The following is a 72,089-nucleotide window of genomic DNA, read 5'->3' as shown; positions in this document are numbered from 1 at the left end:
GAAGGATGCTGCCTGGTTAGTTGGCTATCATTTGATTTGTTGATGTTGAAGGAAACAAAAAAAGTGTAAGAAGAGAGGAAGGATAATTTTAGATGCTACCTTGATCTCCTGGAGGACGGGGATGTTCGATCTCATATCATCATCATTGATATTTGTTAGGCTCTTAGCAGGTGCAGAAAAATAGTGAGAAATTTAGATCATGATTTTTAAAAAAACTGAAAATTTAAAATCTTTTGTGTAAGGAATCACTTAAACTGCTGCCCTAAAATATGAACAAAACAAAAATGTCAAGAAGTGGTTCCCAAAAAAGCACAAGACATGCAAACACAGCACTACTGTTCCCAGTCTCTGGGAACAGTCTTCAGATCCCAAAGAATTGCAAGACAGTGCTGCAATCACAGGTATATGCATAAGCCCAAACTTATCAAGATGAATACGTTACATGTGTGCAATTTTCTTTTTGTATAATTTTTTCAATTATACCTCAATAAACCTCAAAACAAAAACAAAAACAAAAACAAACCAAAACCCTGAGCCAGCTTTAATGCTTTCCTGGGATTTTCTGACATGTGTGGATTTCTGCATCTTCCTAACATACTCTCTTTCTTTTGTAACTAATACTAAATTAGGAAGCATATTAAAAAGAGGGATGTCCTTTTTGTTGAAGTAGAGAAAAAAGATAACTCTTCCAAAATTAAACTTACAAAAACCTCAAGTCTTCGAGCTTCTGAATCCTTTATCAGCAGGTGAAATAATTATATATGATATACATGTCTTTTAGACAAATATGAAGAAAAATGCATATGATATACATTTATAAATAATAAAGAATGTAATTAATAGACAAAGTTATCAAATTTTGTCCATGATGCTGAGCTTATTCATTTTCCTAAAGTAAACTGCATCAGCTCCACCAGAATTACTCACTGTTTTCTCTCTTTATTCACAGGTAGTGCCATCCCAATGATTTAATTATCAATTACAAGATGTGGACTTTTATAAGATAGATAAGAATTACGGATAAGACAGGAACCTTTCTATCAGCTAAAGAAAGGGTGGACATGTTACTGATTTTTGATACTCAGGCCCTTGAAATTGTCATGGGAAATTTAACAGTCCATTCTGATAAATGAGTCACCTTCCAGCTGTGAGATTTTAGTGCTTCTAGTGCATAGACTATTGGTTTGTTTGTTTGTTTGTTTAAAGAGAATTACAGGATAGTCAGAAATTTAGTTTCAGAGATGAATCTTCAAGGTTAGGACATCAGAGAAAATCTCAAAAAAAAAAAAAAAAGCAACCACAGAACCTATTTTGTTTAAATAATTTTGACTTGTTTTGAAAACTAAACTGCAAGTTTAAAAATTCATCAGCCCTGAATCCTAACGGCCCCACATCACCCAGATGCTTTGCTGGTGAATCAACAGTTGTACATTTTTGTTGCTCACTGTGATGGCTAATGAAGTTCAGTGTCTCTCACATAAAGACAGCAGCCAATGTAATGGAAAGATAATTATAAAGAAGTGAATTATTGGAGTTGAATGGAAAACCAATTTTAGGACACAGTTTTTGTTCTGTACAAAATTTCTGTTTGTTTGTTTGTTTGGAGTCATCTAACACTGTGAACAGATTCAAAACGACCCAGTCCAATGTCAGGGTATTTGACATTGAAGGAAAAAAAAAACATTCTTTGAGCAGGCACCTGGAAACCAATGATTAAACAGGACAAAGGGGGTGATTTTCCAAATACAACGGTAAGATTTAAAGTATGGACATTCCAGAGGTTGCAATGTTTGTTTGATTTTTAATCTGAAGTCCATTTGCCTCAATTTTTAGATTTGATGAAAATGCAGCATTTAATAAGGGCAGATCTTAGGTATTTTCAGAGCATAAGAAACTCCCTACAGGTTAGAGTCCTAAAAATAGCCTGGAAACAGCAATAGAGCATGTGAAGAAGTGATCCTGAGTCACTCACTGGTTTACCAGAGGAAATGTACTTATGTATCAATAAATTGCTAATGTTACATAAATTGTCGAATTTTAGGCAAATCAGCCATACAGCACCATTACGGTGGGCATTTCTTGCTTTTGTTAAAACAAAACAAAACACCCCTTCCATTAGGAAAAGATGCTGCATGTAAAAATATATACAGTGTTTTCTGTTCTCTTAAACTTATTGTTAATTATTAACTCCACATGTTTCCTACTTCCCAGGTATGATTCCTCTGACCTGTTTATGTTGTCTCCATATTTCTCTTTATGTAAATTTACTAGTATTTCCAATGTTCTTACCAATCGTTTCTTGAGTGAAGCCAAGGCAAGCTCAGTGTCTGAACTTGTTCTCTTTGGTCTGTCTTCCTCTTTGTCATACCGAAAGGTGTAAACATCTGCCCGGACACGGTTGTTAAATGTGACAGATTTCAAAGAAAAGCCTTTAAACTGTGTCAGAATAATCTCCATTTTTCTAAATGTAATTTCACCTCAGGATAGAGTTTTGTTAAGGTAGGTTTAGCTTTTGCTGAGTTATTTAGATAGCCTGCAATGTGAAACTTGGAGAAGTTGCAAGGATTTGAATAGCAAACATTAATGCAATATACCTGAAATTCTGTTAACCAGTAAGAGACGACTCCTTTTAAAATGTTAAGGTCTCTCCCTGAGTCACTCTTTACGTTTTTTCAGGGGCATTTTCAAGAAGTTTAGGGGACTATCACCCAGTGACATGTGTTGAGATCGCTCCTTAGGAAATTTCTGAGAGAAGCAATCATAAATTTTTTTTCCTTCCCAAGCCAACTAACAAAAAAATCCAAATCTTCTTGGGATTTTGGTGATAAAGATTTTGTGGCTATAACTGGCCCCTTGATTCAAATGCTTCCTAAGAGAAAGTTGAAGTATATAGATTTTCCCAGATACCAAATCAGTTGGACTCCCTAGAGCTGCTCATTAAGAATAATACTGAGCTGCATTTATAAATGCTTACTGTGTGCTTAGTACTATGTTGAGAGCTCTAGGGGAGGGTAACAGCTCAGTGGTAGACCGCATGCTTAGTCTGTATTAGCTTCTGGGTTCAATTAAAAAAAAAGGAAGAAAGAAAGAAGGAAAAAGAAAGAAAGAAGGAAAAAGAAAGAAAGAAAGAAAAGAAAGAAAGGAAGGAAGGAAGAAAGAAAAAGGAAGGAAGGAAAGAAGAAAGAAAGAAAGAATGAACTGTATGCGCAGTTTGGTCATTTAATCCTTTCAACACTTTACAAGGCAGATATTTTCATGAGGCCCATTTTACAGGTGAGAAAACTGATGCTTAGAAAGAAAGATGCTGTTTTATTCCCAAGCTTATATGCCTCTATACTACACAACAGAGCTTCCTAGGATTTTGACAAATGCACTTAGAAATTCAGAGAAACGCCATTCTGAGGTCCTGAAATCCTCTGTTCGGGGCCCCCAGAAGTCAGTCTCACATTCCTGCACGTGCTTGACACCAGTGCTCGGCCAGCGTGGGCCAGCGATACCGCAGAGGGCTCCCACTGTCAGGAGTGGGCTGCTCTCCCAGGGGACAGTCTCACACCGGTTAGGGCCACTCTGCTTCTGGCTGGCAATAAGACGCATGTTTACTTTCCAACTTCAACCCCTCACACTCACCTTCACATACCCTGTTATTGCTAGATACACTTAATTATTTAAAGATTGCAGCTGTGTCCTCCCAAGCCTTTGATCAGAGCATCCGAAGACTCAGCCTGTCTCTGATGACCACATTCCTATCCGTGCTTTGTGATCTAGCTGAAAATCTCTTTTCCCATCAAGCCTTTTCTCAGCTTCTTAGGCATGAGAAGCTCCTCCATCTACCGCACCCCCATTACACTCTGTCCCACCCTGTCCTTAGCACTTGTCACATTCTAACATGATTATTTGCTCACCATCTGTTTCCCTAGCTAGATCATGAGTTATCTGATAACAGGGATGGTGCTATTGAATCAGTGCATAATGCGAGGCATGCTGCCGGCAGTTAAGACACTTTTGCCAAATGGATAAAAGTTTTGATATAAAGAAATACTTTATGAAGACTGTGAAATTGTAGTTGTTTTTCTTTTCAACTTCTAACAGCCAGCTGGCTCATTTGACCTTACACTACTTCTCGCATTTACAAAACGTCTAACATATTTTGTGCATGTGTCTGTGACAGCATGGGACCGCTCCATCAGAGGTTTCCAAAGGTCTACAGCTCTTTAGAAAGCCTTGGCAGTCTCCTAGGAGTTTCTGGCAGTTTTGCATATGTAGAACATTCTTTAGGTGGGCTTCCTGCTTCAGCAAATGTCAGAGGAACCCCTGACATCCTGGGAGGTATTAGCAGAAGGGTGGGGGGTGGTCACATGAAAGGGAGGGAGCGAAGCCCTCTGGAGATGTATTAAAATTAAGGGTAACTTGGCTCAGCTGCTGTGAAAAACAGTTTGGTGGCTCCTTAAAAAGTTAAACATAGAATTACCATGTGACCCAACAACTCTACCCCTTGCTGTATATCCAAAAGCATTGAAAACAAGTACCAAATACACACACAAGTATTTTCTTAACAGCACTATCCACAATAGTTAAAAGGTGGAGACAGTCCAAATGTCCACCCATGGAAGAACCGGTAAACAAACTGTGGTATGACAATACGATGACATATTATTATTCAACAATAAAAGGAATTAAGTCCTTTACATGGTAATACATGGATGCACCTCAGAAATATTAGGTGAAAGAAGCCAGACACAAAAGGTCCAATATTGTATGATTCCATTTATGTGAAGTGCCAAGAACAGGTACAGCCACAGAGAGAGAAGCCAGGCTGACGGCTGCAGGGGGAGCAGAAAATGGGGAGCAACTGCTTAGTGAGCATGGGATTTGGGGGGAACGAAATGTTTTGGAACTAGACAGAGGTGATTGCACAACATTGTGAATTCACGAAATGCCACTGAACTGTTTGTTCACTTTAATGTGGTTGAATTTATATGATACGAATTTCACCTCAATTAAAATAAATAAAATGGGGGGGGCGGTTTAAAGAAAAAAAACAAGCAGTAGAAAAGGAGGTCAGAGTGTTAGGCTGTGAGGCAGGCCCGCCCCGCCGGCACCGGCTTTGCAGGTGTAGGGAGACGAGGAGCAAGGCCAGGGAGCAGCCTCTGTGCTGGGAAAGACTCGTCACAAACCCTCCCCCAGAGCCTCAGAGAGAGAACACAGGTCTATCAGCACCTCGGTGTTAGCTCAGTGAGACCTGTGGTGGGCTTCTCATCTACAGAGCTGTGAGATGATACATTTGTATTTTTCTAAGCTAAGAAAAACAACAAAATATCCTGCCTTGGCTTCACAGCTGCAAAGAACCTTCCAGTGCAATCCTGATGAAAACAGGGTGAGAGAGATTACGCGTCTTCTTCCCAAGGTCGCAGAGCTAGCTGCCCTATTTACTTCAAGAACAGTGTTTCCTTCCGGAGATAAAAGAGATAGGAAGGGAACAAATAATGAATGAGGTTATTGTCCTAATTTTCTGAGAAGGAATAATTTCACTAAGAGTAAGTAACGATAAATATCTCATATCTAGGACTGTGGGTTTTATTTTCTCTTTAAATACTGTGGGTATTTAAAAAATACTAAAGTGATGAAGGGACGTGAATAATAATAAAAAAAAAGCACACCACAGAAGACAGAAAGACTTGTGACGAAAACCACCTACTCCAAGTACATCTCACATTCAGTTCTGGCCCTCTGTGCTTACTGCTTTGAACTGTTTCTAGTATAACTTAAATATTACTATATAATGTGACTATGCATTGATATTTAACAAATACTTATATGGTACTTATTAAGCGCTTTACAAAAATAACTTATTGACTCTTTATAGCAACCTTTTCAGGGAGGTACTAGTATTTGCCCTACTGCACAGATGGGGAAACTGAGGCATGGCACAGTTAAGACTTGCCCAACATAACACTCCTAGAAGGTGCTGAGCTGGGAGTGGGGACAGTCTGGCTTCAGACGCTCTGCTGACTATGACACCACACTGCTCACAAACACTAGCTGTCTTCTGAGGGAGGAACTGAGGCTCAGCCTGGCTATGCAGCACGTCACGTCCATGGGCTCCCTGACGCTTTCTGCTGACTCTTTGCCTCATAAGAGGGCTGTCCATGGAAGGAATAGAGCCCAAGGCTGTCTTAACCCTGCCTGGGGCTAGAGCGGGAGAGCTCTCTACACACCATTTTATAAATGTGCTTTTATTTAAATATCAGAAAAACAGGTTTTATAGGTCTAATTTTTTGATAGCATTTTCCTGGAGTCATAAAAAGTTAAAATCCTTCATATTGTCACTAAAATACATATACAGATTTTTAGAAAGCAACAATCTGTTCAGCTGCCCTGTGACAGTGTTGCGGTTGTCCCGGAAGGCTGGTGCACAGAACGTCTGTAGGCTTCTCTGTAGCTCAGACTAGGAAACCTGGATCCTAGAGCTACATTTTCTCCTGTTTTACCATAGTAACTCTGCCTTCTTTCTGACAATACTGACTCCAGTTTCCCTTACTGCTGGCTTTCCTTGTTCTAGACAGAGGTTTTCAAACTCTACTGTGCACCTTAGGCACCGCTGGTGATACTTCAGAATAATCTATAGGGTTGGGGTGAGGAGAGCAGAGAGTTGGGGGCAAATGGGCAGTGACAAGAAAAGACACGCAGGTGGGTCACATCCCCTCCCCCTCCCCCCTTAACCCAGAGAAGTCCAGGTTGACCTGTGAGTATTCCCACACGAGATGTTATTGGAAGAAAATATTCTACTGAGAAAAAATATACTATGGTGTGTAAGGAAGAATATACAGAACCAGAGGAACTGGGATTAAGAAGAGAATAAAATAAAAACACCACTGAGAATAATGAGAAAACAAGGCACATATGTCCAAGATGAGCGTCTAAAAGGTACTCCTTAGCTATGGCAAGGTTCTGGAAGCTGGCCACTCATTAAACAGGTAAGATGGAAACTTCACTGTGCGTTCTGTGGTCGGCGAGGCAAGATAGTGTTGTGAGAATTTAAAAGAGGGAGAAAATTAGGAAAGAAAAAGATCAGGTGAATTAAATATAGTGAAACCTGAGTCTTCTTTCTGGGGAAGTAGCCCCTTAATAATTCAATCCACTGTGGACTTCAGAGTTGCAGGTGAAACCAGAGAACATTCGGAGGAAATCCAAACTAAATTTTTGCTGCAGAAATGAGCAAACGGAAGAGCTAGACTGCCATCCTGAGGCAGAACGCTGGGAAATGGTGACTGGAGTGCTGCTAGAGGATCTGTAGCACAATTTCGCAACTACTGTGGTGTCTAAACACCCTTAGGCTGTTCTACTGTCCTAAACAGTAATTTTATAAAATTCATCTTGAAAACTGATGTGGACACATGGTAAAAACTATACAAGTGATACAGAAAAGTATACATAATAACTTAAGGCTCTCTTTTCACTCCAAGTGTCCCTTACACAAGGCAATTATTATTTCCAGTTTATTGTACATCTTTTAAAAGAAATTCTACATCCCTATCATCACTGATGTATTGTACACATTCCTTTGAAATGATCATTGATGCCTACTCTTCTGTACTGTGATTTATTTCATACTTAAGTGTGTCTTGGAGCTTGTTCCCTTCCTTTTCTTGGTTGCATCACCTTTTACTAGATGAAGATACTACTCATTGACTCAATGCCTGTACTGTTGCACATTTAGTTTCCTTTCAGTATTTTAGCTACCACAAGCAGTGCTGCAATCTACATCTTTGTCCATTGCACACATGAGCACAACTAGAAAAAATCCGCAGATGTAGAAGTGTTCAAAGGTACGTGAATTTGAATTTGTAACACGTGTAGTAAAACTGCACTACAGAAAGATGAAGCTGTTCTCTGTCAATCATGTTTGAAAGTGAAAGATGGTCTACACGCTTGCCAACCTCAGGCTCCTTTGTCTCAGTTGACCAGAACTATCTTTCTGCATTTTCTGTATTTTTCAGCACAATTTCTCTGTACAGTGAATCAAGTGATCTTAAACGAAAAGACAGCAGGTTATTCAGGCACGGCAACCACTCCACCAGCACTTTGCTCTTGTGGTTCAGAGGGATCTCTGAGGCAGTGCTGGAAATCATTCTCAGCTTTCAGGACCTTCAAGAGTGGGTGCAGAGCACGTGAAACCATCACTGATGAAGAAAAAGCAGTCCCAGCCAAAATAGCAGGTAGACAAGCTAGAAGCACAAAGGTGGGGGGATCCTGGGGGGGGGGAGTGATTCCAGAAATACTCACGAGGCATCTCACCTCTGACTTGGAACTCAATGAATAAACGAAGATTTATACCTTAATTATTCAGACTGTCTTGTGCCTCTATCATGTACCAGACCTTGTGCTGGATACGGGGACTGGAAGAGTGAACCAGATCCATTCCTGCCTTCATTTCACTTACTCAGCCTTCCAGCTTCTCTTAGGAGAGCGCACACTTGTTTGCTTGTCAACAGCACGGCACTTAAGTTATATCTATACATACTGTGTGCTTGTGTGTGCGTGTATAACTGACTTATTTATGCCTATGTATTTTGTAGTGTGCATTTTCATGTTTGTCTTTCTGAACAGATAGAACTATCCCAATGGGCAAATATTTCTTATCAGCTTTACTACTTCTTTGCTTCTGCCTGACACATTTTATGGCGCTCAAGTCCTACTTCACTTATGGATCTCTTTTGACACATGCAGCCACAGTAAAGTGTGCCCCATACCTTTTACAGGCACGTTACACAGCTCTTGAACTCACGCGTCTCCCAAGCTTTAATCTCTGAGGACAAGAGAAGACACTGTTGTGGCCTGAAACAATACTCTCTACCCAAGAGGTCCCTTGATGGCAATGGTTGTATCCCATTCCTGGTAGAAGGAAGGCATCCGCGCACATCAGCTGAATAAATACATCGACTCTACTCTGCTTTTGGCTCTTCTACCCTTGAACAATCAGTATGCATATGATAGATGTTTAGTAAATATTTACATGTTGTAAGTGTTACCTGGGATACAGGGCAAAATAATCTCCATTTTTAATGGATTAAATTTCTTCTGACCTTCTATGGACCTTATTAGGTCTTCTGGTACACTACTTTTTTATCCCTCTCAGGGAAGATGCTTCCATAAGGTTATGAAACTCTGAAATTCAGAGTTTATTGTTTTTTCCTTCATCACATGTGGCCTGGTATGTGCATTCGCCCATGGACAGTAGACATAAACACACAAATCCATTCTGATCACTGCTGCATGCCAAGCTCATGCCTTTGGAGGTCATTTTCCTGAGAGCTTGTAACGAATTCAGAACACAGAGGGGCTCTTAGCTATCTCTCCATACAAGAGAAGGAAGCAATTTGTGACCTAACAAGAGGGTTAATATCAGCTGGTCAGAGCCTAGTGAGTTTAATTACTGGAATTTCTATATAACAGCACCCCAAATGACATCTGGGTTGGAACTGGACATGAGATTCCTTTCGGGTGAGCAAAGTAAAACAGGCCATGCCAAGCTCTGCTCTCATCTTTGTACCTGATGCACAGGGGCAGCAGTGATGCTTCTGGGACTGATTTGTACTCAGCTAAGATGAGCTTTTCAATAAAACTGCAAGATGAAATTGGCATTAGCTACTTTTAACAAGGAAGCAAAATATACAGTTACAAATTGAGAATGAAAAATGCTTAAGTAAAAGAACAGAGAACTCTTCCTTATACATCTACCTCATTCCCTGGGTTAACTGATAACCTGTTTTATTTCCTGGTAAATACTGTCCCCAAATGGAAACGAAACGAATCTTATGTTTACAAACATTGTGAAATGGACTAACTTCAATTTTGTGTCAATTAAGTCAAGTGCAAGCATTGACTTAATTTCTGGAAGCCCAGTCTGGGACAGGGTGAGTTAACCCAGTGCCGAGCTAACACCCTCTTTTTCATTCCAAAGTGTGGTCCATGTACCTGCATCATCAGCATCATCTGGGAGCTTGTCTGGGATGCAAAGTCTTAAGCCCTACACACAGCCCTAATGAATCAGAACATGCATTTAGCGAGACCCCAAGCTATATCCAGGCATGTGAAAACTGAGAATCACCGGTCCATGTTGTTGCCTTTCCTTTTGAGGGCTTTCTCCTGTAGAGTAACTGGAAGACCATTTGCCTGAGTAACATAAACTGAGGACCAGACTTGAGAAGTTTCCAGCCGCACGGAGAGGAACACACAGATGCACACGCCATTCCACGGTGCCAAGCTGAAAGGTTTGCCATTTGTTCTGACTGTTTTATTGCTCTCAAACTCCGCACTCAGCTTCTTGCGAGGCTTCCAAAACACAATGAATCCATGGAAAAATTAATAATGTAAAGGTTTTCTAAGGCTCTTGGCAGCAGAAGGAATTTCCAGTGGGGCTCATGTTGCCGTGGGGGTGGAAGGAACTTTGACGTATAACGTAATAGGAAGGAATTCCTAAACACTTGCCTAGGCTTCATCATCTCAGCCTTGAAAAAGGAATTCATATATGAGGGACTCTCAGATTTGTCCTTACGAATTTCTGACAGCTCGGCAGATGAGAGCCTAAATATTTTGATTGAAGGATTTTTACATATTGGTTGCTTTACATCTTCAGTCATGCATGCTTTAGGGAGAAGTGAGTTGCTTCTGCCATCTCCGATAAGATGTATTTCAGTTAGTATCTTCATCTCCTCCCCCTCTCAGTATTTTCATTTGGAAAGTAGACAGCTGAAATATTGGCCAATGAAGGAAAACAGATTTCCCAATGAACAGTGCTACACCGTGAAAAAATGAGATTAGAAGAATGCCTAAACTAATTTCAGGTTATTACAGTCTTCACCTCAAGACTAATTTGCTGTAGTTTCACTCCTGGTTTACGAACAGAAATTTAAAGCTAGTATATTTGATCATCTGTATCATTTAGTCCCCTTTGACTGAAGCTGTGCAATGTTGTCTTCAATTTCCATGAGTGAATTTCACCTTGTATGACATTCAAAGACAATTATGGTGTCTTCATGAAAAATGATGTCACTCTGATCCCAGCAATAAAATAACCATGTCCTAATGCCGATAAGTGTATTAATCATACCAGTCAACTTTCAGCTTTTCTGGTTTTGCTTAGGAAACTGCAGAAGACCTTAAGGCTTTTCATTTGTGAGCTGTCTAGAAGCGTGGTCAGAACATGTTACATCTTCCTTTGATTGAGTGCTCAGGAAAGGGAGCAGGATCAAGTGACTATCCCCCTAACAGCCAGGGTTTTTTGGCCAATGCCTAGATTAGAAAGGATGTTGCAGACTTTCACGCATACGTATAAATGAGGCAGGGGCAGTAATGGGGCAAGGTATTCTCAGGTGCCATCTGGTCTGTTTCCATGGAATCCAGTGCTGTTTCATCCCTTGTTTTTAAAGTCCTCTGAGTGTTGCTCTTGGGGAGACACTGAATCTCTGTTAAAGTGCAAGCCCAAAGTCCTCCTGGCATCAAGACGCCTGGGACCTCTCAGATTCTTAGGTGTCTCTTCTTGTGATAAGGCTGCTGAGACTTGGAGTAGCTAAATAATAATAATTTTTTCCATACTAATCAATTTACAGAGCGGCCTACTCTATACAATTCAACATGTTTATTTTATGCCAGTGATTGTGTAAGGAACCCCCAGGACATCAGGAACATGCAGCACAAAGCTTTCTTTGAGTAGCTTATTTTCTTTGGCTGGGGAAACATGCTTACGGACAGGATATACTGGAGAATCAGCAGGATGAGCAGAATGTATAGTTTATACTTCCAGTTGGCATACAGCCTTTTCTGGGATCCTAGCATAATCCATCTTAATCTGGGTAAAGACTTGGAATTCAGAAGTCATGGTCTCTGGATACAGGACCTAAGGGGTAGGCTTCCAGAGAAGGGCAATTGCTGTGGGCTTCTTGGCTGAGGGGGACTTGAGCGTATTTGTGAGTCTGAGTGGGAAGTGCATGAATAGAGAGATACCAGGGAAGTCATCCTAAATCAGGGGGCCAGGATAAGTCACAAAAGGGAGGGGGGGTTGGCATATATCTGGCAAAGTGAGCGACATACCTGAGAGGGAAGAAGAGTACCAACTGGGCAATAAAAGTGGAGGTAAAGATGGGGCCAGATTTTAGAATGAACTGATTTTGCTGAGCAGGGCTACGTACCTGTTCCTATGAGCTATGATACTCAGACACTTTTTACCCTATAGAGAAACATAATACAGATGATATTGTGAGACATTCCCTTGAGTTATTTGGATATTTTTACAATTCTCTATATTTTCTAATTATAATTCCCCCCTCCACTCAGTTGAAACAATGTATTGAAATTCAAATGAGAGGTCTCAAAAATAACAGAATGGCTCCATAGGTATATGAAAAGGCAAGTTCTTCAATATCCACTTATGATAAAAACTCGCAACAAAGTGAGTACAGTGGGAACATACCACAACATAATAAAGGCTGTATATAGCGATCCCACAGCTAACATAATATTCAACAGTGAAAAGCTGCAAGCTTTTCCTCTCAGGAACAAGACACGAATGCTCACTCTTGCCGCTTTTATTCAACGTAATATTGGAAGTCCTAGCCAGAGCAATTAGTCAAGAAAAAGAAAGAAAAGGCATCAAAATTAGGAAGAAGTAAAAAGGTCACTATTAACAGATGACACAATGTTACAAATACAATACCCTAAAGACTCCATCAAAAAATCATTAAAACTAATACATGAATTCAGTAAAGGTGCAGAATACAAAATCAATATGCAAAAATTGGATGCATTTCTATACACTAATAATAAACCATCAGGAAGAGAAGAAAATCCAATCTACAGTTGCATCAAAAAGAATAAGATACCTAGGAATAAATTTAACGAAGGAGATAAAAGACCCATACATTGAAAACTACAAGCCATTAATGAAAGAAATTAAAGAATACATAAGTAAGTGGAAAGATATTCTGTGTTCCTAGATTGGGAGAATTAACATTGTTAAAATGTCCATACTACCCAAGGCAATCTACTGATTCAATGCAATCCTTATCAAAATCCCAATGGCATTTTTCACAGAAATAGAACAAACAATCCTAAAATTCGTATGGAACCACAAAAGACCCCAAATAGCCAAAGCAATCTTGAGAAAGAAGAACAAAGCTGAAGGTATTAAGCCCCCTGATTTCAAACTATATTACAAAGCTATAGTAATAAAAACAGTACAGCACCAACATAAAAACAGACACATAGGTCAATAGAACAGACAGCCCAGAAACAAACCCACACATATGTGGGTCAGTTAACTTATGACAAAGGAGCCAAGGATATAAATAGGGAAAGTACAGCCTTATCAATAAATGGTATTGGGAAAACTGGACAGTCACATGCAAAAGAATGAAACTGGACCACTATCTTACACCATACACAAAAATTCAATCAAAGTGGTTTAAAGACATGAACAGAAGACCTGAAATCATAAAATTCCTAGAAGAAAGCATAGGCAGTAATCTCCTTGAGATAGGTCTTAGTGGTGATTTTTCTTTTTTTGAAGCTGGCTTCAAAAGCAAAAGCAAAAATTAACAAGTAGGACTATATCAAATTAAAAAGCTTCTGCACAACAAAGAAAACTATCAATAAAATAAGAAGACAATCTACTGAATGGGAAAAAAATATCACAAAGCCTATGTCATTGATATATTGAAAACATACAAAGAACACATACAGCTCAATAGCAAAAATACCAATCTGATTAAAAAAGATCAAGCAGACTTTTTTTCCAAAGAAGACATACAGATTGGCCAACAGACACATGAAAAGATGCTGAACATCACTAATCATTAAGAAATTGCAAATCAAAACCACAATTAAGTATCACCTCACATCTATTAGAATAGCTATTATTAAAAAAAAAAAACCACAGCAAATAACTACAAATAACTAGTGTTGAGGAGGATGTAGTGAAAAGGGAACTCTCATACACTGTTGATGAGAATGTAAATTGGTGCCGTCACCGTGGAAAACAGTACATAAGTTCCTAAAAAATTAAAAATAAAACTATCATATGATCCATCAATTCCACTGTAGGGATTTATTCAAACAAAACAGTAATTTGATAACATATATACACCATCATGTTCATTGCAGCATTATTTACAATAGTGAAGATATGGAAACAACCTAAGTGTCCATTGATGGATGAATAGATAAAGAAAATGTGCAATCTATCTATCCACACAATGAAATATTATGCAGTCATAAACAAAGAATGAAATCTTGCCATTTCTGAAAACACGGATGGGCCTTGGGGCATTATGCTGAGTGAAATAAGTCAGACAGAGAAAGACAAATACTGTATTATCTCACTTACATGTGGAATCTAAATAAACAAACAAACAAAAAACCCCATAAAAAAACAAAGAAACAAGCTCACAGACACAAAGAACAACACAAAGGTTGTCAGAGGTGGGGGTGCAAAATGGGTAAAGGGGGTCAAAAGGTATAAACTTTCAGTTAGAAAATAAGTAAGTCATGGGGATGTAATGTAGAGCATGGTAACTATAGTTAATAATAGTAATATATTAATATAATTAAGATAATAATAAGTAATACTATATTGCATATTTAAAAGTTGCTAAGAGAATAGCTCTCAAATCATCACAAGAAAAAAAATTGTAACTCTGTAAGGTGATGGATGTTAACTAGACTTGTAGTGATCATTTTGTAATATATACAAATATTGAATCATTATGTTGTACACCTGAAACTAATATGTTATCTGTCAATTATCCCTCAATAGAATAATAAATATACAAAAACAGAGGAATTAAAGACATTTTTGAATACCTACTATGTGCCCCATATAAATACTTGACTTTCATTGTTTTTTCTAATGTTGCAGAGAGTTTTACTAAAATATAATTCACATTCACTTCTGTAAAGTGCCACTGAGTGATTTTTAGTGTATTCACAGGGCTGTGCAATTCTTATCACTATCTCATTTTAGAACATTTTCATTACCTTAAAAATAAACCTTATACTCACCAGCAGTCACTTTCCACTTCCCTCAACATCTCAGGCACTGACAGCCACTAATTTACTTTTTGTCCTCAAGATTTGCCAATTCTGGATATATCATCTCAAAGAAACCACGCAAAATGTGACCTATTACTGACTGACTTCATAAACATGGTGCTTTCAAGGTTTATTATCCATTTGTAACATGGACATACACATTATTTTTTAAACTCTCCTACCATCTTATAAACTAGGCATAGCCATCTGTTTTACTGCCAAGCAAATTGAAAGCATAAAAGCTTTGCCCAAGGACTCACAAAGTCAGGAGAGAAATATTCACACCTGGGCCTCAACTCGTGGTTCAGCCATTTCTACCAGGCCACCTCGATTCTCAAATGCCTGAGAGTTCACCATTATTGTTAAATTGAAAAATACAACATCCTGTAACATACCAGAACTAACACAACGATCTTTTTTCTTTCTGGCTCCACACTCACTCAAGATGCACGTGCATCCACGGGCAGGGAAACTGGTCTCCCTTTTCCTGCCGCTGCCATGACAACCCCGCTACTTTTGAAACTGTGAGCACAACTCAAACCCAAGAGAAGACTATGGTGTGTGCTCTTTCCGACGAGAGTATTCTGCACTCACACCAGCATGTTGATTAGAATGAAGCTCCAGTAAGCGAACAACAAACTACGAACAGAACCAGCCTTTCGTTCATCTGTCACTCAGCGGGCAGCTGAAGTGGGAAGTCCTCGGGCACTATGAGCCTAAGCCATAAACACAAGCAGGACCCCCCATCCCACTTCGGTTCTCTCCCCGCTAAACGTGAGTCACCGAATCCCGTAGCCAGCGGCCGCATCCTTCATTCTTGTAGCCCACTTACCTTCTTGCCTCCCGCGTATCCTCCAGAAGCACCGAAGCCCTGTGTGAGTTTCCAGCATAATATCCACGTCCTCAGGATCCAGGCCAACGTCATCCACAAGAGCTCGGCCTGCCGGGCCCAGAGCCCCAGCGCTGTGAGCGCCATCTGGATACAAGCGCGCCTCGCGCTGCTTCTTAAGGATAACTGCTTCACGAAGGGGAACAGCGGATCCCTCCATGCTGGCAAAACGGGGTGAAAAACACATCCACTAAGACTTCTTAACTCTCAAAATTAGGAACTGCTTACTTATTATTATTACGAATTTGAAAAGTTTATTGCTTTTTAAGTGGTTTGATGACTCTGCCTGTGGTTTTAAATGAGCTAAGGGAGCTGATGCCAGGGCTCGACAGACGTCAAGGGGAAAGGAGACTGGGTCTTTCAAAACAAGCACCAGAACACAAGTGATCCTAATTCACCACGGAAGGCTAAAGGCCACAGCAGATTCTCCCAAAGCTTGTAATCAGAGGCAACAGCGGACCCTGCGTTATGCTGCATACGTAATTAAAATTACACAAAAGAATAAAAAAATTAAGAGGTGAGAAAATAAGCGTATGGGCTGCAAATAGGTAACTAAAATAAAATATTTCTTAAAATTAAAAAAAGTTCACAAATTTTAGTATGCTTTTATTCCTCCAATGATTTAATTCAATAAACGTTGATGAAGTACATTGATGCTGTGGGCTGGAGGGTAAACTAAGCCAGGTGGAAACAATGACCTGGAGAAGCTTACGTTCTTTAGTGGGAGGTGGGGGGAACGATACCCACTAATCAACCTGTAGCTATTACAGAACATCAGAAGGACTGTAATGATGAAAGTCTCAGGTGTATGGGAGCCATGTGAGGGCCACCTCAGCTGGACTTGAGCAAAACTGACAAAGCTACCAAAGGAAGTGGCACTTAGGTTGTGAACGGGAGAAGGCAGCGACAGGCGCCAAGGGAAGAGGTGGGGCAGGAGTGCTTTAAGCAGAGTGGAACTGCGCACACGAAGTTCTAGAAGCGAGGGAGAGCCACGCCTGGGGTGCGCCCCGTGCTCTAGGGGCTGCTGTCAGAAGCAACAGGGAGTCAGCATGGAAGGAAGACCCTGAAAACAGTAATACTGTTTACTTATTGAATACATGACTGAATACACATTTGAGGCTGTGTGTCTTCATTAAGTGATGCTATTACTTGAATAAAAAGCAGTATTGGGACCTTGAAGCCAAAGAGCAAATTTACCACCTTTTAAAATAAGCTAACTAGTTCTGAGAGGAAGGTAACAGCGGGTGATCCTTGTTCAATAAACAATTTGGTTTGGACCGGAAGGCTAAACCCTCCCGCGGGAGATGACTGCTCCCAGGTGGCCCGTCAGCGGGTTAACGTACTAACACAAGCACTGCTCCCGACAACGCTGAGAGAGGCTTTCAGAGAACAGGTTTGTCTTTGGGGTATAATTATTTGGCTCACTTAATAGAAGTCTCTAGCAGGTCAACCTTTGAAATAGGGCTCTCTCCTCTTTTTAGCAGAGCTTGAACAAAAGGAAACTTAAAATCAATTAGAGGGAAAGAGGAAACCTATTTCTGTCCTTCTGGAGACAAAAGATGTAATACAATGGGTTAAAATTCAAGGGGAATAAAACCTCTTGGGGTTGGGGTGTGGTGGGGGGTGGATACTGGGGCCGGAAGCAGAGCCTTTGCTGCAAACGCAGTCTCGTGCTGCCATCTTGTGGCGGGAAGGCGCACGCCGGCTCAGCACCAGCTGGTAATTAATTGCCTGCTGTTTCGGCTTGTGCTCCTTATGGCCTCAGCAAGATGCATTCAGCAAATGGGAGGCAGAGAATCCAACGGGATTTAACACTTCATGGCCTGCCAGGAACTAATTTCTCTAGTGACAATATTCCCTTCTTCATCCTCTTTCTTCTCGGAAAAGCACAATTTCATCCTTTCAGCTGCCTGATTGGAAGCCAGCCCAGTCTTGATGAAGCCACAATTTGACCTTTTAAAGCACGCTGGAGGGTGGTAGTTCGGACCATTAACCTCACTCTTCCCCCTTGGAAAGGCCCGAGTGTTTTCCCCGTAGTGACTGCCTGAGGGTACTTTTTACAGCCCGAATGCAAGAAGGCGGAAATTCTCTATCAGTAAAGTCATAAAAGAGTATTTCTGTCTCCCTACCGAGCTCACCTTTTATTGCCCCCATCTTGTATTTGAAAGATTTTCGCCTAACAAATTAGCTTTATTTAATCGAACAATTCACATACTGCCTGTTTGGTATTACTCAAAGAGGCCCTTGTTGCCAAGTCAGGTTTTTAGTTACCTGGAAATGACACACACAGCCAGCCTAGGTTAATATCCATTTCAGGGCAAAGTGAAGAGGTCTGATGTTTGGGCAGCTCGTGCAGTCTTACTGTGGATACACAGGCAGTATCCGTGAAGCTGTGGAAATCCTGAGAACAGGCCACCCACTCCCACGGCCGTCTTTGGAGAACTGGGTTGGAGTGCCTGACCGAGGTGCCTGACTCTGGGCAGTGCCAGGCTAGGAGCACAACACTGCTGTCAGCGGCAGTTCTTTGAAAACATGGCCAATGCCGAGCTCTGAAACGAATCAACATCCACGAGACAAGCCATCTGTTTGTTTGTTTGTTTAACATCTGGACACTAATGTGAACCTAAGCTTGCAGATCCTCTTCAGACCAGCCAGTTGCCCCAAGATCTGACACCGTCTCTTTGTGCCTCTGGGTCTTCACCCTTCTTCAAGGAGACTCTGAGCAGAAATTTCCCCCCGTTTTTCCTTTTTCCCCTCTAAGCTGACAGAGGAAAATAATCCATAGAATTAAAGCTGGCTTGCTCTGAGCTGTCAACATCCCTGTGACAGATGATGGCATATGAAAAAGTCTGAGGAATGAGCAGGAGAAAAGAAACACACTTCATGAGCCATGGGCAGCACAGAGGGAGAGAGTCCCTCTCTGAGGCTGGGCATGTTGGGAGAGACATAAAAGAAAGAGCAATTTCAGATCCGTTCCTGGCAGTTTCCTCTGGGCTCTGGGGCTGATGCTGGAACTAGCTGGGCTGGGCTGCTCAGAATTCGAGAGGGCAGCCCCTTCCATGAGCAATTTGATGAGCATTCCACTGACTCCCTAAATGTCTCCCTCACCATCACAGTCACTCCCATGTGCACCTGTCTTTGTCTCCCATGCCCTGATACTGCAAAAATATTACTTGGGAAGGATCCAAGTTAAGCCCTCAAAACAAATACAGTAGAGAGGATGCACCTGGAACTCAGTAGGTGGTCAAGATTTATTTAACTTGATACGTAGATTAACGAATGGATGCATGAGTGAGTGACGAGACAAATAACCGGATGAGGAAAGAAGACAAGGGAACTAACATTTATTGAGCACCTAATCAGACCGTGTTTGTTCCACCCAAGTTATCTCAGCAGAAAGGGGGCTATTCTAAGGATTCCCGTAGACTGGAAATGGAATCCGGACAGAAAGCTCAGGAAGTGAGAGACCGTTGTATCCTTTTCTCATTCTCTTTTCCTGCATGTCTGCTTTGTTCTCCTCTTTCCACAGATGCCTTTCGTTAGACTCTAAATTTTCTGCTTGCTCGTAAATTATGTCTACCCATGATGTGGGCAGGTCATTCCACCAGTGCAGCCATCTTGCTCTCTTTTATCTCCTTCACTGTTAACTGTTTCAGCATCCCCTCTTTCTAAATCTAAAATCCAGGGAGATGAATTTGATCAGCGCAACTTGCTAATTTGTTTGCTGGTGAGCCAGACCAGCTGGCTGCCGTTGCTGACGAGCCTCTGTGTTGGCTGATTCGGGGTCAGGTGGCTACCCAGGCCAGTCATTGTGGCTGAGTGGAGGGTGGGGTCCCGGAGCACCAATGTGGACATTACCGAGCAGGGCCTCTTGGGACTCAATTTCCCTCTGGGGGGATGTGGGAGGATGGGTACTATAAGCATGTCTGGCAAACTCCCGGATGCCAAGTTCCGGTGAACACACTCTCCCAAGTGTTACCCTGTTTAATCTTCACAATGACCTTACGAGTGTAGCAGTTTTCTCTGCTTTATACATGAGGAAATCAAGCTCAGCTAAGTGCAGTGACCAGCTTGAGACCAGAAGGCTATTAAAGGACATGTCCTGGATTTGATCCAAAGCTCAAGCTCTGTTCCTGAATTCCTCCCTCAACTAGAGGGAATGGGATGTAAATAATATTCATAAAAATGCTTTTGGGGCCACTTCGTGGTCCAGTTGGTTCAGAAGCTGAGAGCCCTTCTGAGGAGTGTGAGTTGGCACAGTTTCAGGGCGCCTGACGTCAATTCCCAAGTCCCACACGTAGGATGACCTTGGAACATCCTACATGTAGTCTCTCACTACCTTTACAGCTACGAAGTCAAAAGGATCAGGAGCTGAGAATGGATCTGCTGATTACTGACCTTTAGGGCACATCTGACCTTGGGAGATCACTCCCCTCATATTACATATGTCAGTGTGACTGACCAGGATGGAAAGAATTGATTGAATGTGTTCAGATTTGATGTCAGAAGGCCAGTAAGTGGATGGTTATTGGAACAAGGATCAGATGGTTGGGTCGGGGGGTAGGGAGGGGGTGGCGGGAGAGAAACAAAGACTAGAAAAGTATCAAGATATTTTCTTTTTCTCATGCTCTCCTAAATCCCTAAAGTTTTGTTTCAAGTGCTTTAATTGCCCCAATTGTTCAAAAATGAATCTTCATGTACCTACTGTGGTAACACTTTATGCTTCCCAGCCTTCTGTTGAATTGCCTCATTTATCACTAGATCCTGCTGATTGGAATTATTTTCAATGTCTTTAAAACAGTCCGACCTTATTCTTCCTAACTTTCTTTTTCTGTCTGGTTTAGTAGAATGGCTCAATACATTGTAGATACTTGGACAAAAATGCTGACCGTTCTGTCCCTACTGCCTGGCGAAGTGCCTGGCATCAGTGTTCAACAAATATTTGTTGAATGAGTGAATGCACTATATCGTCACCTAAAAACACAATGTTCATTGCTAAAAATAAGACTGTGTTATTCTAAGGTCATTACCCTTGCAACATTCCCTACTGGATTAAAAAAACAATCTCGGTTCCATGTCTTTTACGGGGTGACCATGAGCGTAGCAAAACAAGAAATAAATCTTGATCACAATGGGCTGTCATTAAATTTCCACTGATGTTGACCTTACTGAAAAGTTTAAAAGGGGGCTTTTAGAAACATATGTCTTGATTTAAAAGACTGGAGATTTTTACCTATTAGTATCGATTAGATAGCTTCACAGAATTTTAGGGTGGGTTAAATAAGATGAAGGCGAGGGCTTTGTCAACTAGAAGTCACTAAGCAAATGCAAGGTATTAACGGTATCAGTGATAACAACAATTCCAGCTAGGGAGTTTTTGGTGTGGATAGGGTTTCTCTGCACTCAAATGAAAATGCATAAAGCTGTATTCCTATTCTGTCCACATTACATCTCCTTTTAACAGTGTCTTAGGCCTGTTAGTGGTCACTGCATAATGCTGTCCACATGTCAGACACTTGTAACTTATGAAATCCTTCTCCAAACCCTGCAAGGTAGCTATGTATCTAGTGATGGAAACAAATGAAGAGATTATTTAACTTTCCTGAGGTTGCAAATAGCATGTTCTGTTGGCTCTCAGAAGCTACATTACCATCTGGGTGATAATAATATCTCAATAAACTCTGCAGTTAAGCCTTTACAAGACCCCCTTTCTATCCAAGGAGGTCCCAGCTACAATCATTGCTATTTGGAGGGGCTGTAAAGGTCCATTTATCATTTTAGAGCCCTCAGGAATACATCAGTCATCTAGAAACTTTGAAAGTGTTTTTACAAATGGCCACCTCTTTACCCACGTTTTAAGGTGTGTTCCCAAGTGGGCACTGTGCCCTTCTCCTTCTGGAAACACGGAGTAAATCCTTTGAATCACTTCATGAAATGATAGGTCTCTTTATCAGAATAAGCAAGAGCCCCCCGTCCCCCTAGAAAATGGCTTCCTGACATATAGCCGCTCATGAGAATGGCCCACGGTGATTGAGGAGAGCGAGTCCAGGTCGCTCGCAGAGGTGGCGCTCTGTGGCAGGCCCCGTAGGCTCCCTTCCCTGCTCTGTAAAGCAGTCTTCATGATGAATTGGGATGCTTCCTATGGGATCTGTTTTAAAGTGTTTGAAGTGACCCTGGTTTGTGTCTTTTTTTTTCCCCCCTTTGGCACTGTATTTTTTTAGATCAGTGTTTCTGTACTGAAAAAGATAGAAAATGTCAGGACCTTGCACAAATTGTACTGACTTGACCCTTGGAAGGCAACAGCATGCTTTCTTCCACATCATTACTTTTTATTACACTCCCTGCCACATCTCTGCAAAGGAGGAAGCACGGTGCACGGCTTGTCCCCTGGCTGAGTGAGTCGGTGGCCTGACCCTGCTTTCTCACGTCTGGGCGGGTTCATCACCTGCTCCAGCTCTGAAGCAGGTTCAGCGATGGATGTGTACTGAATGGAGCGGCAGCCTCGGTGGTGGCTGGCAGCTGTCTCAGAGCCAGGCTGCAATTCATCATGCAGATGAAGGAGGGAGAGAGCCTGGAGGAATGGGAACCCATTTTGGGAGTCTCCTTCTCCACTACTGATTTCTCACCAGACAAGTGGACAAAGAGCCAAACAGAGCGATTGGGATCTCACCTGTCATTCCACCCGCTCCTCCTTAAAAGGCTGATGAAGTCCCAGGTCTGTGGGGTAAGGGGGAGGAAAGGGGGTTCAGTGGTCTGACCTGAAAGACACAGACACTAGTCAGCTCCTGCAGACAGGTCGTGGCATGACCTTGGGTGAATCACCTGCACTCATTTGCTCAGTTTTCTCCAGTGGGAAATGGAACTAAAATTACTGCTGAATTAGGTCCTGATACCCACTGATCACGGTGGATGAATGATTCAGGGAAAAGGCGTGGTATTCTTGCTAAAGTTGATCTCAGTGTGGTCAGAGTCCAATCTAAAAAGGTAATTTAAAGGTAGAGACAAGAAAGAGGGAGAGTGGTCTCGATTTTAAGGATGACACAAGAGTCTAGAGGGAGGGACAGATTATGAGGTTACTTGGTTACTGTGGGTTTACGATTTTGTTACTACTGTAATGACTCGGTGGAACAACAGTTCTCAGTGGGTCTGGTACCACCCCCTCAAGAGTGTTTTTGAAATTTATGGGACTGTGTTGGTTATTATAATCATTAGGGGAGCTCTTAGTGAACTGGGGCAGAAATACTAGAAATTTCGTCATGTGTGTTATTATAGTCCTGCCCCAAACTATCCCAAACCCATCTAACTTTTGACTGTCCACCTAGACATTTATTAGATAAAGAAAGCCTATTTATCATTATCTAAGCCTAGCAACAAGCCTATTTTTTGTCAGCATGATACATTTTTCTGCATACTTTTAATACACACCAAGTTTTCTAAGAATTCAGCATGCATTATAATTCAACTGTGTAAGTTGAGAGAACATCATATTTCGTTTTATTCAGAACATTAGCAAGATTTGTTTATTTCAGAAAAGTACATCACCAATGGCAACACCACTTGTGATGTGTGAGTCGCCGATACTACAGACTTGTGGGTCAGCTGGATTGCAGCAGCATGATTCTATATAAAGGTACAAGCTTCTGCTTATTTCATTTACTATCCAGTGTTATCACCTCCCAGCTGTTACTTTATGAAGTGCAGATGATTTTATTAAAAATTACTTTCCTTTTTATTTCTTCTTGATATTCTAGTTAAGCCATTTTATGGATTTTAAAAAGCATTATATCTGTAGATAGGTTATGAAATGTAGATTTCATTTCAGGATAATTAAAGGTGTGTTAAAGTCTTTTTTTAGTGGTCAATTGTAGTGGTTCTTCCTCACTTACTAAGATTTTTGCCTCTTAGGGGTTTGATATTCTTTTTTTATTATCTGACGTCCATCCATACCAGTCCTCAGAGAATCATATCTGTGTATATTTAAACCCCAATTATAGACTAGATTCAAGTTTTCTCTGTGTCTTAGGTAAATAGAGGATGCAGACAGAAAACAGAGTATGTTGCCCAGATTCACATTCTAGAATGTCTAAGCCTAATTAAAGCCCACTGAACAGATGTAGATATCAAGGCTCTAAGAGGTTCCTGACTTTCCCAAGGTCTCGATGCAAATCAGTAGTAGAAGTGGGATTGAACTCCATTCCATCCGGAGCCAAAGCCTGCTACATTCTTCTACCATGACTCATGCCCTCCCATGTGGAGGCAATGAACTCATTGTTATCACACAGCAGTGACTTAACAGCAAGAATGACTAAAAGAATTACTCACACTTGCGTGCATGGACTTTTAGTGTTTTAAAATGTACTTGAAAAAAATTAGCATATTTGATCCTTTCTGTAAATTTGAGAAGGCTGAACAAGTATTGGTACCCGTGTTAGAGAGAGGAAGGAGGTCTTTTAGAGTCACACGAATGAGCACTCAATGGTGCATCCACAACTGCAACATCAATCTCTGAATTAACTCTAACCTTATGCTCTTTCTACCATATTGCACTGAAGATTCATTAAAAAAAAAAACAGCAGGTAGCATTTGACAGATGCTTAATGTATACAGACGTGCTGCTAAATCCTTTGCACATACAATCATATTTAACCTTCAAACAACCCTATGCGGTTGGAACCTCATTGTGTTGGTGAAGTAACTGATGAGAGCAAATGATGTGAATTTCTTAATAGAATTCAATTCGCCATCATCAATGTACAAACAGACAGGGCGACGCCAAGATCCCTGCCTTGTTGTACTGGACAACACTCCACAAGTTTCTAGGTGTTACTGGTAGGAAATGTCCCAGCGCCCGTTCATCATGGTGAGACTAGAATAATAGAGGGGAAGGATTCAAATTGTCAGAGCTACAGAACAATGTTAGATTTCAGGTATGCCAGGAAAATGGTAAAGGACTGCAGAAAAGAAGAAAATAGAATTTTATCCAGAGCTGGCCAGTCATGAGAGTCTATTTTCAATAGTTTGACAAAAAGTGTTCACTACCAAATCTCATGTGGATTCTGAAGAGCGTTTTATTCAGAGCCCTGAGACGCATACCACATTTTTTTACTTAACTCGGATTCTCTCAAAATGTTTTGATGAGGGAGAGAAAAGAGCTTCTGGTGTGAAAAGAGCAGACCTTGATCTCCAGCTCAAGGTCCTTGAAATTCAGTCTCCAGGAGACTGTGCCAGCTCTTTAACCTCACTGGACCTTAATTTGGCCATCTGTGAAATGGGGTGGATAAAATTGAACTACAGAAGCACTTTGGCAGTAATGAGCTTCAATCAGTGCTTGGAATGCCCTGTTACCAGCCCCTCTCCAGAAAGCAGAGCTTAGACAGCTAACATGGGGGCTCAGAGCTGATAATTTTCAGATAGCGCTGGATGGTGATCATTTTTTCCTACTCGGTCTTCTCTCTAATTGCACAAAGATGACAGAGAATAGACAAGCTGTGGCGAGCCCAAAGGTTCTGCAATGTGGATAGAAATCTCCTTGGTTATATGCGTGTGGAGTGCTCAGCGTCAAATTCTAATGCCCTGACTCTTAAATTACAGCTACTGAAGCAAATCCCAAATTGGCTCCCCCAAAGACAGCAGCAATTGCCGGGCTGCACAGCATGACTTCTAATGCCAGCAGCAGGCATCACAAGGCTGGCGGGGTCCCCTCTGCTGCTCTTTTCAGGAAGGACGTCATTTTGATTTAGGTTCCACATGTCACTTAAAATCTGCATTTCTTGTTTGCTAATTCTCCAATTAGTAAGTATTTCTTTTCTATATTCTGTGCATTCTTACCCTAATGTGATCACCGTGGTAGTGTCAGGTCAACAGAACTTGTTGGAGATATTTGAGCATCCCACATGAAATGCTGAAATAATGGAAAAAATTTAAATGACACTAATATGAGTGAATGTAGAGAGGATGTATGAATACATGTCCCTCAGTAAGGACATATAGTAGGGCTGTGGTACCAAGGTACTAGGAAGGAGGGTAAAGGAATTCTGCATATATTTGTGGGTATTAAAATGTAGCTCAGTTACCCTGTGATCGAATCCATATAGATATACTTTCTAATGCCCTCTCAAGTTGACTTCCTAGCTGCAGCTTACATTTTCCTTCAGACAGGTGCAATATCAGATTTTCCTTTATCCTGTAAGCATCACTGGAAACTTATCAAACAGACTAGGGAATATAAGCACAATGCAACTGAAAGCTTGTTTTTATTCTTACTTAATGAATATTTATAGTACTAGCATCTACCCGAAAAGGAAAAAAAAAAAACTGGTGCCTGTCCTTAGGGCCTAATATAATCTAAGTTATAGATAAGAAAGTTCAAATGTAAATTACCTACAAGGAGAAGGTGGCTAAATTTTTAAGTGAGGAGGGAAATGCATGCAATGGACGGAGGGGAAATCCATCCAGCTCCTTCTGCAACTGAGGGTGAGGGGTGGGTCTGGAGGAGAACAGGCTTTGGAACCAAATCTGATTGGAGGGAGACCATGGAGACCAAATCTGATTGGTCACAGAAACCTTCATCTGCCTCCTTTAGATTTGGATCTAAAGCCTGTCATTCCAGACTAAAGACTAAAGGTCAACATGTGGAAAAACAATCTCTTGTCAGGTCTAAGCCAGGAGATTCTAGCAACTGCCTCAGTTTTCCCAGTGTGTTAGGGCAGTCAGGTCCAGAGAGATACAGATTACAGCAAGCAAGAGGTTAATCAGAGGACTCCTTACGGACACCCCAGAGAAGGCTCACACCATTTCCAATCCTCCCCACCCCTAGACATCCTCACTCCCAGACGCCCACATCCACTTATACAGGCTCTAAACATGTCCAAGCATTTTTCCTTATTAAAATAGCATTATCAGACTCTATGGAGTAACAGTGCATTGTCCTGTTATAGGCCACTGGATATCATTAAGATCTTTATTGGCTAAAACTCATTTCCTGACCTTTAAGAGTTTATACCCCTGCTACTTGGCATAAACCTGCCATGAATAGGTGGGTGGAATACTTAAAACACAAAACACTGACAGCACGGTCTAGCGACGCTCCCTGTTTATGGAAAACACCAAAAGTGGAAGGGATGGATAACAAAATGAGTCAGTGCAGCAGCTCCACCATTCCTAGCTTGAGTCAAGAAAAAGACTCTAAAATGAGACAGAAATAAATGGAGATGGATTTGGAGACCTGGATAATCTAGACACTCTTCTCGGCGGTCTGACTACGTATGACTTTTACAATAATTGCAAGCTGGTAGAGGGTAGTAATCTGGGGACCAAACAACACGTGTTTCAAGAAATGAATCCTTTGGATTCACATAGCTGGGCAGCATATCCACACCTGTGCAGCCAGCCCATGCCTCCTCCATACAACTGAGCAGTGTCTTGAGATAGCCCTGCTTCTGTTAAGCCCTCCAGTAGAGTATCAGTGCATCCTCCGTGTTACCAGCTATGTTATCACATGACAGTGTCGCGTCTGAGCGTGAACAAGAAAACTAACACTGTCGAGGGGGACCCTTCAGGTGCAGGGTGTTTCTGGAATCCTACTTCTCCCAGTCTCCTGCCCGGCCACCATCACTGTCATCCAACATGATGCTAACCAGTCACTTCTGCTCCTGCCCCCATCCCTGCTCACTTCGCATCATCGTTGTGGTAGTTACAAGGGGAAGGGCTTCTGGCCAAAGGGCTCAGTGCTGTTTGTGCCTTTACCACTGCTAGTCCCTTTGGATCTGTGAGATTACCCTCCCTATGGAGCACCGTCTTGGTGAGGAAACTGGGTAGGTCCCAGAAACAGCTCAAGAACAATTTTCCTTTTGTTTTTTTTCCTAAAACTGGGCATAGCAGGCCAAGGGCTGCAGGTCAAGAATGATGTCTGCTTGAGAAGACAGTTTGGAGAAGCTGGACTAAAAGCTGGTCAAGGAGGGAATCTTTGTCAGTGGAAAAAAAAAAGGTATATATAATTTTGCATTTAGTTTTGGGGAGGATGTTGCAGACCACTCATGAACCCTCTAAGGAAGATGCAATTTTGTGATTCTCTGGTCTTGTTTCAGACACTCTTCTCCATGTTGGGTGCAGCGTGCATTGCTTGGAAGAATGGTTGGCTACTCCGAGACGCTTACAGGCGTAAGGAGGCACTGCTGTAGGGTTGGGGCCCTGGGCTTCCGGCCGGATGACATGGCTTAGCCTATCACTGGTAATACTGGGACATCTTGTGTGATTTCAGACACAAATCATTTCAACTTTCGAGCTACAGAATCTCATCTGTAGAGTGAGGAAGGCCCTATAACCAGGAGTTGGCCAACTATGGCTCAGGGGCCAAATCCAGCCCCCCTCTTCTTCTCATATGGCCTGTGAGCTAGGGATATTTTTTTATATCCTTCAGTGGTTGAATACAAAGTCAGAAGAAGAATGAGATTTTGTGACCTATAGAAATCAGATGAAATTCAAATTTCAGTGTCCATAAATAACATTCTCGGGGAACACAGACACACCCATATCTTTACATGGTGTCCATGGCTGCTTTCGTGCTACAAAGGTAGAGTTGTGTGGTTGAGGCAGAGATGCTATGGCCCACAAGCCTAAAACATTTACTATTTAGCCCTTTATAGAAAAAGCTTGCCAATCCCTCCTCTGTACCTTCCCTATGGAGCGTAACTTAAAAAATAGTTGTTGGAAGAAAAGTCTGTTAAGCCTGTGAGAGAATATTTCAGAGTACAGAACACTTACAACCCTGGGAAATTATTATTATTGTTAGTTTTGTTTTTGTATTGGAATCACATTTATGGGAGTCTGAATATCCAACAGTGTCTCTAACTGCTCCGTAAACAGTCTGACTCTGAAGACTTTTCATTGACTTATGCACGAACTGTTAGTTGAGAGATGAAAGAGAAAAGGACTGCTGTTATTAATCTGGCTGCAGTAAAAGTCGTTCCTTCCTTCCCATCAGAAATATAGTTGAGTCCTAGCCTAGGGAATGCATTTGTAACAGAGTGCAGATTAACAGAAAGCTGAGAATAATAAGCCACAATGATTTATAAAAGCATAAGAAAACATCTGCTGTTTGACTGAGATTTGTCCAAATGTAAAATCCCAGCTTAAAATGCACTAAAAGCAAGTTGCTTAGGAAGAATTCATGGAGCGTCTATTGTTTCCAGAGTAATGAGCTGTGCAAAGAACTATGCAATTGGCAGGTCTTGTCTGGACAACTCTCTTTGCCTTTGGGCCACTGCTTGACATTTCCACACCCCTACCCATGAATAATATGTATGTCTGAACTTCTAGGCAAAAGCCCAGTTCTGGACCTTTCTTGATTTCTTCCCTATCACATTGGTTTAGTCGGATGACAGACAGTAGTGGCTGATAAATCTCAATAGGTGGGTTGAAGTTCTATTGTAAAGTTATTTGAGTGGCAGGATGAAGTGTTGGTGCTGAATTCCAAAGACAGTGAGGGACTTTAAAGTTTTATAACTAGGGGTGGACAAGGAAATTGGGACTGTATTTCAGGATGATTAACCTGGTAGCTGTGTGTGTGGGATGGACTGGAGTGGGTGAAGGCAGAAAGATCAATGGAGTCGTTTTCCCAGTAGACCAGACTAATGAGGCTGTGAACCAGTGTGGGGGCAGAGGGGATGAGAAGGTGGGAATGGACATGGAATCACTGCAGAAGCAACTGTTTGAACGTGAGAGTTAAAGAAGAGGAAGAAGAAGAGCTTTGGGCTGTAGATCCCATTAAGGGAAGCAGGGAAACGAGGAGGAAGAGCTGGTTTGGGAGGAAGATAATAAATTTAGTTTCAGGTATGTTGACTTAAAAGTGTCAGTAGGTTGAGTGGTCAAAACAGAGGATGGAGATGCTGTTCCGGAGCCAGGAGATGGTGGTCAAGATGGAAAATGAGTTGTAGTTCCACCTGACACTAAGCTCAGATGCTGACAGCAAGGCATCCAAGGAAGGGAAAAGGAGACTGGGAACCATCTAGAAAACCAGACAAAGATTGCAGGGCTTCATCTTAAACAACCTAATGAACATAGGAAAGGGCAAGCGAGTCGTGTTAGTGCTGACCAGAAAGAGAAGTAATGGAGGGGACGATGGCATGGGAGGGGCTGTAAAGACCGGGAGGCTAAACAAAAACAGGACAGCGTGGGGCTCAAACAAGCCAAAATATAGATGCAGGAAGCAAAGTCAGTTTGTAGTAAACACAGCAATAAAAATTTCATTACCTGGTAGCTCATCAGTGTTCCAGAAAGAAGTAAATAATGTTTTCCCAATGTGCTCTATAAAACTTCTTCCTTCCATTTCTCCACTCCAGAGACAATTTGGCTTCCCTGAATCTGATTAGACTTAAATCCCTCGTCAACTCTGTTATGTCTTAGTTTCATCGTGTACGTTTCCCAGCCACCAAAAGCTCAAGCAGCAAATTTTCTAAAAGAAAACATTCCTTCTTCTCTATCAAACCCCCAGGGGGTTCACAGCAGGTTTTGTTTTCCCCAGGTAACTCTGCCTCTCATCACTTGATTTTTGTTCTTTTAGTTCCGAGTATATTTTGGGAACGAAAATATTTTGAATGAACTCCCCGTTCCTATTTCTTTCTTTATGCTGGTCTTTTTGTTCCCTCCCTATATTTTGAGTGACAATTGAGGGTCTCTGGGCCTGTCAAGAATGAGAGGACTTCTTTGGCGCTGCTGTTTACCATGCTTTACTCAGTAAGCCTGTTTTTTTGCTCAGAGAGATAGCTAGTGGTTTTATTTTGTGTGTGTGTTGTTATTAATCAATAGATAGAGCAGCAGAAATTGATGAGGTTTCTGGTCAATTAAATCAGATCGTTTTCCTGATTAAATCTAGCAGTTCTCCCTGGGAATCTAGGTTGATTTTTCAGTGATGAAAGTCCAAACTGCAAAAGCACAAACCATCTAACCACCCATCACCCATCTGCATAGATTCAGTGGGTTAGGATGTACGTGTGCACAGGCGCACGCACGTACATATGAGGATGCACGCACGTAGGTGCTGTCAGTGGCAAGATGTGTGCAAACCTAGCCAGATAAGGTTTCTCATAACTTCCTTAGAACTGATAAGTGGCACACCACAGAAATTCACAGACCAAGTTGTTGCCTCTTTATCTTTACCCTGCAAATGAGTCCGATAAATGTGAATATGTTTAAGACAAAGATCTCAGAAGAAGCCTTTTAGCAGTTCATAAATATATCCTAGGTATTTTCTATTATAAAGATGGAGAGAACATTATTTCCATTTTAAAATAATATCATAATATTAAAAAGCCCCTTGGACAATGACCTTCCTTTAGGTTGTAATAACCAGCACCATTCTTTCTAAGTTATAAGCCAAGATCTGGGCTGCCCGGGCTGTGGGCTGCGCTGGAGCATGAAGACGCTTGGCAGAGGCCTGGGTGTGTGTTCAACCACCAGCCTTGTGTAAGATCTGGAAGGCAGTATCAGCAAATGGCATTTTACTTGTGCATCCCTGCCAGTCATCCCGCAGGGCAGAGCTCGGAATCACGTGAGAGAGCCAAGTAAGAGGAGACCCAAGTGGGCGACAGAGCCTGTGGGTGGACCAGAAAGAACACCTGGATATTACCAGTCAGAAGAGGAAGGGTCAGACACAGGGCTGAATGAGGAGTCTGCAGAAGGGTTTGCTGCTCTCTACCAAATTCACTGGTCCAGTCATGAAGGCAGAAGTCTCACCCCACTGTGGAACTTCTGAGTCCCTGCTTCTCGTAATTGTAATGCAGCACAAGAAAATAAGATATGCAATTCACTTATACGAGAGCTACATTTATGGAAGACTGAATATCCAACAGCATGACTAACATACCCCTACGCAGTTTGAATCTGCAGACGTTTCACTGACCGGATGGATGCACTGTTAGTTGAAAGTTACACTTCTTATTTATACCACCAAGCCAAGACTGAAGTGCTTGGTACAGAATACTGAAACGGCCCAGAATACCAGAGCAACCATCAACACCATCACAAGGTGGCGTGAATACTGTGGCAGGGCATTGTGTTGCTGAGAATAGGACCAACCTCTTTCTTGGCCTTGGCTCCCATCTACCTTCACACTTCTCCCCAGGTGCCTGAAACCCTTCAGGTGTGTCCTAGATATAGGAACTATGAAAGCAGGGACGTAGCCTGGGGAAGAGTGGGGTCTCTCACAAGGAGACCCAAGCAGGATCAGGTAGGTAGATATTGAGACCCAACCACTGGACCTAGATAGCCAGGCTTAGGGGCAGATGTGAATTTGGAGTTAGCAGAATGGCAGCAGGAATGCCACAGGAGAGGAGAAGTCTCTGTGCAGAGAGGCACACAGGTGTGGCCATGAACCTGAGGTCAGAGCTAGGAAACTGGAAGGAGGTGAGGCAGCAGGCACGTGACCTTGAGAGTCTGGTTAGACCCCGAGGGTGGCAAAGTGATGCTGTCCTTTGCTCTCTAACTTCAGGACTGAGTCTCTTTGATGCCTGTGATCTCTTCCTGGACTTAACCTATGGTTTTGGTTCACAGGGGTGGTGTTAGAGGGAGCTTAAAGCTCCTTTGGCAGAAGTCACCTTTTCCTGACTGAAGTCCTCACTTAAAACGGGTCCCCTCAATTTTCACTGTGCGAGACCTTTCCTGCATAGCACCGTGAGTGGTCTCCAGGCAATGGCTGCTCACGACATAGTGCTTAATCACCTCACGCCCCACAATGTGGGCTCGTGGGAAGTATTTTGAGACCAACCCAAGCCAGATGACAATCAGGGGCTAGAGTTTCCCATGAATAGACAAACCCATAAATATTTATTATTAGCAGAAATGCTTTGGATGGCTGCTCACCTCCTTTCCCAAATGCTTCCTTTTCTCAGTTCATTTAATTACAGTAGGAAGAATGTCTCATTTATCTGTTAGCAGTTGCTAAATCTCTTTTATCAGAAAAGTTATGATCCGGGCAGAGCTGGAATAAGGGAGGGTCAGTCAATGGATTTTCCTTTGGCCTCTGTTTATAAAAGGACATGAAAACCCCACAGGAATAAATCAGAAATGTGGTGTGGTCTCTTTCATCCAGGATTTCCACATGTGTCTCTTTACAGAACAGACAGCATATAAATCAGGGCAGCTCCTTCCAAACTAGGCAACAGCTTCAAATGAAAAGAAAAAGGCAACTTCGACAGCACTGACCCTTCTTTGACGCAAACACACAAGTGCAAATGGGATAATATCTTGGACATATTAAATCGTGTATTTTTTATTCCCCATTCTCACATGTCTTGTTCCCTGGTAGCCACCTGACATTACGGACTCCGAGAAAGTGATACTGAGAATTCTACCCCGTGAAAGGAGAAGGAGGTCGTGTAGAGGAGGTTCTGATTCGAAAAATGGGAAATATGGAAACCTTAATTCTTTTACCTCCTGGTTCATTATCAAAAAGAGAAGACAATACGAGTAAGTCAAAATAACAGTTGAGACACACTTGTGCTGACTGTCCCATGCTGCGTTAAAAATCTGACAGATAGCAATACATTCGGTGAGTTGAGGGAAAATCCGAAAGTAAAGGTACTTTTGACTTACTTTTTCATTACAGGGTCTGAGACTGACTTTCACAGTGGCTCCTCCTATGCCAACCTGTGGCAGCCACCTCAGAATAAAATCCTTGGTGTGGGGTGTTTATGCAGAGAAAGGACTCCATCTCTGCAGTGTGGAAGGTGTTAAGACGTTCTCATACATTCTGCAGAGATGTGGGATGTAGCTGGCGATGCTTGTTGGTGAGCTAACCAGGAGGGATATCACAGGGGTGTGAAGGGACTCTAACAGTTGACGACTGGTGAGAAGACCCTTCTGCTGGAGATCAACAAGGAGTTCCAGTGCCCACAACGACAGCAATTACTAAGGAAGGGCCAGGTCAGCAGGGGTGATCATAAGATACTGATCAAGTAAGAGAACCCACTGCAGATTTTGTCATTTGATGCCAGCAGGATGATTCATCCCCAGGCTGCCAGAAAACACTCTCCTAGCTATCAAGGTACCCACAGAACATAAGGATTCATGTATGGGAAGATGACACCTCCAGTCTCTGCCACCAGGAGGCCATGTGAGCCCTCCTTCCCCCATCCCCTCAACCATGACCCGCCATCTTGGAGAGAAGTAAGGGGAGGGGAAGGAAATCTGCAAAGGGGAGGAACTTCATCTGAACACATCTGGATCATGGAAGGAGACTGTTTAGTTTTGGACCAAATTTAATAGACAAAATTGATTTAGTTTCCCTGCTACTATCCAATAAGGTAAGAGGTCTGGGAAATGAAGCAGCTCAGTGTCTTTATGCATCTGAATGCATGTTTAATTTTGGCCTCTCTATGTTAATTGTGTTTTATACTTATTTTTCTATTTTATTTTATTATCTAAATTTTAAGAACTTTACTATGTCTTCTAAAAAAGTATCCGGGTGAGAAAAGTTGCAAAAGCAAACCGGAGACTGTTAGCTACAGACGAGTGAGAACAGTGTCCTCTGAAAGTGAGAAAGATGTTCCGACACTAAACATGGAAACGAAGCTTAAAAACCTTATACTTACAAACATACATGTCTATATAGGTATACATCCATGCTTAGTAAGAATGTGTGTCTAACATTTGTGAGTTTTTACTGATACAAAAATTAGCAAAACGAGTTAAAAAATCATAGAATAAATTCCTTATTTGGAATGTAAAAAAGGAAGAATATGAGTCATATTCTTCCTTTTATATTAAATAAATGAATGGACATGAAATTATTAGCCTGGTGGTGCCCCTGCAGAGGTTGTCCTGTCCTAAGATTTAGTTTTCTGCAGGTAGCAGCAATAGGAGCACCGAGCCAGAGGCAATGGAATTGCCCTGACCTGGACACCTGTTGTACTATCTGCTCTTCTCTCATTCCAGCATTTTTGGACCCCCTTCCCTTGATTTGCACTGTCACCATGAGAACAGCCAATTTTTCCCCCATATCCTTACTCTCAGGCTAGAGTTGAATGTTGGGAAAATCATGCAAGCTGGGGCAATTGGTTCCTTCTCCAAGAATGTTGAAACCAAGAAGGAAGAGAGAGCTCAGTCTTGTCTGTATGGCTAATACAAGCCTTAAGAAACAGGTGAGCAGATGATCCCATATCTGTATGTGGGATCAGATGCAGAGGTTGCAGGAGCTGTCCTATGGGATATGGAACTCCTAGTTATAAATATGATGAGAGCTGGCAGAGCCTCAGCTGGCTGACCCTCAGCAAAATTGAGAAGACTGGGCAGTCTGTTACTGATGGATCCCATTGCCTCATTCTGGCTCTACTCCCTTCCCCAACATTTCATTTGGGTCCCCCATTTGCTCTCAATTGACTTTTTCAGTCTCTGCTTTTAGCTGTTAATTTATGTGGAACACATAACACAGAACACTGGAAGATTTTTGTCTTGGGAGAAGGGGACCATCTTCTTTCTATCTCTGATAGACCCATGGAATGTCAAACTCTCAGCTTCAGATTAAGCAGCAATGTTGGGGAAGAGATCCCAGTTAAACTGAGACTGAGCAGTGAATGCAAGAAGGGGAGCTCTTTTCTTCCCTGTCCCACTACTCATGGTCCTCAGGAATAAGCAAGCTGGTTAGAAAGTTCAGCAGTTTTTGCACTGAGTCTCCCTACTCTCTCCACTGCTCGTCGATTTGCTCTCTTTTTCTCAAAGCTTGTTGAGTGATTTTTTAACCACAAGGCAAGAAGAAGTGGTGGGAATCCCTCCTTTCTTGAAGTCACAGACCTGGTGACCCAGATTCTGCTTGGCTGCTCTTGCGGGCAGCTGTGGTTTTTACCTCCTGCATCTCCTGGTAGGAGAATGATGATTCCCTCCTAAAGAACCACTCTGATCCCACTCTCACTTCTTGTATTTCAGATGAAGTTGATTCCCACTGGCTCAGGGTGAGCATGTGACACATACTGAGCCAATCAGAACATCTGATCTCCTGGCCAGTCATTAACTGAAGACTGGCCACATGACCCAAGCAGTGTCAGTGAGATCCAATGAGGCTTGTTCTAGGACTTCTGGGAAAGACATACTTTTTTTTTCCCCTTCTGGGACTTTTGGCAATAAGGAAGAAGCTGGCTTAGGCCTCTAGAGATCACCTTGCAGATGCCGAAGCTAATTCCCAATGATCTGGAAAGGCACAGCTGAGCAATAAGAGAAGCCAGTGCTTGATGGTATCTTTTGAATTCCTGTATCCAGTTTTTCCTGGAAACCTCCTCTACTGGACTTCAGTCATACAAATCAACAGATGATTTCCATGCTTTAGCCACTTGAAGGCTTGTTTTTCCTTTTTTAAAAGAACCCTCTTCAAAAGAGTCCTATCGGTTCCCCACCTTTCTGTGACTTTGGGAAAAGTATGCCATCTCTCTAGGGCTGAATTTTTTCATTCATGCATTCAGTGTATGGAGCTTTAGTAAACACTCAAAAACATTACTCATTCACTATGCTCAGAGCATTGGTGAACAGAAGAGCTTGGCATCCGTGACTCCCTCCCAGCAGCGTCAGCTTCAGTCTTCACGTGTCTCACTGCTTTGGGTCACAGGCCTCTCTCCTTGGCTCACTCACTCAGGCCAGGAGAGTGTGATGCTCTAATTGACCAATTCAGATTGTGTGATTTCTATGGGCCCTCCTATTCCACCCTTTTAAGCTTGTAAATGGACTGGCTTTCAGGTTTAACAGGAATCCATTTTAACAGCACAAGGGAAGTCTGCACAATGTAAAGTGGTCCTGCCCTCCGGAGGATTCTCGAGCCTTTGACACCCTGAGAATGCAGACGCCTAGGGGCAAGGTCTTATTCTGATGAAGCTGGTCAGCCTTTTGTTGACACTTAATCATTTTCTAACTTCGGGAGACCATTTGGGGGCAGTGTAGTAATTTTATTGATGACGATCTCCTGTTCCTTATTTCTCCCATAACCCATTACAGGAAAAAACCTATGCAATGTCCTAGTCATAGTAAATGTCCCTTTAAAAAAATAACATTGTATCGATCAGAGGGGGAGAAGTGAGGGCCTTCTTAATTGAAAGCAGTTTTAGGTGACTCATTTCACCAGATAATGGAGTATTCCAAATTGACTACAGTGGTGAAGAGTGGAACAACTCTGTAAAAACTTACCTACTGTTTCCAAGCAGATCAGAAATATCTTGGACCTTATAAGACTGTGAAGAGATTTATTTTTTATATAAGAAGTAAAAAAAATGTTGAAAGTTATTCCTAATGAAAATCAATCTTTTTGTTCTATTATGCACTGATGAAAGAAGTTTCATGATCATTAAAACGACTGAAGTCTGAATTCTTTTTAATGAATATTACATTTCTACCCATTAACAGGAGGCACTGCAGCCAGCCAGACTTGAACCCCGTTTCCATCCCCTGTAGTGTTTCCATCAGGGGTTCTAGGAGTCAGCTCCTCCGAGCCTGCCTGGAGTGGTGTAGGAGGAGCGCTTCACAGCAAAATGTAATGTCAGGCAAAATAAAAGCAAGAAAGGGCTTTAGTTCCAAATAGACACGCTAAAAATGAGCAAATGGGGCGATTACTTTAAAATAAGGATAGTCCTGGCTTTAATTAATTGGAAGAAGAGTCACACTGTGACAGCATTGTCTCCCATCCCATCTGTTCTCCGCAGGCAGCATTTGGGCATTTAATTATTATCTTTATCTTCTCAACTGCTTCCCTACTCATGGTGTTCCCATCTAGTGAGTGACACCACCTTCTTATCAACTGCTCCTGATTCCGCCTCTCTCTCCTCTTCAACTCTTGCCTTCTACGTTATCTCCAATATTTGTCTCACTTTCTTCCCAAATATCTCTTGAATCCTCCCTTTCTTGCCATCCATTTTGCTCCTTTCTTGGCCCAGGGAATTAAGCCATAGAATACTTTTATGGTTTTGTATACTGTTTGAGTGTTTTTTTTACTTTTTTATTTTATTACAGAGCAATGCAAACCCATTATTTAAAAAAATAATACAAGAAAATATGGTGAAAAAAATTATAAAGAATAGCTATAACCCCATTTACATTTTAGATTCCTATTTAAAAAGAATTGGAAGTGAGACTATAAAAAACAAACAGAATTGCTTAAAGTTACATCAACTTTTGCAAAACCATCTCAGAGTTTTTCCAAAATTTAAAATATTGGGGATGTTCATTTTCAACCAAAGAGTTATTTCAGTAATTATTGAGTACCACCTTTCGGAATCTTTAGCACATAGCAAGTGCTAGGACAATGCTTGTTCCATTGACACTCAAATGATGCAAAAATGGCCATGTGACATGTAATGGGAAATGACATACTGACAGGCCCTCAGGGGTCCATGGGCTCCAGTTTAGAGGGTTAGGGACTACTCCTAATGTTTGTGAGGTCCCAGAGAAGAGTACAGTGGAGGCCTAGAAAACATTAGTTTAAACATTTTAGTTTTAAATCATATTAACAAACTTCAAATGTTTTATCTTCTGATCTTGGTAAAGACATCTTCATCATAACTTGCAAGGCCAGATTTGAATGTGGAATTCTTAAATTCTTCAGACTTCTGCTCTGGGATGTAGTGGTGCTGGGAAAACCCATGAGCCCCTGGCTTTGTCTCCCACAGTGGCTGTGTCCTGTGCTCTGGGGCACTTGGCTGTCCAGGGTTGAGCGCACTGGCATCGTGGTCTGTCCATGGGGCTATGGACCCCAAGAAGCTCACATATGCCCTGGGAGTAGGTTTACTCTTTGTGGTGTGGTTTACACATATAATTTAATTTTATTAATCATCTGTTCCTCTCAGAAACAAACACATCTTTATTTTTATCCACTTCTATACAATTCTTTCACATTCTGTTTCATCATTTACTTCCGGGAGAAAACTTTCACTCTCTACCATTTCCTGCATCCGTATTGTAGGATAAAACTACAATTAATCAGCGGCTCAGACACATGTCCTCTTAGGAGATCTCTATCTGTTCATGATTGCTGAGAAACAGTCCCCTCCAAAATTGAGTGGCTCAAACAACTTATTTTTTCTCAATTCGGTGGGTTGGCTATGCAGTTCCACTACTGGTTTTGCCTGAGCTTGCTCATGTATTCAACTGCAGGTCTGGTTGGCCAGAAGGTCCAATACGGCCTCACTCACACACCTGCCTGTTGGTGCTGACTGCAGACTGGGGCACCCAGTTCTCCTCCACATGGCCCCTTATCCTCTGCTAGGCTAGACTGGTTTCCTTCCATGGCTGGGTTAGGGCAGTGTTCCAAGAGGGCAGAAGCAGAAGCTGCAAAACCTCCTAAACTCTAAGCTCTAGAATCTCCATAACATCACTTCCATCACATTCTATTTATTGGTCAAAGCAGGACACAAGGCCAACTCCTAGTTAAGGGATGGGGAAATACCACTCCTGCAAAATATTACGGCCGTGTTTTTCCAATCTGCCAAAGGACCCTAGTCTTTTTTGTTTGCTTGTTTACCTGCAGAGTAGGTTATTAAAAAATATCATTTAGATGGTTTCAGCAAATCACCTTCCCATTGCCATTCTATCTTTCTGTCTTCCTAAATTTAAAATAACTCATTTCAGATGTCAATGGTGGATTATAATAGCAAAATTATGACTTAATGATTACAAAAAAATAAGGAATGCTAGGCTTCTACGGCTTTTAAAAATTGGAATCCACCTATAAATTTATGCTTTGAACATTAAATAAATATAATGACAGAAAATAATTTGTAGAAGCAAGACATTTATACCTAAAACACCTAGAGAATAAATTGACTCCAGAACCATCTTATTTCAAATTATTCTTGTGTAAGAGAAGAACCAGGAAAAGACAGGAACTCAATTCCCTGGAGAAGAAATAGATAGTGAAATTGAAAATACATTTAATATTACTAGTAATAAAAGAAATGTAAATTAAAATAAGATAATTTTTTTCACCAATTGAAATGGCAAAATTAAAAATATAAACATGCCCACTGTTGGTGAGTTTGTGCTGAAATGGGCCCTCTCATGTGCTTTCTGTCGGAGAATTGGGGATATGTACCAAGAACTTTAAAATGGGTTCAGATCTTGTAATCTAGCAATTCGAACTCTAGGAACTTATAATACAATAATGAGATAAATACAGAAACATTGATATATGAGGATATTTAGAAGAGAAAAAAAGAAATCATTAATATGCCTCAAAGAAATTATAATATATTCTACTGACAAAATGCTACAAGGTCATATAAAAATTTATGCCACAGGAAAACCTTTAATAACAGAGAAGTATGGTCACTGATGTCATGTTAACTGAAAGTTTAATATGCAAAGCTAATCGTATAGTATATTTCCCATTTTAACATACATGCTAGTTGTTCTTTATTTGCCCGCCTCCCATCAGATCGATTTTCTACTCTATCTGCCTTGTTGTGCGCCTTGAGGGATTGACTCTTAAAAACTGTATTTTGGGAGCTTCTTCATTGGTGGGCTTCCAACTGGTTTTGGCCAATGGAGCGTAGTAGGTTAAGATTAGAGGGCTGAAGAAGAAAATGGTCTGGTGTTTGATTTCTTTCCCCTCTGGCATCAAATCTATGACTATGACAACAACTCCTGCCAAGTAGCTGTATTTTCTCCCCTTGACCTTTGGCTAAGGGGTTGTGACAACTTCCCACTTTTGCTATGTTCTGTGCATCTCACCATCTCTCATGAGAGGACCCCTCTCCATCCCTTAACTCTGCCTACACTTCCGAAAGCAATCCCTTCATTAAGTCTCTTTATTTGAACCATCTTCATTTGAATTCAATTTTCTACCAAGTCTCTGACTGACACAACATTCATATATAACCGCAAAATATACATAAGTATTGAAAACATTAACAGTAGGGTTTTTTTTCCTGGATGGCAATATTTATAATTGACTTTTGTTTTCCTCTTTGTATTTTTTACATTTTTTATTTTAAATAAGACTATATTATAGTGCATTATAAACAGAAAATAAATTAAGATTTTTATAAAGTGACTCTTCAAGATGAAACTGAGCTAATGTGCATTTTAGCACTGTTTATACCACAGCTAACACTGTAGACGTCACTGTAGTTAGAAATACAGCTTATCATCTGTGCTTCCTAACTCTGTGAAGTGAGTGGTAATCATCACTGTCCTGATTTTACCTATTAGGAAACAGAAGCTTAGAGACTAAAAGCGATTTGCCCAAATTCTACAGCTGGCAACAGGAATTGGAAGCTAAATCTTCTAACTCACATTCAGTTCTCTTCTGCGACGTAGATGTTGAGTAGGGTGAAGTTGTGGGCTGTGCCATTATTATAAAAGCTTATGATGCTTGAACTTTAAGATTTTACTTAGAAAGTAATCATGTATATATAAATTAAGTCATTTTCCCATCATAGAAATAAACAGCCTCATTTGGAAAATGAAGCTATAGTGAAAGCGTTAAAAAATCCGGCTATTTCTAATGACACTACTAGAATATGCTTTCATTTATTTCTTTTTGTATTTTGTATTTTGAAAGAGAGAATATTTCTTCTTAAATACTATCATATATCTAATCAAGGATAAAAACTTACTAGATCACCACAAAAGACTGTCCAATTCTTTACGTTCCTTACTTATTTTACGTCTTTTTTCTGACTTTCCACAATGTACTACTCTTCCCTACACAGTATTTTATTTTTTATCACCGCCTACCTTTGATTTTATTTTCCTCATTCATTCCCAGATGTTTTATAGACCCATCTGTATGAGCTGTTTTGTCAGTGTCTACATTAAAGAGACATAAAAAAGGAAGCCCAGTTGAGAACATCCTAATAAACCTAGAGCATCCCACCCCTATCAAGAAAAAAATGGCACAAATCCCACATTCCCACCTTCCCAAGGCCATCGGGGCCCTTTCTGACCCATTTTTGGTATTAGCAATTCAAATCTTCGTTTCATGTATCCAAACTCCAGGGTCTTTGTGCATATAAAACTCCCATTAAATTTAATGGCATCTTTGGATATAAGATATATGGTGCCTGACATTTATGTGTGGTGGGAGAGTAGTGTCATGTCTGGAGCTTTATTTCAGTTGCTGAGATTGCTTTCTGTCTTTTGATTTCTCCATCATTTTGCTGCATTTCAATAGCCACCATTGCAGCTCTACTTGAAAAATGTTCACCTTGCACTTTTAAAGTAGATGTAGTTCTTCATGGTTGAGCGCACACTACTTCTAAGACTAGTTTCTTTTTTTTTTTTTTTAAGTACTGCTTTTGTTTCCTTGTCTAGGTTCCTTCACTACTTCTTCCTACTCCACAGAAAAAGTTCTTGCTTTTTGCCTTTAGATAGGCCACATTCTTTTCAAAATTTCTTCTGAAATCCCATTCATCCCATCCAATACCATTTCATCTCAAATACTCAAAACTCTTTCCCTCTGGAAAATAAGTAACCTCTTACTTAAGAGTTGTAACTGATTTCTCATAAGACATATATTTTAGGTTAGATAATATTGTGATCTGAGTCACTTGGGTCATAAGCTCCAATGGTACAGCAGATAACATTGCTCTTCTGTGATTTTATGCTCACCTAAGTTTCCCGTCGACCCTCTATGAACAGTCCGTGAGGATGGTACGTGTGACCCCATCATCTACATGTCCTCTCTGCATGCTTATGAATTAAGGCAAACGGCGTAGGACAACTGAATTCTTCTTGCTGTGGTGGAGCAAGTAGAGGACAACGTAACACTCGGTTAACTGAGAAACTCTCTTCCCCCCATGATAGGAGGTGAGAGACTTCTAAAAGGACAACGTGAAGGAGGCAGATGGCAACGTGAGAAGAAGGTAATAACTACCTGCAGTACTTTCAGAATGAAGTGTGTACAAGTTTGTGTGAAAGTTGGTATGATTTTAGTGCAATGGAGAATTTGAAATTAATTCCTGAGTGATTAGGTTTACCAAAATTGGTTACCACAGTATTTAGCCCCATGGCTTTTCTCATGGATTTACACACAATTGTTTAATTATGAATCACCACGGAACAATAGAACACTGGGATTGGAGTCAGAGCATCCGAGATCTGGACTTGGGAATTTGGACAAGTTTTAACCTGTCTGGCCCTTAGTGTATTCATCTGTAAAATGGGAATAACTGCTTTTGAACTACCTACTTCAGGTGAGAAGGGAAGTGTGCTCAGAAAAATCGCCACATGCCATGCAAATATAAAGGATTATTATTTCAGTGGCCACTGATGTTACAGCTATCACTAATCCACTGACAGTCTTCAAATCTCTATTGCCAACCCCAGTTTTCATGCTGAGCTCAGATCCATATTTTCAATGACCTGTTCAACATCCCCTTGAATGGTAGTAACTAAAGGCACATTCAATTTGACATGCCTCAAACAACGCTGAAGCTTCTCTCTCCCCTGTATTTTGGTTAATGACACCACTATATCCCTCATCACTTGAGACAGATATGTGGAAAGTATCCTCCACTCTCTCTCATCATTCATAGCCTGTAAATGAGTCAGACCCATTTATCTGTCTCTGTAAAATCACTTAACTCTCTGTTCTTCTCCGTTACCATCTGTGTTCTAGGTTTGGATCTTTGTCATTGTAGAAGAAAGAGACTTCTTGGTTTAGAATGAATCTCTGGAATTATATATTAGGTTTTTTTAAACAACAAGGATCAACACTTTTAAATTCATGCCTCTGCTGTAAGTGGAGGAGTTCCAGAAAAAAGTCAGTGTGCCATTACAACTAACATAATTTAGTAAGTACAAATTCCTATAGCACACATATAGTAAGCAGAACACATCTAACCACAAACATGCAAAACACCCTTGCAGTAACTTAGGGATTAAGGATTATATTCCATAGGAGAAGTTACAAATCTTGGCAATTAGAAAGCAAAATATTATAGGAAATCCTTGTCCCCCTTTTAGCAAACTGGTCAGAATCTCAGGTTTTTAATAATAATCTATGGAGCACTATAGGTTTAATTTTGTTCACTACACCTGACTAATTCTCTTTATTTATCATGATTTTTTGTGGTAATGGGTTTGCAAACATTTTTTCAACTTCTTTCCGTGTTTTAATAACAAATCAAGATGTCTAGTCCAGTGCTTTGCCGTCTCAAGGGCTCTTATGCCAACAACTTGGCTTCCTCTTGAGATTTCTCACAAAGTACCATTGTGAGATGTGCTCTGTGGTTTCAACAGCAATTTTGGTCAAATTTGAATCAAAATTTGGGTGGTCTTGTGATTTTCTTTTCCACATGATCTTTGACTGGACTATTTAAATAGCCTCCTGATTGGTTTCCTCATCCTTAGCTTCACCTTCCTTCAATTCATTCTCCACATTGACATCAATGATCTTTTCAAAATGCAAATGGAATCAAGTCCCTGTCCTGTTCCAAACGCTTCAGTGGGGTTGGGAACCCTACAAAAAACAAGTGAAAAACCTCAGCATGGAAGCCAAGTTCCTCCAGGATCTTGTCCCTCTTACACTTGTCCCTGTTCTTCCCTATCCCCTCTGCCTCTGATATCTCATCTTCCAGGCTTTTAAACACCTTGCAGTGACCTGGATGCACCATTCTGGTTCATGTCTCTGTACCTTTACTTGAATTCCCTCTCTTACTACCTTCTCTTGTATTTCCCATCCTGGTGAAATCCTGCTTTGTTTGTTTGTCCTTTTTTTTTTTTTTTTTTTTGGTATCTGTAAAAACTTTTCCATTTGAAATAATTTCAGACTTTAAAAGGTTACAAAATAAACTAGTGCAAAGCACTTCTGTATCCTTTTTATCTGGAGTCCCTTGGGTTCTATGTACAACTCAATTAATGTCATACCAGGTATGCTAATAAAGTTTATCCCAAGTACTTCCTATCAAAGCATCCAAGTAACAAAAACTTCCAAACATTTTTGGTTAAGTAAGTATCTCAAGAGGAGTAAGTCCACTTTTCTGTATTTACTGAAATGGAAGAGTTACTGTTTCTTTATTCCCTTTGGGAAGGCCAAAAAAAAAAACAAAACCCAAAGGTAATCAGATATGAAATTGGTTCCTTCTGCCTCTTCTTGGTGCTTCAAAAATTTAAACTACAGTGAATTCTGATAAATAGTTACTCAAGAGAGGTGAAGAAAATTGCAAAGCTATCTGCTGTAGTCACACAGCACTTGTATTCTCGTTACCTGAGGCAGAGGGGAAGCAGGGACTGGGCACTGCCAGGAAGAACCAGGCTACACGTGACCACAGGGCGTATTCTTCTCTCCAGGACAGACCTAGTCTCGTTCTTAAGTTTGTGGTCAGTTACTTCTTTGCCTCTTCTGCTTCTTTGTGTCAAACTATACATCCCACCCTTTTAAAATCATCATCGTATTTACCTGTCTCCACTAGACTCTGATCTCTTAAGGAAGAAGGGTCAGGTCTTAGTCGTTTTTCTATTTGGTAGCATCTATTATAGTGTCTGGCAAAGAGTAGGAAATTAAAGATGTGTGTTGACTGACTGACTGACCAACTGATGAACTAAATTAATTAAGTGCAGCAGGAATTAATAAATATGACCTTGACATTTGTGAAGGGACAACTTGTCATTAAAAAAAGAAGAGAAGTTCTACTCTTGTGGCAGTTCTTAGTAGGATATGGTCTATTTCTCTAAAGCTTCTTGGCTGACATAGCTAATTGTAAGACTTTTTAAAGAACTACTGGGATGTTTTTGAACTCTGACAAGTTATTGACAGATGTAGCATTTAACAGACCTGTCTATCCTTATGCATCTTGAGATGGTGGTTGTATCTGTCAGACACTGGCACCATCCTACCCTGTGAGCTTTAAAGCTTGAGCTATCCTAATTTTTCACCCAAAGAAACAATCCTAAGTCTTTTCATTAAAATAACTAACAGCAAGTCAGAAAGGCAATTATATATATATAATTATATATATATAAATGATATATAAATATATATTTTACACAGCAATTTTTAGAAAGTAAACCTGAGAAAATAAAACAAACTTATGGTTACCGGGGGGAAAGGGGGTAGGGGGGTTAAATTGGGAGTTTGGTATTTGCAGATATTAACTACTATATATAAAATAGATAAACAACAAGGTCCTACTCTATAGCACAGGGAACTATATTTAATACCTTGTAATGGTTTATAATGGAAAAGAATATGGAAAGGAATGTATGTATATGTACAAATGAATCACTGTGCTGTTCATCAGAAGTTAACACATTGTAAATTGACTATCCTTCAATTTAAAAAAAAATTTAAAAGTAGACATGAGAAGCAATGCCTTTCATTCCCCACCAACTCCCCATGAACCTAAGCACCGAGGCAGAAGCCCTTCTAACTGAGTTGTCCTTTCAAGTGGCTCCTGTCTCAGCTCACCTAAGTTACTTAATTGAGTTATTGGCCCTTTGTGTCCATCCACCCTACACAGGCTGACCATCAGTATCTCCTGAGGAGCTTATTAAAAATACAGATATCAGGGCTCTTGCTTATGATGACAAGGGACGGGCTTAGATGAACATTTCAGTGCTTCTGCACTTCAAGTTTCTATTCTTTTCACCATTCCAAAAAAATAAAGGAAAAGAAGTGTCTTAGGATGGTTTCCAGTGTCAATCTCTGGGCTTATTATCTCTAACTAATAAAACAAGACACTTCTCCAATTGAACCCTTTTTGATGTCTCTGTCCTTTAATTTTTTAACTTTCTCAGTAAGAGCAATGTTTAACTGAATTTGTGTTCAGTTTTTGTCTATTTGATTAACACTTTGTTGTGATGTGCACCTGATTCTGGTTTTATTGTTAAGACCTATGCTCTTCGGAAACCAATAGCTAAAAATAAGAATAAAACTGATAATAAAGAATAAGAGTTCTTTGTTTCAGCAACTGCAAGATTCACATCTTTTATATCTTAAGAATGCTGAAACGGGGATGAATCTTTCACTTGATGACACTTTATAATCTCTCTTGAGGACCGAGCGGTTGTGAAGTGGTTGGTATTACCTGGACCTGCATTCAAAGCATTGGTGTCAAAACTTGCTGCAAAGGTGTCAGCAGGCTGGAAGCAGATCCTGGAGACAGAAGTGGAGAGCTCTTTCAACTGCTAGAAACCAGTTTTTGTTCAGAGTATTGGCAGTATTTCTAGAGTCAGTGTCAATGAAGACTAGCTCGACGTAATTACAAAAACATGTTAAAGGGGCCCTCAGTCAAGGCTTTTTATGATTTTGTGGGTTATTTTAGGAAATGTTTCATCACCGGCACTTTTTACGGTGCAATGGACGATGCTGTGTGAAGGACTCAGATACTGACGACTCTAAGTGGAGAAGGGATGAAGATTACAACTCAGGATTCTGAAGTAGTTGTTTTAGGAATACCTTAATCAACTTATTTACTTGCATTTTCCTTTTTGTGTGTGTACAAGGGTGATTTATGATAAAAAATTTATATTTCATTAAGCCAAAAGCATTCTTCCAATAAATATAAAATTTTAAGTGACAAGAATGCCTTAGATTATAGTTTAATTAGTAGCCTTTCCTTCCTTCCTTCCTTCCTTCCTTCCTTCCTTCCTTCCTTCCTTCCTTCCTTCCTTTCTTTCTTTCTTTCTTTCTTTCTTTCCTTTTCTTTTCTTTTCTTTCTTTCTCTCTCTCTTTCCTTCCTTCCTTCCTTCCATCCTTCCTTCCTTCCTTCCTCCCCTTCTTTCTTTCACCAAAATAATATAATTTCTTACCACGGATGGACTCTTAGATTTTACAAAATGAGGTTATGACAATGTAACGGCTTACTGCTTCCTTATGGTGTGCTAGACACTTTTCTAAGCATGTCACATATATTTACTCATTTAATTCACTCAGAACCTATGAGATACGTGCTATTGCCATTCTCAGTGTATAGAAAAGGAATGAAGTCACAGAGATGTGACTCTGACTCTTGACAAATTTCCATATTTGGATCCAAAACACTCCTCAGTCTGATGTTTAGTTCTGTATGTACTAAACGACTCACAGTACTGATATGAAGATTAAATTCATTGATATTATTGTATTATATCATGTATTATTTATAAATTATATTGTTATATTATTCCACTTAACACATAAAAATATCTAAGTAAGACCTTAATTCCATAGATTATGAATTCTCTTTCTTTCACTAAGAAAATACTAACATAGTGGTCACTGTTGGTCACCCACACAGCTTCTATTATCCACTTCCCTCAGAAAAGGACCCCGATTTTGTTACAGTATCGATCACCTCCACCAAGTAGCCCAAGTGCCTCAGGGAAACCTAACTGACCAGAGCTCTAGCAGTGATCTTCAATTATTTTAAGCTGCTCATAGTATAATTCTCTTTCTTAATGATGAGTTCAGGAACCCAAGGCTAAGCCAATCAGACCATGCCAGCCCCCTAGTAACAAGGAAAGGGCGTAGGTATTTGACTCAGTGGGGTATGAAGAAAAGCTTGTGGGTGAAAAAGGTCACAGGGAAAATCATTTTTTTCTTTTGGACATTTTGGAACCCAGATCTGTGACAACCACTGAGCTACCACCCTGAGGATCAAGTTGACATATGAGAGGGGGCAAATGTAAGATATCTAGAGAGAAATAGAGCCAGCTGGAGCTCCTGGATTAAACCAGCCCTGCAACCCACCCCAATTTAGGATTTCCAGTTTTTGAGCCAATTCAATTCCTTATTATTTAGACTACCTTGAGCTGAAATTTCTGTTCTCTGTAGCTGACAGGCACCCTAACAGAACGAGTAGCTCCAATTACTTTGCTGTCATCTGTTCCAGGACCTGTGCTGGGTCCTGGCAAAGCTCACACACATCCCTGCATCACTATTCCTTTTTTAAGCTGAGGAAACGGAGGTCAAGGGCACATAATCTGAAGGTGGCACAGACAAGATACGGACTCAGAATTTCCCCTCACTTTTTGTTTCAAGATCAGTGATCTTAACTGTCATACTCTTCTTAAACTTACACCTCAGACAATTTTACAAACTCTGTTAAAATTTTGTTCATGGTGGTTGGTTTTGTGTGAGGAACATCTGCCTTTGCAGAAACTGTTTTTACCTAAATATTTAAGCTGGTTTTCCTTTCACCTACTTTAATATCTTCTCCCAAAGCCACTGTTCTTTGTTGTTGTTGTTTTTTTTTAAACTACAGAGCCATCTGCATTTTATTGTTGGTCAAAGTGATTGTATAAGGGTGACAGACTGAAATTCCTCCTGGACTCAGAAAGGTATTGAATGAAATGATCGGGGTGTGGGGGAAACTCTAAAGCACAGGCACAGGGAGGGACAGAGTTGGTGGCACAACGGTGTCTTCATCAGCTCGGGCTGCCCAAGACAGTGGCTCAGACGGGGGGGCTTAAATGACAGAGATTTATTTCTCACAGTTCTGGAGGCAAAGAGCCCAACATCAAGGTGTCAGCAAATGTGTTTTCTCCTGAGGCTTCCCAGCTGGCAGACGGCTGAGTTCTGGCTGTGTCCTCACGCGGCCTCTCCTCTGTGTCTGTACACCCCTGCTATCTCCTCCTCTTCTTAGAAGGACATCAGTCCTGTCGGATTAGGGCTGCACCCTTAAGATCTTATTTAACCTTAATTATCTCTTTAAGCATCCCATCTTTAAATGCAGTCACATTGGGGGTTAGGGCTTCAATATATGAGTGGGGGACATAATTTGGTCCCTAACAGTGGGGAAGAGTGGAGTCCTGGGGATCTGGAGAGTGAGCTCACTGTCCTTCTAAAGGAGAGCAGCCACTCCTTGGCCCCCACCACTTATTGCCACAACGAAGGCTCAGCATCATTGGGTTTGACTTGTCAATTCATGCTTGGAATACAAATTGTTAATGGAAATCTTCCAATTTTAAAAACTGGCACTAGTTGAAAGCTGTGTCGGTGGCTGGCTGCTTGTTTGTGAAGTCTGGTTTAGGTAGGCAATGAGAGTAGATCTATAATGATGGCTTGTTCCATTAAATTGTCCTGCTATTCACACACTTTCTCCAGCTCTAGGTGCTATTTCAGGGGAAATTCTCATGGAGCATTTGAGTTGGACTCAAGGAGTGGCCCAGCCCCAGTCATCAGGGGTCAGAGGTCCCGCAGTTCTCATTCATTATCTTCCAAGTCCCTGAGATTGAGTGAGTTGAGTTTGAGAAGTCAGCTATTCTTCGACAGACTTATAAACTGTAATTGGTTCCACAAAGATAGAAACATGTAGCTATATTTAAAGAATCAGTAGTCTCAGTCAATTATTAAAGTAGGTTAATAGCTACTGAATGTCCAAGGACTAATGCTGCATATGCAGTGATCCACACCCTGCTTTAATAATAATTGGTCTAGGACCTTCAAACACAGGACACTGTCTAGATGAAGTATGTAATGACACCCTGATGATGAACAGTAATATGGATATACAGGGTTAGTGAGAAAGAATCAAGCGATTAAAAGAGAAAATTTAGCTGACTGCAGAAAATTCACTTTCAAAGAATTTTAAGGTTGAGAAGTTATCTCTTATTTGTTGTCCCAGTTTAGTGGTCTTGGCTAAGTCCTGGGGTTTCAGGGTTCTAGGTACCAGAAATTCAACTAGGTGTGTGGTTAGGGAGACCAGTCTGAAAGATCTAACATGAGTTAGGTGTCCAGGCAAAAAATGTTCATCATGCTGATACGAAGAATGAGAGTAGGCTGTATGAAGAGAACTGAATGCCACATAACAGGACATACCAGAAAAATCCAGGGTCCAGGACTCTGAATTAACGGGCAGGATTGATGGGGCATAGTAACAGTCTAGATCCCTTTCCTTAAGGCGAGACAACTCTGAACAATCATTTCAGCTCCAGAACTCCCTGTGGAGCTGCAAAAACCTTTGTTGTTACTATGTCATAGCCCAAACAATTTCCCTCTCTCTCACAGATGTCAATGCTGAGTTCAGTCTGCACAGAAATTGCCTTGCTCTGTTTCCCAGGTAACCTGACCTGAGACATTTCTCTTCTCCTGCTGACTAGAGAGGTAGGTGTTCCAGATGATACAGCTACAAAATGGCAAAGCCTCAGTTAATCTGGGTCTGTGAGTGGAAGCGAGCCTTGTGGACCTGCAGTGGACGTGTGGCGTAAGTGAGGAATAAACCCGTATTGTATTAAACCACTGAGACTCGGGGTTAATTTGCCTAAGCACAGCCTAACCTCGCCTATCGTGACTAACAAATACACTCGCAGTGTCATCTACACCCTTGGTCCTCCTTGTGGGCTTCTGCCAGTGGCATCTGAGTCCCTGTCTTCAGGTCACTTTCAAAATGGTCCCACTGGCCATTGCCAGTCCCAGGACAAGAACACAGAGATTAAGTAATAGAGCCTTTATATACTCAATTCTGCCATGAGACTTCAAATATTTTTGGCTGAAATTTTCTCTCAGAGTAACATGGTGGATCTACTTAATAGATGAGACCATTTCAGGCCAATAAAGTATAGCAGGGTCTCTTCTTCTGTTCTACACTGTGTGATTCTCCCAAGTCTACTGGGGTAGGGAGACAGGTGGAGAGGAGGAGAGGGACAGAGTAACCGGCTTCCTAATGCCTCCTGCCGATGGAGCGCGGCAGTCAGGATTTCTTCCTGAGTCATCTACAAGGAGAACTCTGGTGGCCCGTTCCCCTGGGTGTGGCAGAAGTAGGTCTTCTCCCAGGTCTGCAGTAGGACTGAATTCCTGAATTCCTGAGCAGTACAGGTGGGGTATTATGACTTTATATATCTAATTTGACCCTTGTCTCACATAATAGAAGAAATAAGGAAGGACTTGCCATTTTATTGGGATGTTCCAACGGGAAGTGCCATCTCTCCTTTGCTTTGCCCTGATAGGTAACCACTCCTCCTCCTCCCACAGTCTTCCTTGTACAGCCTTGGTCAAGCCAAACTGCATCCTCTAGAAATTCCACTGTTGGCCCCTTAGGAAGGACTACCTATTCCAGGCAGAAGTTTGGTCCTTTGGTTCTTCTTGTGTTTTAGTCCTTTTCTAGGTGTGAATGGTTGCTCTAAAGTAGGTGGGTGGTAAAGGTAAAACCCATAGGGAGATTCTCTTGATTTCAGTATAATCTCTCCACCAAAGACTTACAATCAGCTTCTGTGTGAGCTACTTAGAATCAAGCACAGCTTTCCACATGGAGTAATGAAGAAGAGAGAGTCCTCATGTGAATCTGACTTTAACTCCTCTTCTTGTGAAATAATGACCAAGGAATTATTGGATTAAGCATGTCTGATTCCTTCCTGATGACTTTATAAAGGTTCAGAGTAGGCAAAATGGCTTTGAGCTATGAGAAACAAATGATGTCAACTCCAGAGAGATTTATTATGTTTTTACATTTCAGTATTTCTCTTGATGAGGTTTTGGGAATTCATCCTGTTTCAGGAATACATAGGTACATAACAGAGAGAGAGAAAAGCTTAGGCTACAAAATCCTCCTTTTTCCCTCAGCTCTTTAGTAAGTTAAACAACAATTGCATTCATCAAGTAGTTGCTATGTGCCAGGAAGCTTACATACACTCTATTATTAAATACTCACGATAACTCATTTTTACAGATGGGAAAAACCAGAGGTTAGCTAAACTTCTTAAGATCACTCTACTATTCATAGTACTCAGCACAGTGAGGCTTTATATCTGTGTCTCTCTTATCTGCTAATCAGTCCTTCTCACCATTATACCCACTTGTCTCTCTGTAATGAATAAACAATTTGAAGGAATCATGTTTCCTCTAGAGATTTCATCACTGATGTCTACATTAAATAGGACTGCAAGTTGTTCCTGAATGTGAGAAGGACAATTCGAGTTACTCAAACCTGAAGCAACATATTTTAAAACTATCTTTAGAACGTAACAGGGCAGAAGAATACATACAGAGGAAAAACTGAGAGTCCTATCTAGACAAATACCATCAGCAGCTTTTCACTTACTAAGCCTTTCTTATGTAGCTGATGTTGTGCTAAAGGGTTCTTATGAATTGTCTAATTTAAGTCTCAGGGCAACTCTAGCAGACACCAACTATTATTATCCCCATTTTACAGATGGGGAAACTGAGACTCATAAAATTGAATTACCTTGCCCAAGGCCATAGAGCTAATAAGAGGTGGACCCAAGAATTGAACTTGGGCAGTCTAACTCCAAATGCACGCCCTTAGTCCTAATTATATAAGGATGTCAAAGACAACTGAAAAGTTCTTGTAGATACATAAGAAAGAAGGTTAAGATATTTGTTGGGCAAGCATGAAGAACTAAGTAACTCCAGAAGAATCTGAGGATTCTGGATAAGGGATGATGGATAAACGAATAGTCTAGAATTGCTCTCTCATCCTTGCACATGAACTGAGTCAAGTCATGGCTCTTTTGACAATGTTCCTCATATTTGATGTCAACAAAATAGAGGATTAACTAACATCAGACACTCCATTCCCCAAACCAAGATATTTTTGGAAGGATAGGTTTGTTACACTTGGTTCTTGCCTGTTGGACAACCCCAGGAACCTCAGGATCACCCCTCCCAAGCTTTTATATCTTCCTTGGAATTAATAACTGAGTGCTCAGCTAGGGTCAGGAAGCTTGATCCTGCTGAGAGATGAGGGCTCCTGCTGAGGCCCCTGTGTAGAAAAGACTACTCTAGTTCCTGGAGAGAAGGCTGGAAGAAGGAAATCGGAGGGCTCACTACTCATAATGTTCTGGCCACTGCACCCCAGTAATGGGCTCCCACTATAAAAGTCCACACTCGATGCTGCAGCCAGAGTGGCTTTCCTAAAACACAAATCAGATCACATTCCTTTTCTGCTTCCAACCTTTCAAGGGCTTCAGATGGCTCTTTATGTAAAGTCCCTTTCCTTGGACAACATGCAAAGCTCACTTCTGCAGCCACGCCTCTCCCCTTCTCGCCCCACGGTCTGGCCACAGTGATCCCTCTGGACATTCATGGATATGCCTTGCTGTCTTTTCTTGTGGGGTTTTGCACTAGTTCTTTCTGCACGGAACAATCTTGATGACTCCTAACACATTTTTAAGACTACTCTTATCTATTCACTCCTTTGAGAAGCTTTCTCTTCACTTACTCATTCATGGATTCACCAAATATTCATTAAGCACCCACTCTCTGCTAGGAGCTACTGAATAAATGCCTGGGCATAGGTTTTGTGCCAGCCCCCAAGATGTCCCCAAACACCTATACTTAGCTCTAGATACTTGTCACATTGTGCTGTATTTGCTGTTTATGTAAACGTTTCTGCCACTAGGCTGAGTATCACTTGGGAGAAAACACATGTCTTATTTGCAGTGTGGTTGCGACACCCAGCTCAATGCTTGACATATAGGATAGGGATTCAGAAATTATTTCTAGAATAAATGGATGAATGAACTATTTCTTCTCAAATCCCTTCTTCACTTCTAGAACACAAAAATATCAGATTACGTTCACAACTAACCTGAAAGTATCTTTTTTTTTAAATTTTTTATTGAAATTAGGTTGGGAGAGTCCTTCATTTCAGAAGTCTGACCACCTGCCCTCAAGGTAAAACCACAGTAGTCCTTCCAGAATCTCTAGCCAGTTCTTCCTGATGTAACCTCTCTAGCTTCAATGAGTCCAAGAGATGGAAAACCAAAGCTCTCTTACCATGCCCCTAGGTTTCCTTTCTTTCTGTAATTTATCTTTAAAAAGTGCTAATAAAGCCAATTTCAGAGTGAGGAAGTGTGCAGTTGTGCACCCGCTGAGGATGAGGACGTGGTCTCCTGTACAGCACCTCCCTTTACTTTTCGGAAGCCTTTAATTCCACTTTGCTAAGTATTTGTGTGGTTCCCAGGGAGAGAATCTTGATTTACAGCCAGCTTTCAGTTTCTATCCTGCCTCCGTAGCTGATCTTGGCATTGTCACAGCAAGCATATGGTAAAACTCAATAAATATTTGTTGAATTGAATTATCTTGGTGGTAAGGAAAATGAACTCTGTAGAGTTCCAAAAGCCACAACTGGTCAGGAGCTATATTTGTATTTAATCAGCTTAGAACCCTTGGGAGTAGAAAAATGATGGATAAAAATTGGCCACAGCAATCTATAGTTATGTATTTCCCTCCTTGTCTTTCTCCGCCTTATTTCTAGCCACAAAGACAAATCTTATAAAATAATGAAGTTATTTCTATGGGCTCTGTGCAAACAATGCAGTTGATCAAACTTTAGTGGTAGTTTGGGGGCTTATCCAATGGCTGATATATTGTGTACATTACAGAGCATTAGCATGAATGTCCACAGCATCCTCACTATGATTCTCAGGGACAGGCAACGCTGTTCAAAGAAAAATAAAAGAACAAGGAATCCTATTAGGTCCGTTTTTGCTCGTTTACTTCCCTGTCTTAGCCAATCACCTATGCTGAAAATGATAACATAGAAGAAATGGGAAATACTGGATGATCCATTGTTCCTTTTCTTTCCAGTTTTTTTTTTTTTTTTTTTTTTTTTACTCATCTGTAATCTTCTACAGGCCTAAGGTAGAGAGTGTTGGTAGAACTGTAACAAGAAGTGAAATAAAAGCAACTAAGTTAGTTTTGTGCAGTATTTCCACTGTTCCGGTGAGAATGAGATACAAATGCTGGTATGAGCTACAGAAATAGGAATCGTGTAATTTCAGTGATTCTGTGCATGAGCTAAATGCTCTTATATGTGCATTTAAAACCACCATTGCACCATAAAAGATAAACAGTAAAATTCATGCTAATAATTTCAATTTCAAATTTTTCTCTGCTGAGAACAAATTAAGCAGCAAATAAACATAATGACAAAGTGTGAAAAAAAAACATAGAAGAAGGGAAAGCTCTGTATCTCGGTACTTTCAACAACATTTTCCCTTGTAGTTTTTAAACAAGAGATCCCACATTTTCATTTTGCACTGGGACTTGCAAATTATGTTGCTGGCCCAGGTTACTAGGCTGATGATGGGAATATTCATTCATTCAACAGATGCTGAATGAGTGCCCACCAGTGCCTAGACCCAAAGAGATGAATTAGGTAGAGAAGAAGAACTGAGTCTATAAAGTAGAAAGGAGGGAGCTGAACCTGGGAAGCACAGACAAGTACCCCTAAGCTGAGACTGGCACAAGCTGGAAGACTGCTCCTGTTGCCCTGGGAGACACTGGGCAACATCCCATGGATGCTGCCTGGAGCAGGGCTGCATTTCGTGTTGGAATCTGTGCCTTGTCTCTTGTTTGGGACTGGAATGAGAGACAGCTTACCTGAAGAATCAGTGTCTTTCACTGATTATTTTTGGGTTCTACTCTGCTCCTAGCATTGCTTGCATTCCCCTGGGAGATGTGTTTCAGATGTCCCCTAGGTTAGCTAAAGGTCTCCAGGAGTAGGCTTTTGTCCCCTCTCTTGGGATGAAAGTAGCTGGTGACAACTATGTGACTCCTCTTGGACCATGGCTCATAGCTTTGGGACCCTCAACTTCAGCAATTTAAAAAAAAATTTTTTAATGTGATTCTGTTGACTTTATTTGTGGGGGGGTAAAGCAAAGAGGCCAGAAGATGCAGGACCCTATGGCTTTATGTGTGGAAGGGAGGTAGGGAGATGTACAAGCTTCAAGGACAAGTAGAATGTGAAGTTAAAATATTGCTAAGAATAATTAGCATCTCTCTAATGATTTGCATTTTTTCTAATTATTAGAGAAGTGCAATGAGGTATCACCTCACACTGGTCAGAATGGCCATCATTAAAAAGTCTACAAATAATAAATGCTGGAAAGGGTATGGAGAAAAGGGAACCCTCCTAAACTGTTGGTGGGAATGTAAATTGGTGCAACCACTATGGAGAACAGTGTGGAGGTTCCTTAAAAAACAAGAAATAGAGTTACCATGTGATCCAGCAATCCCACTCCTGGGCATATATCCAGAAAAGACAAAAACTCTAATTCAAAAAACTACATGCACCCCAATGTTCATAGATGCACTATTTATAATAGCTAAGGAATGGAAGCAACCTAAGTGTACACTGACAGATGAATGGATAAAGATGTGTATATACACATGGAATATACTACTCAGCCATAAAAATAATGAAACATTGCCATTTAAAATGGATCTAGAGATGATCATACTAAGTGAAGTAAGTCAAACAGAGAAAGACAAATATTATATGATATCACTTGTATGTGGAATCTAAAAAATAACACAAATGAACTAACTTATTTACAAAACAGAAACAGGCTCACAGACGTAGAAAACAAACTAATGGTTACCAAAGGAGAAGGCGAGGGGAGGGATAAATTAGGAGTCTGGGGTTAGCAGATACAAACTACTATATCTGAAATAGATAAATAACAAGGATTTACTGTATAGCACAGAAATTATATTCAGTATCTTGTAATAACCTATAATGGAAAACAATCTGAAAAAGAATACACACACACACACACACACACACACACACTCACACACACATGTATAACCAAATCACTTTGCTGTGCACCTGAAACTGACACAATGTTGTAAATCAACTGTACCTTAATAAAAAAAAAATTATTACTAAGGAAACCCTGTCTGTGCTCACATGACAATATGCCACTCCCTCACTCTTTGCTACAGGTCTGCCTTTGGTCCTCGCTCTCACTGCTCCCTGAGAGTAATGCCCTTTCTCTTACAATTATTCTACTAATAATGATAAAAGTTAATAATAATTAATAATGATAAAAGTTTAAATCAATATTTATTATTTATTAATAAGCATTTATATCAAGTTATCAAATGCTACATGCCAAATACTATTCTAAACAATTTACACTACTAATTTAATAGCTTATGCATGTGTTTCCTAGAGGCTGGAACTATGTCAGAGCCTGATTTGCAGAAATCTGAAAGAAGATATTTCCTTGACCTGAAGCTGAGATGAATCGTAAGTCAGGAGCAGACCCATGACATTAGAAGCATCCAGTTGTCCCAAGCCTAGATGGACTCAACTGTGTTCCACTTTCTAAGTGAAGCAGAAGTGTGGGATGTGGGATGATAACTGGCTTTATTCCTCATTGCAACTCTAACCATTTGGAAGCCAACAACCTGGGCATTTTGTAAAATTATTCACCTCAGCTCAGCAAGAACAAGTGCCTCTGCTGATTAACAATGTCTGTCCCACACATGGGCAGCGGTTTCCTAATGTAATCACCAAACCTAGCTCCTCTACAAAGAAGATGGTTTCTCCTTCCCAGCTATACTGCTGGAAAAGGGTAGAGTTCAAATCTCATCCATGCATCGGACAGACTTCATGGCTTGCATCAAGGCTTCCCTTCCTTCTTTCCAGAATTTCTGGCCACAAATATGACCACAGAGTTGGTGTAAGAGAAAGAGATGATGAAAGGATGAAACCAAAAATGTGCAAAAGAAGAGCTGAGAGTTGTTGCTTTCTCTACGACAGCTCAGTATTTCAGCTCATCACACCTTTAGGAAAATTTTCCCTGAGTGCTCTTCCCCTAACTAGGTCTGACCTCCTGTTTTATGGTACTACAGGTTTTTTTGTTTTTATGTTTTTTTTTTTTTTTTACAAAAATACATTTACTTCATAGAACTAAGCACAGTTTATAATTACTTTTATTTATGATCAGTTGAAAATCTTTTTGCCTCCCACTAGACTGCGAGTTGAGCTCCACAAAGGCTGGAACTCGGTTTTGTCCTCGGATGGAACCAGAGTCTCGGGAAAGAACATGGCTTCCTCCTTGCCCCACATTCACGCTGGGGATAAACTGCTACTGAACATACCACATGGACAAGAAATGCTCAGTAATGCTTTTAAGGGGAAGGGTGGATGGCGTATTGTAATCAAGAAAACATGTGCATACATCATTGAGACGTAACTTAGGTCTCGCGTCAGGGATTTTTGGGTTATCTGCTGGTAGAGATACATGTGAATGGTATAAACTTCTACTGGGAATCCACATGAACCTCCTTCTACTAGTGAAGGCATGTGGCCACCTCTCACTCTTACCAATGCCTGGACATAATAAATCCTCAAATAATGCTAGTTTGCTTCTTTTACCTTTTACCTGTTAGTTTCCTTTTGTATTCATTTCTGCACATTCTTTCCCCCAATTACAACCTTACAGACCCTGTGAGTGCAAGGGGCCCTATGGGATCATCTAGTCCAAGGGTTTATGAGCTATATTTTGAAGGTTCCCAGGAACCCATGGAGGACTATCCAGAGGATGAACAGATGGATGGACTGAGCAGTCTCAACTCCAAATTTCAACAGTGCCCTATTTGTCCACTGAATTCAACTGGAATTACATATAAATGTGTTACTAAAGAGTTTACAGTGAGAAAAGAATGTTTGGAAAGCACTAAGAGTTCCACTCCTTGTTTTATAGAAAATGAAACAGCACTAGAGAGGGGAAATGGGCTGCCTCAAGGCCACAAACACAAAGCGAGACACAACCCTAACTCCTAGGCAAAGCACTTGGAGTTCTATTCTCAAAATGTTCTGCCTCTGGCCTCTACCTCACCTCAGGAAAAGCAACTTTTCTAGCAGATTTTTGCCTGAGGAACAACACAGCTAAGAATTTCTGATTCTATTCACTTAGGACTAGATGATCACCCTTGGCTGGATTTTCTAAGACACTACTGAATACAGGAATGATTGAGAAATGCCTCTGGACATAAAATGGCAGAAAGTATGGGCAGAACTGAAGTCGAGATTCAGTTCCAAAGAGCGCACCATCACCTGGGGAGAGGATGTCTGAAGCAGACTCTGAGGGGGCAGGACAAATCCCGGAAAGCTGGCTGCGAGAATGGCATGAGAGTCATGGGCAGAGAAACACATCTGTGTTTGTAATGGGATCCAGTCACAGAAAATAAGCAGACTGTGTGGGATGGAGATCACAAAAACACCACGTCACAGCACACTGGGGAGACTGCCCCTCTGGTCTTCCGTAATACTCTGCTTAGAAAAAAAGGCTGTTCCATTTGTCAGCTCAGCAGCAGAAAGACAGAGATGAATTGGAGGAAGTTCTGAGTTGAGCAATGAATGGGATGAATAATTGGCTTCTGGGGGAAAAGGTGAAAGTGTATAATGCTTTTGAGAGACTGTCACAATAGTTTCCTGTTACAGTGCTAGAAACCAGGGACACCGAATGGGTAGTGAAATTACTTGGATGCCCAGAGATTTGGTGGACAATGATTTCATATGGTTAAAAATATCAGAACCTAGGTTATACTTGGGGCTAAAGTTTTAGTAGAGAGAATCAATTTATCAGCAAATTGAGTCGCCATGCTAGAAGTAGGAGCAGTTTCATGTAAAGCGTAAGATATGTATCTTTCCTCATAAACTTTCAGCTATGGGATGCCTCCAGCCAAACCAATTTCTTTTTTTCTTTCTTCTATTTTTCCTGAACAGTCTTTGTTCTCTCCTGAGGGTCCTTGCACCTGCTGTTTCTTTCGTCTAGATTAGTCTCTGCCTACCTCCTCTCCCTCTGTCTTGAATGTCTGAGTGACCGGCTCCTTCTCACCATTCAGGTCTCATGTCTCAGCTGCAATGTCATCCTCCCTTCTTTTAAAACGAGGCTTTGAGTGGTTAAGTAACTTGACAAATACTACACAGTGTCTCGCTCCAGAACCCAAGCTTTCCAGTCTCAATACTGCTTTACTCATTAAGAAATGTATATTTCAATTAAAGAAACAGTAGATTATTGATATCACAGGAGACAAAGATCTAAGAGCCTCACATCTTAAGTCTGGGAAAGGTCAACTAAAAAGAAAGAGAACCTGGTGACCACGAGTCATCATTCGGGGTATGATTTGCAAAAATGGATGGGACCTTGTGAGAGCTACCCATTAATAGAATGCCAGACGGATGGGCTTTCTATAAATTTGTGAAAATCATTATGAATGAGATCTCTGAGAACTATTCATCAGTCTCTGATAGAAATTACGGTACCAGGAAGTGGGTTAAATATGAAATAATCACACCATATTTATGTGATGTATGTATATGCTAATATACGATGCTATACATATGATACATATATATTCTATCTATTACCTCTCCATTTTATTTAAAAAAAGCTAGTTAATACAATTGTAGCGGCTGGCTGGCAAATATGAAATCTGTCATTGTGTGATGAAATAACTGGGCACCATAGCCTACCCAAGTTGACACATAAAACTAAGCACCACCGGTACTTGTCTCTTTCTATTCTCCATTTCTTGTTTATTTCTCTTAAGTTGTAAAGAGCAAAACTATACATGGCAGTTTAGTAGTGACTTCATCAAGAATATAAGAACAGAACAGGGGTTTCTTTCCGTTTTCAAGGCATATCATCATTTTTTGCATATTTTTTCAGTGGTACCTCTTTGTTGGGCTGGTATTAGTATTGGCTTTCTTCATCTTTCATTCTTTAGGGGGTAGAAAATGGTCTTTATAAATCAGTGTTTCTGCAATGATGGAAATGCTTTATAATTCACACTATTTAATATAGTAATATATACTATGGTAACATACAGTAATAGCCACTATTAATATAGTCATACAGTAGCCACCAGCCCCATGTACCTACTGAACACTTGAAGTGTGGCTAATATGAGTTAGAAGCTAGATTTTCATTTTCACTTAATTTTAATTAATTTATATTTACATTTAAATACCCAGTGAGACTACTGTATTAGTTTCTTTCACTAAGTTCTAGGGATATATTGGATTCTGATTATTGTTTCAGAGAACGTCAGAGTTAGAAGGAACTCTGGGGGTCATTTGGCCAACCGTCTTTTATAGATGAGGATACAGAGGTCAGAGGTGTTGCTGAAGGCTAGAGCTTGTTAGCAGCAGCGCAGGACTCAGCACTTGGGCTGGCTACCTCTCGGTCCAGTGTTTATTCCCTAGTCTGTACTACCTCCCCAGCTAATTAGACCATTCGATTTTCCACTTGGAATCTCCAGTCCATTTTGACTGTAATTAACAAATGCCTCTAAAAATGGAACTCAACTATGCACATGGTTTCAGAATGATTACATGTCATCTGCACCGTGGCAGAATGATCTGGCATTTTCTCTTTCAGAAGCCAGTTGGCTTATGACACATCCATCACCACTGCAATGTTGCCAATGGGATGTTCTCTCCAGTCATGCATGACCCTCCATATGTTTCACTGAAGGAGGAAAACCATTTTATCTGTATAACACTTAGTCTTCAGTGTTTCCTTTGCAGGAAAATGCCACTTGGCCCACATGATATAATTTTTGACATAGTACCTCCTTTGGTAAGTCTCCAGGTGGCAGACACAGAGTGAGCAGAGCCTCCCTCCTAAGACTTTGTCACTTGGCCACTGATTGACCTTTGTGTACCATGAATCTTTCTTCATTCATTTCCACTGTGCAAAATAAACAGATTTATACCGACGGTTTACCTTTGCCAGGACATCGTCCTTGTTAAAGTAAGCTTGAAACCCTTTTGCACTGTGCGAAAGCAGGATGTCATACTGACTCTGCATTTAATTTATTATCAAAGTATAAAATATAGGCCATGAAGCACTCAGAGAAAGGTTTGCCTTCGCTCTTTTTAGATAAAGTAAATTCAAAAACTAATTGCAACCAGTTGTTGTATGGATGGACCTGTGTCTTGGAGTGTGCACTGGATTTGAGGAGCAGATGGAAAGTCTCTCTGGGATGAGAACGACTGAATAATATAATTTAAAATGTGCTTTGCCAACAACAGATTCTTCTCTCACAGTGATCAGTTACTGAAGATGAAATTCTTATACCAGCTAGAAATGAGGACTGTTATTTAAGGGAAGGAGACGATGCTATCTCCTGGTGCAGAGTTTTATTATTTGGGGCCAGACTTCCAATCCGCTAGCTGTGATTGGCACAATGGTCCAAGTTCCATCATTCCTCTGAGGGGTGAGCCATCCATCCACGGCTATCAGAGAACCAAATTTAGATTGAATGCTTGAGCCTTAAGCTCAGCTCCTCCAAATCTGCTCAGCTAAAGAAAAAACAGCAATAACTAACACTGAAAAAATCTATGGGATGAGTCATTACAAAATCAACCACAATTTTAAGACAATGGTTTGTTTGGGGTTGGGATAATTATTTTTATTTTATTTTCATGGAAAAGTCTCAAGAGTTATAGTAAGTGCAGTAAAACCAGGTCAATTCAAATGACCTCTCTTTCACTCTCAGCACCTTTACCATTCCATCACTAATCAGCTTGCTCTGAAACAAACAATTAGTGATGTATAGGGTCCCCAACTTTTTAGGGTAAAAGTCTTAAGGGAGTTTATTGTTCAATATTTATCAGCATCATTTTATATTTGTGTAACGTTTTATTTTGATGAGTAAAACTGTGTTTCTTCCCAAGCCAGCTGTGGGGTACCAATGGAACAATGAAAACATTTAAAATCATCAGCAGTGTGCATAAAATATCAGCCATCTCTTAACAATAGCTCATGTTTAAAACTTTTATTAAAGTTAATAGGAGTTTGCTTGCACAAGGACTGCTGGATGGGAAATCTATGGAGGAGGCCAGTATTTAAATAGGTAATTAAAATTGAATGCTCCCAGAAAATATTTGCAAATGATGCAACTGACAAAGGCTTAATTTCCAAAATATATAAATAGCTCATACAACTTAATAAAAAACAACAACAACAACAAAAAAACACAATCCAAAAATGGGCAGAGAACCTAAACAAACAATTCTCTAATGAAGACATACAAATGGCCAATAGGCACATGAAAAAATGCTCAATATCACTAGTTATCAGAGAAATGCAAATCAAAACTACAATGAGGTATATCACCTCACACCAGTCAGATGGCCATCATTCAAAAGTCCATGAAAGATAAATGCTAGAGAGGCTGTGGAGAAAAGGGAACCCTCCTATACTGCTGGTGGGAATGTAGTTTGGTGCAGCCATTACGGAAAACAGTATGGAGATTCCTCAAAAAACTAAAAATAGACCTACCATATGATCCAGCAATCCCACATCCGAGTATATCTGGAGGAACTCTAATTTGAAAAGATACTGCATATTCATAGCAGTATTATATATACAATAGCCAAGACATGGAAGCAACCTAAATGTCCATCGACAGATGACTGGATAAAGAAGTTGTGGTACATTTATACAATGGAATACTACTCAGCCATAAAAAGAATAAAACAATGCCATTTGCAACAACATGGATGGAACTAGAGATTGTCATTCTAAGTGAAGTAAGCCAGAAAGAGAAAGAAAAATACTACATGATATCATTGATATGTGCAATCTAAAAAAAAAAAGACACTATGAACTCATCTGCAAAACTGAAACAGACTCACAGAGTAAGCAATGTTATGGTTACCAGGGAAAGGGGGTGGAAAGGGATAAATTCGGGAATTTGAGATTTACAAATGTTAGCCACTATATATAAAAATAGATTTCAAAAAATTTCTTCTGTATAGCACAGGGAACTATATTCAATATCTTATAATATCCTTTAATGAAAAAGAATATGAAAACAAATATATGTATGTATATGCATGACTGGGACATTGTGCTGTACACCAGAAACTGACACATTGTGATTGACGGTACTTCAATTAAAAAAAAAGTATGAAATAACAAAAAAAAAATTTGAATGCTCCCAGATGACAAGAATAAACAGAATAGTGTTTGTAGTGATATGTAACAATGGCCACAGCAGGTCAAATGTGTTATATGCAAACGTTTCCAATTTAATTTGTATAGGAACTCAGAGATGGCTTCAAGGAGTGAATGGCCAGTGCTACTCTGGCAAGGGAGTGGACAACACTCAGAGGAGGTACCCTCAGTGCCCAAGCTGAATCGATGAATGGAGAATGATCCCTCCCCTCATTGTCTCCTTAGAGCCTCACAATCATCCTAAAAAGAGTTTAGAAAACCACCATTACCCCTCCTTCACAGAGGATGACGCCTAAGTGAAAGTCAGGTGTGTAAGCCTGCCTCATCCATACAGCTTCTTTGTCACAGAGAGAGGATTCCAAAAGTTGCTGAGGATCCTTGAAGTTGGGTGGATAAGCGTGGACCTCTGGCTTTCAGCCCTGCTGGCTCTACGGTACAAGATGATAAACCCATTCTCAGGTTGTTGAACAGCATTTCTAAGAGTTGAGCAACACCAGATTTAAAATGTCTTTATCGACGCCTCTAACAAATCATCCTTGAGCAGCTATGGTGAGCGATCCTATCTCGGGGCTGTTGGCTAGTTGAAACCCTCCTTCCTGGTCTCAGTGTCATCATTTTACTTGATGATTTTCTTTCCCCTGGGTCAGTGTCACTCTCTGGCAGGCCTTCTCCATGAGGTGGCATCCCATGGCTCGAGCCTTCATTCTCCTAAACTGGATACCCTCTTGAAGGACAACGTGTTTTGACTGAGGGTTCCCGGAGAAGTGCTGAGGGTGAGTGGTACTGGATTGATCTGCATCATGTGCTCATGCCTGAACCAATCACAGTGGCTGGAGGGACTGAACACTGTCCAGGCCTGTGTCATCACCTGTCCTTGAAGGAAGGGTGGGTGGAGACGGCCCCATGGAAATTTCATTAGAATGGGGAAGGAATGATTCTCCAAAGAAAACCAAGGTGTTGTTATTAGATAAAAGAGGAAATAATTATGTGCAGGCAACAACTGTCCTCTAGAGGTAAGTTAAAACAATCTTTTTATAAATGAGAAAACCAAGGCTCAAAGAGGTCAGGTAGCTTGACCAAGAAAAAGACAGTGATAATTAGTAGAGACAAAGTCCTTAACTTCTAGCTCCTGAGAAAATCTTCCTAGAACATCCAACACATCCACTGAGGTTAAGAAAAAGAGTTCCATTCACCTTTTAAATCCATGCATGCAAATAGGCGAAAAAAGAGAAGTATCTAACCAGATTTTATAAACACCCAAAAGTCCCAAGTTTATTTTGACTGAAAAGTTGGTCACTTGTGCTTAATGAACGACCTCTTATTTGACAATGCCGCAACACTCATGTAAACGGCAACATCTGTATTTACGTTTGCTGAAGACACGCTGTTATTAAGTTGAAAAATTGCTATTTCAACAGTCTCAAATGCTTTCAACTTGGTCTACCAAGGTAAAAAAAGTCTTTAACAAAAACCCTTAGTGCCGTTAAGGACAAACACTGAGAATTCAAAGAAGATTCTTTTGAGGGGATGATCTAAGAAGGATTACTGCCCGGGGTACCACTCAGGAAACGGCGTCACAGAGAAGCTAGCTCAGCATTTCTAGTGATTAAGATGCTTAGAATTACCCTTTCTTTGTTGACTTTTCCAAGCCTGCTCTGTTTTGAAAAACTAAACTGAAGTACAAAGCATTCTGTTCACTTAAAGAATTTCTGATTTTTTTTAAAACCCCACTATAGCTTGTAAGATAGGTCTACGTGGTAAGATTATTAGAATCAAAATATATTGATTAAAACACCTTCCCAGAGACGACGACGGAAAACGTGGCTGCTCCTGCTGTTGGGGTGGGCTCCAGAGACATGCTGAGACTTATCCAAAGTCCCTCCACTCCTCTGAATTTTACAGGAATTCAGCAACATTTACTTAAAAGCCATCAAAAAGGTAGAAACTGTAGTACAACCCTGTGCACTCTGTCACTTGCTCATTCAGAATGACAGAGCTGAGGACTGCTTTCCAGTCCTCTGGGTGTAAATGCCAAAAAGATAAAACAAGCAGCAGCTGTGACGTAAGGTTTCCATGTGTCATGGTGCACTGAGGGGGTGCGGAGGGGAGGAGAGAAGGGGGATGGTGACCAGAGAAATGGCGAGATGTTCTCCCAGGAGAGCAGGACTGTATAAAAAGCTGAGAGTGAGTGAGGGATGTTCGGGGGGGTGGCCAGACCCAGCCATGCATGGAGATACAATGAAGCTTCTCCTCTCAGGCGGATAAAGTACACTGAGTCCCAGAGTGTCTGAGAGGATCGAGGAACTGTCTGAAAAGGGTGCATGTTCTTGCCAGAGCTGGAAGTAAGTGACGATGGGAACTGGTGTGTACGTGTTTCTATATTCAAACGTACACCTGTATTTCGCTCGTTTATATAAGGAGTAATCCTGGTCACAATGCTACACGTACCTCACCTGACTGTATCCTCACAACAGCCCTGAGGAATGACACAGGCAGATCCAGGCAAGTTACCACCATTCTCATTTTACAGCGGAGGATGTTAAGGTCCAAACGCATCACGTGATTTGCCAGCATTCACTGTGGACAAGTCCATGAGAACGTAGCCACGCAACACAGCACAGTGATTCACTGCTTAGACTCTGAAGTCAAACAGAACTTTATGTCCTGGTCCTCCTATAACTGTCACGTTGCCTTAGGAAAGCTACCTCAGTCTGAGCCCCCGTCGTCTCAACTAAACATGGAGTTATGAGAAAACGCATCTTCAGAAGTGTCTGTGATGATAAAATTACATACAGTGTCTGATGCACCGAGCACAAGTTCCGGCACAAAGGAAGGATCTGACGAACGTTACTAGCTCTCAGTACTTTGGTTTTCCGGCAGGCTGCCAAGGCAGGACCCAGATACAGGACAGAGGGAGTCAGACACAATGGCCACGTTAGGGACTGGGGTTTGGAACCAAAGAGAAACCCGTTATCAAAATTCAGACAAAATGTAAGATCAGACTTAGTAGTAGGCCTCTCTCGCTTGCCTCCACACCATTCCTCCCCTCTTCTTTCACTAACAGCACCCAGGTCTCCTTCCACATTCTGAAGTTTATTGCTCCAGCCCATGAAGGGGCACTCACCCAGGCCCGACTGGATGAACCACACACTCTCCGGCTCTGGTGATGGCTTAGCCGTGGGCAGGTGGGCTGAGCTAGGCGGACTGGAGTGACTCCTGGGACTTCAGTGTGAACTCCTGGAAAAAGAGGCACTTTCTCTCCCTGGCGGCTGCTGAGCTAGTGCAGAGTAGGTCTGAGGGACTGGAGGCCACGTGTGACCCGAGGAGACACCATCCTTGTGGCGATGTCAAGCTGGGGGAGCGCAGAGCTGACTGATGGAGGGAACTGAATCCCGATTGCGTGGCTGGAGGCGGCTGGACCACAAACCAGCTCTGCTTCTGGCTGAGGTGTTTTTTCTCTTTATAATTGGATAGTTTTTGATTCTCAATTCCAAAATGCCCTTCTTGCTTAACAGCTGGAAATGTCTGACATAACAAGACTAATCTGCGTCTCAGGTGAGAACCAAGCGGCCCCAGGCGGGTGAGAGGAAGGCTGCAGAGACTAGGCAGGCAGCAAGAGCATCTGGGCTGGTCCCTCTGCAGAGAAGGGGGGTGGCAGTCCGTTCCTCCCTATTCTAGTTATTGACTCTCCCTTCCTGAGAAATGTGCCTGCTACTAAGAGTTTGTGAAGGTAGCACCACTCGTGGGTTAATTTATAAATGACAAGCACGTTCATGCTTTCCTGAGACAGATTCAAAGCGCCCCAGACCTTGAGAGATGGGCTTCTTAGAAAATGGTTTAACGTGGGTTGTATTGTTCTATCTCACCAACTGTTAAGAGCATTTTAATTAAGCTCTGTTGTATGCATCACTTACTCTTAATAAAGCCCTTTATTTCCTAACTCAGTTCAGAACAATTAAATATTTCATTTCAAGTGCAATCCCCATTCACCACACTGGAGTATTGTGCAGATAAAGGAGCTGGCGTGTCCAAAAAGCTCCTCGAGACTCAGCCAAGTGTCACGATCTGGGCTGAGAGGCAGAAAGCCTGGGCTCTCATTTCGGCATTGCCTGGGAGGGTAGGACAGCTCAGACTTCTTTTCCAGAAGAAAAATGAGAATTCTGAAATTGGTTTACTTCACTGAGCCTTGGCAGAAAGTATTAGGGAGACAAAGTCTTCAAAGCACAAAAAGCACTTGGGAAAACAGTCTTCCTATTATTTACGGGGTCAAGAATGCATTCGAATGGATGCCATCTCATTAGCAAAAGGTGTTATTATGCACTCAAAGCTAGCACAGGGCAAACACGGGTGAGTCCCAGCAACGCTCCTGCTCTGGGAGTCCTTTGTTTTTCCATCGAGCATGATCACTCGGAGTTCCACACAGCCTGCACTGTGGTTGTTTCATTGATGGCTCAATCAACTCATGAATTCGCTACTTATTTCCTGAATGTTTGACTATCTGTTCAGCACTGGAGATACCAAGTGGGGCAAGCAAGGTGGGTCATTCATTATTTCATTAAATCAACAAATATTTATTGAGCACCTACTATGTGCCAAGCAGTGGAGACAGAAAGGTGTCAAGACCAGCAGCATCAACATCTCCCAGGAGTCGGTAAGAAATACAGAATGTCAGGTGCTACCTCAGACACCGTGCCTCAGGATTTGTGTATCAACAAGGTCCTCAGGCAGTCTGTATGCACACGAGAGTATGAAACGGGCAGCACTCGGAAGGCGTGTGTCATAATGTAGTTTAGTGGGAGAAGAATGAACTCGTAGTCTAGAAGCCTGGGCGCTACTGGTTGCCAACTTCCTGCTCTGATTTGCTATGAAACTGAAGCAAATCACTTATCTATGTTATGACTCGATGTATTGTCTTCAAAACGGAGGTAAAAATACCTGCCCTTCCTCTCTCGGGTGCTGCTGTGATGAGTTGCACAAGTGTTAGTGCCATCCCAAAGCGAGGCATCGCTGTTGTATTAACATTCAAGGTTTGGAGAAGTTTCTGTGCATCTTGCCTGGCTGCATCGCCAGGGACTGGGATTTGATTCTGATTTAACAGTTTCCTGCATTATGACTTTATGTTAAGGCATTCTTATCTCTAGGGTTCAGAGATGTGAAGAGCAGGTATGTTAAGGCGCCACATGCAGTAAGGTTCTAGTGCTTTTTAGCTGTACGTATACAGAGATTGTTGTGGTGGACATTTTATGTATTCAACTCACTTCAGTAAAACTTACTGAGGGCTTGACTACTGGGAGAAACCACTGAGTATGGCAGGCTTGGTTCCCGCCCTCATGGAATGTTTACTTTAGGATGGCGATGTCATGGACAAAATACTTAAAATTCACGGTACAATAATGTAGTTGCTCTGAGAAAGGTTCAGACAATAGGTGAGGACACTGGTAGATTAAAAAAGCAGAGATTTGTAAAAGCAGAACATGACAGATTACTTAGAGACTACATTTTTCTCACCTGATTCTTTAGCAAACCCTCAGGACAGCTGGGTCATAAGACACCCATAGGTGTTGGAGAAAACTCACCAGATCACTAGACAGGGATGACCCAACTCCAGGTGGGAATGGACACCTTGTCATATCCACTATCACATCAGAGAAATCAGACACATATCACTTACAAACAGGGGCTCTTTTCTTTTCTATGGTTTATAAAGTTTCCCCAGGAAAATCATGCAGCATGTTTATAGATAGAAATAATTGTTAGGGGAAATTAGATTAGGATCTGGATGAGAAAAACAATGCCAGTGTTCCGCTGACAAGGACAACTGCTGAACCCCTGCACTCCTGTTTCACACTCCCCTCCCGCCTTGCCCCTCTGAATTGCTAATCAGATTCCACAACAGGGCGTTGGAACACAAGGGAGTATACTTGGGGGAGCAGCAATGATCTGGTGATGATAGAGACTGGAAAATCAATCTGGAGGAATTAAGTTTTATTACTGAACGCTTAGGCTGTGCGGTAATCACTAGAGTGAGCTCCCCCATCGAAGGTTAAGCTGACCCCTGCCAGCTTTAAATCCCTAGCCCTCCTATTACACAGTTTCATTTTAAAAAGTGAATTAATTGGCTGTTTCAGTGAGCCAGAGGCTCATGATTCCTACTTCAGCAGCTTCTCAGCCATGTGAGACCCAGAGACTGGAGGCTACTGGGAAGACAAGTGGGGATGGGGGTGACAGAAAGCCATCCTTTTGTACGTTGTGCTCCCAGCCATAGAATACTCCATAGTTGTGTGAAAATGACCAAGTCAGCCCTCAGAATGACTGTCAGAGAGGCTTCCGAGATAAGAATGAGGGGATCTGAACCATATGTTAGGCTCTACAAGATAATCATCTTTGTTTCTCCAAATGGAAAACCAGCAAGAGGAACAGCTCTAGTGAGCATGTGATGCAGGCAAACTTGTAAACGGCTAAAGGTTGTCTTTCCAAGTATCATCCCTACCTGCCATTCTGCCCTCCACCAGTCTTCTGTTCTGATTCCTTTGCTTCTGTTGGGGGTACTTACTTCTCCCCTTGTGCACCCTCCACCCTGGATCCTCCTGATCACATCCCCAAGTCCTTCAAGAAATCTGCATTGTTTTTTAATAGCAGTAAGTATTTGTGTTACAGTCCTTCTCTCCCAACTGTAATCTTCTTTCACTCCACCAGTAGGCATTGAGCACCTGCTATGTGTCAGGCAGAAGACAAACAAGGTCCTTTCTCTCCCTGAGATTCCTTTCGGGCAAGAGAGGCAGATGCCAAACAAATAAATGAAATCAGTCCATTTCATTAGCAACAAGTGGAAGAAAGACACTTCTACCGTTACATGACTGAAGATGGGGTAAGGATGGGGAGCCACTCTCTAGAGTGTTGGGTAGATGCTCGAGCAGTGGGAGATGAGCTGAGGAGTAAGCAATGGGAAGGGGCAGGTCATCCTGCGATCTGGAGAAAATCATTCTGGACAGAGAAACTGCAGGTGCAAAGCCACTGGTGAGTCCAGATTTTTAATACAGGAAGTGCTTTGGGGTAGGAGGATAGGAAGGCAGGGGGATCAGGACTTACTGGAAACTATATTCTTTTTGCTTATATTATGTTGATTGTGTGCTTTTATGATGAGTGGCTTGGGGGAGATTTTTAGAGATTTTTATGGACAGGGAAGAGCTCCCTTGCTAATGACACATGCGTGACTGCTGCTCAGAAGGGCTAAGATTTAGATATATTACAGGGTAGAATGTGGATCATTCCAATTGTCGAGCTGTAAGTCAGACTACTCTTTTCTCATTGGCTCCAAAAAAAATACCAGAATGCATGAGTGGCATAATTATGGATATTACTTTCAAGTCTACCTTGATTTTTAAATAAAAATAGAATCAGCATGATTAATTATTATTCCCAGCAAACCTCACAAATTGGTAGGTAGTCTGGCTGTCCCCTAGATCATTCTTTTTTCTTGCCACCATCAAAATCTCTTCTC

General features: G+C 41.2%; 1 long non-coding RNA gene across 2 annotated transcripts; it reads left to right on the top strand.

The window, feature by feature from the left end:
• The first annotated feature begins 22,341 nt into the window (after positions 1–22,341).
• Positions 22,342–58,969, top strand: LOC116148920 (uncharacterized). Of its 2 annotated transcripts, none has more exons than XR_010376965.1 (4): positions 22,342–22,688; positions 23,503–23,603; positions 42,746–42,804; positions 57,782–58,969. It is a non-coding gene; the product is annotated as an uncharacterized LOC116148920 (long non-coding RNA). The 2 variants fall into 2 exon arrangements; XR_010376964.1 differs by lacking the exon at positions 57,782–58,969 and adding an exon at positions 47,206–47,391.
• Positions 58,970–72,089: the final 13,120 nt, after the last annotated feature.

The sequence above is a fragment of the Camelus dromedarius genome, chromosome 20 (assembly GCF_036321535.1).
Source record: "Camelus dromedarius isolate mCamDro1 chromosome 20, mCamDro1.pat, whole genome shotgun sequence".
Lineage (NCBI taxonomy): Eukaryota > Metazoa > Chordata > Mammalia > Artiodactyla > Camelidae > Camelus > Camelus dromedarius.
Note: the sequence above shows the minus strand (reverse complement) of the source record. Positions and strands in the feature narration are given on the sequence as shown.